At 46.4% G+C, this 72,089-nt stretch overlaps 1 protein-coding gene across 2 annotated transcripts; it reads left to right on the forward strand.

Moving 5' to 3' along the window:
* Positions 1–234: 234 nt before the first annotated feature.
* On the forward strand, positions 235–49,887 carry SERPING1 (serpin family G member 1). Of its 2 annotated transcripts, none has more exons than XM_088458810.1 (7): positions 235–279; positions 17,841–18,432; positions 23,048–23,188; positions 32,347–32,550; positions 34,347–34,486; positions 38,900–39,122; positions 49,525–49,887. In XM_088458810.1, the coding sequence occupies exons 2-7, from the start codon at positions 17,985–17,987 to the stop codon at positions 49,779–49,781; spliced, it is 1,413 nt and encodes a 470-aa protein (XP_088314936.1). In that variant the 5' UTR covers positions 235–279; positions 17,841–17,984; the 3' UTR covers positions 49,782–49,887. The 2 variants fall into 2 exon arrangements, with proteins under 2 accessions (XP_088314936.1, XP_088314935.1); XM_088458809.1 differs by lacking the exon at positions 235–279 and adding an exon at positions 761–925.
* The last annotated feature ends 22,202 nt before the right edge of the window (positions 49,888–72,089 follow it).

The following is a 72,089-nucleotide window of genomic DNA, read 5'->3' on the forward strand; positions in this document are numbered from 1 at the left end:
AGACAACAGATGACAATGGAGGGTAAAAAGAGAAGGCACAAATGAAATGAGATATGGATAGAATAAAACGTAGTCAGCGTCGCTGTTGACCCATTCACCCTAGAAAGTGGCTAGGCCTGCATCAACATGCAGAAGAGGCCATTGCGGGGTGGTATAGGCAGTCTCCAGTGGGCCCTCCACACTCCAGCCGACGGCCGAAGGAGAAGGGTGGAGGAGGCAGTGATACAAAACAAAGAAAGATTCCACAAATTATGAGGCTGTAACCGGAGATAATTGCAGGTAAGAAGAGTCTAAAGGCACTTGTAGCTCTGAAAAGCACCACTGGGTGTTATCAGCATACAGGAATTGGCGTGCAGTAAACAAAAAAAAAATCTAGTATCAATAAAATAATGAAGCCAATGACATTGAGTTAAGTAGTACAATTACTAGAAATGGTCAGCATGGGGAGCTCCAGGGACATCCAATGTGAAAGAACAGTCTCCTCAACCAAATCTTCACAGAAATAGAAAATATAGATGAATACTAATTCGAAATAGGTCCGTTGTAGCTGTAGGTGACACCATGAGGCAATTCTGAGAGTTGATAAGGGTATATAGGAGTCAGGCATGCAGAGGGGGTATGTGATAGCAACAGTCAGCTTCTCACAGGACTCACCATGGGCTGGGTGCACCTCACAGGGCCAATGGTGCAGACAGGTTGCATGTACAGGAGTCAATATGTTGAGGCGGCAGGTTTAGAAGACCAACCAAGCGCCCGCAGGGTCGAGGGAGTCAGCCACTGTGTGGAGGGAGAGCCAGAAACAGGAGGGAGCCCCTTGTGAGAAGAGCAGCCACCAACGAGTCCCCCACTTCCGGTTGCGGACAGCGAAGTTAAAGCCGCAGGGAGATTATGGAAAGGACCAACCACCAACATGGAGCCTGTAGAGGTCAGCGGGAGCTGGAGGGGCAGCGAGAGAGCCCAACGCGGCCCGCGCAGTAACGTCACATGTCCCGCCGGAGCTCTAAACTTGAGGCCGCAGCATTTGGGGGGGAGGCAGGCCACTATGCGCCAGGAACTACTGGGTACTTCCCGAGCACAGCAAACAGGATGAAGGGCAGGCAGGTGCACACCAAGGAGGGACAGTCCAGGCGGGTAATAGAAAAAAAACCTTTCTTTTAGAAGGACCGAGAACCGTCGCTGCGAGGAGTCACGTCTGATGTTTGCCAGCCAGGCCACGCCCCCCCTGGCCTTAATATTAATCCTAACGGCAACCTTGACGTTAATACCAATTCTCATGGAAATGTTGACAATCTGTCAGTGTTGACATTTTGAATGTTGACATTTTAAACGATGACATAGTAACTGCATAACAGCTGTAGAAGATACATTAGAGGGCATTGGTAGTCTTCTTGTATGCCGTTTATTGTGGATTAGTTGGAGTTACTCCAGAGGATTCTTTTGGGGTTTTCTGTGAGGTATATAAATATTTCCTATAACCACTGTATGCCATTTTGAATGGATAGGTCATTGTCCTTTGCTTTTCTTGTCAGTATGGCTCCAGATCTTCTAGTAAGAGATGCTTCATCAGTCTCAGTTTGTGGGTGATGTTGTTTTGTTTTATTTTTTTCTGAGAATCCATGTATGAGGACTTGTGGATAGTGTCATGGGTACTGCATACATTTTTAGAGTATATTTAGTGACTTACATTCTCTGGCCAACCATTAATTTGAAACTTTAGTTGTTTGTGTTATAAGGATTGCCTATGTCAGCTTTGACATTTTGCTATGGTGTAATGTTTTTGTACTAAAATCTAGAACTAATGGCTTAGACCATAGGTTCCCGAACGCCGGTCCTCAAGGCTCCCCAACACCCCAATGTTTTAGAGATATCCATGGTACTAATTAAGTTACTGGTGCTCAACCATGGATACCTCTTAAACCTGAACTGTTAGGGAGCATTGAGGACCACATTTGGGAACCACTGGCTTAGACATTTGTAGAGTAGTTATTTTCCACATTGTTCATAAGTACGGTCATAACTATTTCTGTATATACTGAATTGTCACAGTAAGTATCAGTTCCAAAAATATTTGTTTCCATCAGTAGTTAAATTGCCCTTCTCTAACAGTGAGGTCACCTTATGTCAGCCCAGTATTTGTAAATAGGCAAATTCTCTTTCTAGAATTTAATAGTTGTCACTGTTAATGTCAGAATCAAAGTTGAAAATTGTTGAAATATGGTGTGGGCTACTATGCTGCCTCCATGATACTCCTTATATGAAGCATTCTCCTTTACCAAGATGACTCCCATTTGGTTTTCTTCAGATGCACAGCGCCATCTTGTCACTGTGTATGAGTGCCACAGTGGAACAAAGACATGTTCCACTTAGCTTCAGAGACCCTGCTGAGTAATCCTGCATATGACTTGCATTACCCTGCATGTATCTAATATACCCCTTTTACACCAACCTAATAACCCGGGTTATTGCCGGGTCGACCCGGGTCGATGCTCTGTGTGAACGGCTCCCAGAAAAATTTCCCGGGTTGATTTACCCGGGAATCTTACTCTGGTTGAGAGCAGGGTTGAACACGGGTTGTTCCCGTGTCATGCGGCAGTGTGAACGGGTGCTACCCTGCTTATTTGACCCGGCTAGCTCTGAAAGATGCTGATTGGAGCTTCTGGGGCACTGGCAGATGATGTAATTTGTCAGTGCCCTGCAGAGAGATGCACATGAAGCCATCGCTTGCCTGCCTAACCTCCTGCACCACAGCAGCTTGACCAGCAGCCACAAAAGCAGGCAGGCACACAGCCTGCCATAGCCAGAACTGCAGCCTGACCAGCAGCCACAAACGCAGGCTGATACACAGCCTGCCACAGCCAGAACAGCAGCCTGTAGCAATGCTGTAATCAGTCCCCACCCCTCTCTTTTGTTGCCTTTTGTGACCATCTTTGTCAGACCTTAAAACAGACCATTTTTAATTACTTCTATAGAGAAAAGCAGGGATTACCAGGGTTCAGTGTGAACAGGGCAAACCCGGGAATAACCCGGGTCAAGTTGCAGTGTAAACGGGGTCTGAAACAGAGTTCGACCCGGGATTGACCAGTGTTCAAATTCCAGGGTCGGACCCGGGATTTTGGTGTAAAAGGGGTATTAGATACCTGCACCACTACTGTCATACATCACCAGCTGGTGTTCTGTACTGTATGTTCTGCCCTATCCAGATTATCAAGTGTATAACTGTGAGTACAGCTGTACATGCAACTTCTACTACACTACATCACACCTGGTTAAGTACTTGGGCTGTTTTGTGTATCTGGATTCTGCTGGTATTGCTATTATACTCTGCATTATTCCACCAATACCAACACATATCAGCAGGTTATGGGCCCAGGCACACAACACAAGTGCCCTAAACGCCAGAAGCAGAGTGCTAGTACAGAGTGATATTAAAGTTAACCAGAGAAACCAAATCAGTGAGTCTGCATAACTGTTTTTAGTGAACAGCATGTACACAGAAGCTGCATCCATGATAGGGTTCATTAAGCTGAAAAGTTCAAAGAATTACACCACAAGGGAGTTTGCAATGGAAATTAAATTAAAGCGGGAAAGATTGTGCAAAGTTACAGTTGATCCAGGTGATAGTCCAAGCCCAGATGATATAGAGAGAGCCATGGAAACAATAGGTTTAGGTGTTGAATAGCAAGTTTATTCTATTATACATGGGAAAATGTCAGCTAAATACATGTGGATAGCCCTCTAAGCAGCATATGGTAGAGGCTAAGACAGTAGAGCAATTAAACATGCTTGGGATAGGCATAATAATATACTTACAAAGAACTGAGGATCACATAGAATTGAGGTTACCAAAAGGTAAAAAAGGGCAGATTAGATCAGCCAAGTGGTTCTTATTTGCTGTCAAATTCTATGTTTCTGTATGAGGATGAGAGTCTGATGAGAATAATTAATCTGAGACATTTACTGTATAATGCCAAGTTGAGTGAATGCAGAAGTATGAGTGACTACATTGACAAAATGATGTCCATATCCCAGCAGTTAACATCTGTAGGAGTTGATTATGAAGAGATTTCAATGTCAATGCTACAGAACTTAACTCCTGAATTAGATTTTCTGGTAGTAGTATTAGTAGCCAATACAGTCAAACTGACTATTGAAATTGCAAATATAACACTACAGTTCCAAGAATGTGTACCAGTTGTGTTAAATGCTGAAAACACTGCATTACTCACTAAGGGGTATATTTACTAAAATGCGGTTTGACTGGACGCCTTTCACCTAGGCCGGCCCTGGTCACAGGTTAGCGCTTTCGGACTCCCAATCACCGTCAGTGACTGCCTGTCACTGACTCCGCCCACTGCGCCGTGGGCATTTACTGATGCTGCCACCACCAAACTCTACCATCGGCGTTTGGAACCACTTTTTACATACATTCAGGCTCCTACCGCCGGTGCCTGGAACCGCTCTACTGCGTATGCATTGACTGGCTGCGGCCACACCTCCTGTTTGGTGTCAGCTTTTCCTGCCTGATCCCTCGCAATGGACCAGGCTCCTGCTGTGTAGCTGGCAGGGGGCTTGAGCTTCGGAGACACTTGGTTCAACCCAGAACAGTAGGAGAACGGAATAGCATTTGACGCAATTCTGTTGGTCGCAGGGTACAGATGTAGTAGAATTTAAAGGCAAGATGTTTATTGCTCAATGGTCTTTAAAAAGACCCATCCTTCCGGATGAAGGGGTACATTACATTGCATACAGGAATCTTATCAGCAGTTCTTCTCCACAAAGGATTTTCAGAGATGTACAATTTTACCAGGCACGAAGCCTCCTTTTATGCCACTCCAATACACATTTCCACAGGGGGTAAGTCCGCCCTGTGGTTTCCAACCAATCATCCTAAGTGCATGACCTGTGCATGTGCTGGCCACATGCACGTTTAACATTGTTCCCTATGGACAGTGGGGAGCGGTCACTCCTTGGTGTCCGAGCCTGCCCACAGAGCTCGGCACACCCATGGCTCCAACTCGTCTGGAAGGCACAAAGCTAGGCTCACAGCCCCCCAGCGCCTGCACCACCTGGGGAGTCCCCTAGCCCTGCAGTCCGGGACGAGCTTGTCGCGGCTGCAGCTGCGTTCTGTCCCCATCCGCCACTCTACACTGGGAGCCGGCTGTCCTGGCCTCCCAGCAGGTGGCCACTGAGCCCTGCAGTCCGGGACACGATTCCCGGCTGCAGCAGCTCCCTGCTGCCACTGGGGCGCTGGGAGCTCTGCTCCCGGTCCCCAGTAGTCGGCACATAGCCCGGTCCCCAGTAGTCGGCACATAGCAGGAAGCTCCCTGGGGCTTACAAGTGCCCAGACCCAACCTTAGGGTCTGGTTGTAAGCCCCGATGGTCGTGATGGTCTTGACCATCGCGACCATCACCCATGTCGGTCACTAGAGTTGTGGGTGTTAACCCACAGCTTAGCGATCGACAAGGAGTGTGACCGCTTGCAACTAACGACCACCTCTGAATGAGGTCCATAGTGCTGAAGGTGGTCCAATACCAAAACAAGTGCCAACCACTGTGTTCCAATTGGGGCATACCCCACCTCCCACCATAGCAGTATCCTGCTCAAACAAGCCAAAGGGTGCTCCTGCCCATATGGCTCCTTCTGGCTCTGTACTGCTCCCAGTCCGTGCAATGACGCATTAGTTCGTACCACAATGTCCTGGTTCTGAAATTGTGCCATCTGCACAGGAGCTGGTATCAGAGCCTCCTTCAATGACTGAAATGCCAACTCACAAGCAGGTATCCAGTCCACTGACTTGGGAAGTCCCTCCCTGGTCAACTCTGTAAGGGGTGTCACTACAGTACTAAAGTCAGGGACAACTCATCCGTAATGCTTTACAGTTTCTGAGGACAGTATCTGTCTTGGGGCTGTGGGACGGGGACAGTCTCTGGTTGCCTCTACCTCCACTGGTTTGGGCCTACCCCTGTCTCCCCCCACTCTATACCCTGGGCACTGCACCTCTTTCATCTCCACCTGGCATCTGTCTGCACTACCTGTCTCACCTGCCCTAACTGGCCTATCCCCTTCTACCTTCCTGGCTACCCTGTATCTTAACCCTTCCCGCCAGGTCACACTCACTGCCGCTATCCCTGAAAGGCCGGTGCCAGCTTAGCATGATATGCCTTCCAGATATGGGTCAGCAAGCTGAGCTTCCCTTAACTTCTGTCGGTGGCCCTCACTTCCTTCTAAGTAGGGACAGTCTACAGGGGGATATGGGTTGGGATCGCTAGGGTCAGTTTGGTTAAGGTCAGTCAAAGGGAAGTCAGTGTGGTCACTCATACTCACTGCCAGAGTTGGCAAACCACTAGGGACAGGAGCATCACTGGGCACCCCCACAGGATCCAACGAGCCGGAACCCATATCCTCTGCGTTGCTAGGGGACGTAGGCATACCAGAGGCAAAAGGCATGCTGGGTAGTCGTGCTGATCTAGCCGCTGTAATTTTTTCCTCTGGGCTGGTTGATGCTGTGATAAGCTGCGCTGGCAGTTGTCTAGCTGCTGTGGTCTTTTCCTCTGGGCTGGGCTGCTCTGGTGAAGTTGATGTAGACTGTGATCCGGAAACTTGACTCCAGTCGATGGCGTCAGCAAACGTGGTAACGATTCCACCACCAAGGTCATTCACCAGGACCACATCAGTAGGAAGGCCATCCATGATGGCAACATCCCTCAACTCTGGGCCAGTTCCCCAGGTAGACTCTCGCCACAGGTACCTCTCGCTCCATTCCACCTGCCACGGTCACTTTGGCAGTGCAACCTGGCAGTACTGCAGCAGGATCAATAAGTTGGGGGCTCACGACAGTGATTGAGGCCCCAGAGTCTCTTAATCCTTGTCCCTGCAGGGGCCCCACTTGGACCGTCTGCAGGTGCTGCCACATATTTTAGGGTGGCCCCTTGGCCATGCAGGTGACTCTCTCCGTAGAGTTCAACTGATTCTTCCCACACTCCATTGGACTGGCTGGAGTAGGAACAGTCTCTTTGGGCTCACCTCCCCGGGTCAGGCAAGCAAGCCGGGCTCCAGCACTTGGATTTGGGGCACGAGTCTGGGGTGCTTGGGGTGTGGGACAGTTCATCCTCAGATGTCCGATTTCCCACAGTCATAACACTTATTGTCCAGTTGGGGGCCCGGTGGTCTCTGATGATTTACAGGGACAGGGCGGGTCGGTTGCTGGCCAAGAGCACCGGGTTGGAGGATGCCCGCTTTGGTGGGTGATGAGCAGAAGAGGGGTGTTCCCCTGGTTGTACAGTCCATTGGGGTCGGCTGCTAGTCGAGCACTTCTGCCCTTGTGGCGGAATTGCCACATACTTGTCTGCTAACTGGGCCGCCATCTTCAAGCTGGGTGGCTCCCGGTCTAGCACCCACTCCTTCACCTCTAGGGCGCATCTGCGGTAGAACTGCTCTTGATACAGCAGATCAATCAGTGCGTCCCAGGTAGTGGCACCAGATCCCTTCACCATGTACTGCCTCAGCTGGGTGGCGAACTGCTCATGGGTGCTGGTAGGGTTCTTGGGCAAGTCCCGGAACTTCTTCCTGTAGGACTCAGGAGTGACAAAGTGTCACTGTAGGAGGGCCCTTACGACTTCATCATAGTCACCGCAGTCCTCGGTGGCCACTCCTCGATAGGCCTCCAGGGCTTCTCCGTGCAGGTGTCTGACCCACTCCTGCTTGGGTAAATCATGCAGTTTATAAGTCCTTTCAAATACTTGCAAATGTCCATCAATGTCCCCATTGCTGTTTGCAAACTTGGCAAACTGTATACGATCTGATCCCAGTACAGCAGTCTGCAACGGTGCTCGGGGTACCACAGCCAGTGGTGCCCGCTTGTCATGCCACATCCGAATGATTAGCATACGATCTTGTTCCGTTGCCTTTTCTCGCAATTCCGCTAGCCGCTCCGCTAGGGAATCCATTCGTTGGTATCCCTGCCATGCTGGGGGATGCTGGGACACATAACTGCTGCGAGAGGGGGCGGGACTTGTTGATCTGACCACGTTCTGAGGGGCGTCCATTGTTACGCTGGCCACACTTTCCACCTCCGTCTGATGCAACTCCATTCCGCTGTTATCAGTCAACCTGCGCGTTCTCCTGAACTGCATTTACTCCTCTCCTGAGTAACTCGGCTTCTCTCGTCGGGTGGCCGAAAAGCCGCCTGGGATTATCCCAACACTATGCCACCAAATGTGACCAGACGCCTTTCGCCTAGGCCGGCCCTGGTTAGCGCTTTCGGACTCCCAATCACCGTCAGTGACCGCCTGACACTGACTCCGCCCACTGCGCCGTGGGCGTTTACTGATGCTGCCACCACCAAACTCTACCATCTGCATTTGGAACCGCTTTTACAATCAGACTCCTATCGCCGGTGCCTGGAACCGCTCTGCTGCGTATGCGTCGACTGGCTGTGGCCACACCTCCTGTTTGGTGTCGGCTGTCCCTGCCTGATCCCTCGCAATGGACCAGGCTCCTGCTGGATAGCTGGCAGGGGGCTTGAGCTTCAGAGACGCTCGGTTCAACCCAGAACAGTAGGAGAACAGAATAGCGTTTGGCGCAATTCTGTTGGTCGCAGGGTACAGATGTAGTAGAATTTAAAGGCAAGATGTTTATTGCTCAATGGTCTTTAAAAAGACCCATCCTTACCAGGCACGAAGCCTCCTTTTATGCCACTCCAATACACATTTCCACAGGGGGTAAGTCCGCACTGTGGTTTCCAACCAATCATCCTAAGTGCATGACCTGTGCATGTGCTGGCTTTATGCACGTTTAACATTGTCCCCTATGGACAGTGGGGAGTGGTCACTCCTTGGTGTCCGTGCCTGCCCACAGAGCTCGGCACACCCACGGCTCCGACTCGTCTGGAAGGCACAAAGCTTTCCCGACAAAACCGACTTCCAGGAGTCTGCTAAGGGACCAACATTAGCCACCTCTGCCTGAATCTGAGCTCCAGAAGTGGTCAAGCAGGGTTCCTGGGCAGCGTTTCCTGGCCACGGAAGGGAAGCTATTTTGGAGCTCCCTTAACCAGTTAGCTGGCTGCCTTAGCCAGCTCCCTATGCACCCCCTCATACCACTTCCAGGCATGAGGCTGCATAGGGGGACACTTTATCTCCTCTGGAAGGGGCTGGGGGTTCCAGCAGCCCACAGAGGACTCTGGATCCCTGGCCACCCAGAGCATCACAGGTAAGTGAATTTTTCCTTAAATTCTACATTTAAAATACATTGTGTTTTTTTCATACAATATGCACCAAGCCTGTGCCCTGCATCAGGCCGTTACACACTGCAGCACTGTAGCCCAGGACCTGCTATCCTGGCTCAGTGCTGCACAAACCATTTGGAATATGTTTCTCTGGTATTTATTATTTTACTGTGCCCAGCACTCAGCGCTGGGCTTCCCTATACCAGTGCTGGCGGCATTGGGAGCTACTCTCCCGGTCCCCTGCACTCTGCAGCACAAGCAGTGCTTGGCAATCATTGCCGGGCTCCCCCTGCTGCCATCCACGGGGCTCAGTCCGGGCTGCAGACGCTGCTCCTTGCACTGGGGGTACGGAGAGCGGGCTCTCCCGATCCCTCAGTGTGCGGTCCTTGCAGTCCTCCCCTCGGTGCAGCACACCGAGGGTTAACTGCCCACATGCTGCGCTGTGGAGCGGGGTCACTGGGAGCTAGGCTCCCAGCCCCCCAGCACCACCTGGGGGAGTCCCCTAGCCCTGCAGTCCAGGATGAGCTTGTCCCGGCTGCAGTGGAGTTCTGTCTCCATCCGCCACTCTACACTGGGAGCCGGCTGTCCTGGTCTTCCAGCGGGTGGCCACTGAGCCCTGCAGTCCAGGACACGAGTCTCGGCTGCAGTAGCTCCCTGCTGTCTGGTGCACTGGGGCGCCGGGAGCTCTGCTCCCAGTTCCCAGTAGTCGGCACATAGCCCGGCATCCTCCGGAGGTGGCCCGGGGGCTGTAGCACAACACCTACCCAGCGCCTACCACCCTGCCAGGTAGCTGGGTCTGCGCTCCCAGCCCTGCCCTCCGCTGCCTGGCCGCAGTAAGCAGCCGGCACGGCAGCACCAACGGCGTCCCTGTGGAGTCACACTCCCATGTCCCAGCGTGGAGCGCAGAGCGGCTCCCTGCACTCCGTTCTCATGCGGTGTGGTACACCGGGGGTTACTTCACCCCTGCCGAGGCCGCCAGGGCGTGGCCGGACCGCGGCAGAGAAATCTATTTTTAAAACATTTAATTTTCACTCACGGTGCCTGGCGCCGGTAATACAGTTAAATATGACACCAGGCACCCATTTTTCATTCACAAAAATGGCGCTGTAGCACAGGGGGTTAACCCCTTCAGTGCCGAGGCAGCCATTTACCACGTGTGGCCAGCCTCCGGCCACATGCGGGTTTTTAGAAGGGGAGATATTGCCCATAGCAACCAAACAGATTACAGCTATTATCTTCTAGAAGGTGCTAGTTAAATTGTAAGTAGAATCTGATTGGTTGTTATGTTCAAATACAGTGTCATAAAATAGGTCACAAAGCATATGAATATAAACTGAAAAAAATGTGAATGCTACACAAAGTAAGAAGTGCAGCGGCAAAAATGAGTCAGATTTGACTGTCACAGACGTCATAGAAAAGATTGTTGGTATATTGCTACAAGACATTTCATTTGAAAAAAGGAGTGTTTAATTACATTGAATATGTGTCATCCTATAACAATCAAAGGAATTGGAAATCAAGTGCTTATAGCTACAGAATTTGGGTCAGTCACTACCTGCTTGAAAATAGGGACACAAAACCAAATTCACAGAAATGATGTGCTTTATGTACCAGATATGAGGAGAAACCTCATAGCCATAAGTATCTTAGAGTAAAGAGGCTACAGAGTCCACCAGTACGCAAAAGGAAAGTGCATTGTATGAAACAAAAGAGGGACTGTAATAGCAACAGGTACTCAGTAACGTCAATTATATGTCCTTGACATACACCAGTGTTATGCAATGGTGACCTCTAGCTCACAATCCTTGGACCTCTGTCACAGAAGGTTAGGTCACCTTGGATATGTCTAGAAACTACTTGATGAGATGGTTACAGGACTATCTGTGACTGATACAGAAAAGCCGATGTTGGAAGGCCGTATTACAAGCAAGCAAAGCTGTTGTCTGTTTCCAAAATCAGGAAGCAGAGCTGAGGCACCCCTGGAATTAGTGCATACAGATGTGTGTAGTCCGATGGAGGTTAAATCAATAAGTGTATACAAATACTTCATAACATTCATCGATGATTTCATAAAAGAAAAGAGTGAAGTGATGAACAAAATTGCAGATTATAAAATAGTAGAAACTCAAACTAGTCACAGACTAAGGGCTCTATTTATTAACATTATTTTTACTAAAATAAAGTGACAAAGGGTGTTTTCACACCCTTTTCACATTATTTTAGTATCACCTATAGTTATTACAGGGCAATTGGAGTAGAATTCGTAAAATTCTACTCCAACCCCTAATTATCACTTATTTTTAGTAAGCAGATCGCATTTCCCATAGCTGTAATGGGAAATGTGAACCGACCAAAGCCACTAAAAATAAATTGTAAAAAAATACCGGGGAAAGCCCTGTGATAATAACGCCACCTGGAGGTGGCGTTATCCAGGGTCTCCCCCGGTTACCGGACTCCTGCGCTGCTCTAACAGGGAGAGCAGAGCCTGTCCCAGTGATCAGCTATGTGGCCTTAACAGACCGCAAGCTGATCTCTGCAAAAAAAAAAGTAACCTGAGTCCATGGACCAGTGGTCGGGGCTCCAGTGATGACTCCCCTCCGGTCAGCTGGTCTCCTATGGTCATCAGGTGATCGGGTCCTGGTGCAGTTTGGGAGATCACCTGAGCGAAGCCATGGAAGACATCACCGGAGCACCGATGACTGCAGGTAAGTGCTATTAAGGGAGGAGGGGTCACGGGGGGGTCTACGATTGCGGGGGGTGGGGCTTAATGATGGAGGCGGGGCTTAGCGCAAAATACCGTGATTAGTGTGCGGAGGGGATTTGCAGGAACAGAGCTTTATTGCAAGCTCTGTCCCTGCAAGGGATTTGTAGTAAATCCCTGTGATATTGCCTGTGATAATATCACACTACAATCTGCATTCAGTATGCGGATTGTAGTAAATAGAGCCCAAAGAGTGTTTTCACACCCTTTTCACATTATTTTAGTATCACCTATATTTACTAAAGGGCAATTGGAGTAGAATTTTTTAAATTCTACTCCATAACCTAATTATCACATATTTTTAGTAAGCAGATCACATGTCCCACAATTGTAATGGGAAATGTGATCTAGCCAAAGATACTTAAAATAAAATGTGAAAAAATACAGGGGGAAGACCTGTGATAATAACACCACCTGGAGATGACGTTATCCAGGGTTTCCCCCGGTTCCCCGACTGGCCCCAGTGATCAACTGTGTGGTCTAAACAGACCACAAGCTGATCACTGCAAAAAAAACAAACACTTACCTGCATTCAAGGTGATCGGTGCGCGGTGATGTGTTCTAGGGCGCCGGTCAGCTGGTCTCCTGGCTCCTGCAATTTGACGTTGGTCAGATGTTGCAAGAACAGCTGACCAGGGTCACTGTGCAGGATGGGAGACCAGCTGACCAAAGCCCCGGAGGGAGGACATCACCGAGCACCGGAGGAAAGTGATGTTAAAACAAGTGTTTTGGGGGCGGAAGCAGTGTCTATGGTAATCTTTCTGAAAAATCCCAATAGTAGAATGCACTAATGGGATTTGAGGCCATGCCAGGGGATTTAGTTACAATGTCGACAGTTATGCAGTCGACAGTCAAAATGTCAGCAGCATAATGTCGATCACAGAATGCCAACACTATAGTAGTGTTATTTAAATCATCTTTACTGTGCCAGCATTATAAGTGTACCGTCATGTTTACAGTTATAATGCAGACATGGTAAATTGTTTTAAATAACATTACTATTGTGTCAGAATTTTGTGTTTGGCATTATGCTGTCAACATTTTGACTGTTGACAACATAACTACAATACTTTGCAGGAGTGGGGACAGGCCCCTGTCTTAATTGCCCCAGACCTGCCCACAACATGCCTTCACCTTAGCCACCCCCGCAGTTACTGGCCAGAGGAGCTCATCAAAATTGTATGGACTTCCATGCAATTTCAATCCATGTCCCCATGTACAACCACCGCCACTCCCATAACTATTTTTCATTTTGTTGTTGTTGAGGGGACGTGACCAGGCCTCCCTGGATTTGGTCATGCCTCTCCCCTCAGTACCCGGGCCCATGGCCGCTCTCGAAGGCCCTGTTTATTGTCATGCACTTGTTTGTTATGTTGTGAGACATCCATCCAGTAAATGTGATTTTCATTTTGAAAACTGCATTAATGGGAGACAAAATCTAACAAGGGTTAAAAAAAATCCTCTGTTATTAAAGATTACATGTAGATACCCCTTTATCTTTGTGTGGGAGGGGCAAAGCATATTGTTGCACCTGGGCCCACCACTCACTGGTTCTGCCACTGGCATTGTCCTCAACACTCTATTATTCCAGTCTTAAGAGACCCCAACACAACATGGGACACAATGGTGAGTTAATAGTAACTGGGAAATAAACAGATTACATGGACATTCAATAGGGATCCTAAGTGAGAACCTTGGGACTAGATCCCACCAGGAAAGGCATGGGGAAAGGTCTAATATAAAAACACTGAGCCACGAGAAATATGGGTGACTTCTGTGTTTCTCCAGCTGGGGATTTCAGTTTCCATCAGACCATTGTTCATTGTGGGCTAGTAATAGCACAAAGAGGTACATCAGTATCCAGTGCTGCCATAGTGAGCCTTTCATTCAACAACGTGCCATTTCATTTGAGAGGGGTCTCCTAATATGTGTTCTGGCTTTTCTCTGAAATGCTGTAACGTTCTTTTATTGAATGTAATGATATAGAACTGACAAGTGCTCTCCCTCAGTTATGTTAGTAGAAAGTCATTACTGGTACTTGACTTCAGAAATTGTGTAGTATAATGAGGTGCATTCTAGAGCTGTGGCCGGTTTATTGCTGTATACATTGACTCACCCTCTGTAAAGGTGCGAACCAACACTAGACAATTTTTTTGAACAATTTACCAGATTCCGACGCATCAGAAAAACAAATCGTTAAGTGTGTGCGCACTTTGCGTGCTCCAGCGGCATCGTCCCTCGCATCTTCAGGTCACCCCTACATGCAGCTTTAATAAGCCAATCTCGTTAATAAATTACAGCAAATCATGCAGCGTGTACGCTCTACCGACGACGAACGATATGTCGTTCCGACCTGGACGATGCGGACGTCATCTGAGAGGCACACCATGGACACTCCCCTCCTCCATTTTGTGCCATGATCGTGACCGAGATCTGCAGCAGCATCAGGATCTATTCTGTGCATCGGTATGTATTCATGCCTGCGCCATTAGAAACAGTAGCATTATAAACAAATGATAGAAATTTCAATAAAAAAATATATTTCAAAACCTTAAAAACTGATATTTTTGGTCCCATTAATGGTAAATCACTCACCCACCTATCCCCGAGCCACTTCAATCATCAATTGATTTCCAGTGCTTTTGCAATAAGTTCCTGTATGCACAGTCTTTGTTTTACATTTTTATTAGCAGATATGGCTATGGAGAAAATTCTGGACTGGCTAACATTACATTACATAACATTACAGAGAAAAGGAGTGCCTTTGGAGAGTCAAAACTAAAGAATACTACAACAAGACCAAAAAAAAACAGCGCCCTCCAGGAATTGGCAGATTATAGCCAATCTCAACACGGTGATGCCAACATCAAATGGGGCCGGAAAAAAAATTCAAGATTTGAGAACCGTGTTCCTTAGAAAACACAAAGAGGTAAAAGCTTCAAAGTCATCTGGATCGGGGGCAGATGACATCCACCAATCCACACTCTGGTTCTATAACCTTTTAAAATTCACCCTGGACCAGGATCCTCAGCGCCCATCTCGGAGCACATTGGATCCTTATCTGGGAGAAGAGGTGGAGGATTTTGGGGAAACGTTCAGCATTGATTTGGTATGTGGAGACACAGTGCAAACACACCATGCAAAATGTTCTATAATCCATAATAAAGATCAAATGTGTCCTCTATAGTTTATTTTATGCAGTCTTACTGTTATGGCACTGCCCCCACTCCATTAAAATAGGTCAGGTATTCCTCCCTGACCTGTTTAGCATGTGTAGGGGACATTTGTACAACCCCTGATGCTGCCACAGAAGACCACCGATCCATGTCCTTTGGTTGGTCTGGGTCATCTGGCATAGCTGTGGTTGTTGTCCTTTGTCGGATAATCTTCCACCTAAGAATACTTTGCAGGACACAGCATACCAAGACGACCCAGTCTATCTTGGCAACATGCAGGTTAATGGCTGTGTGGAAGATCCTGAAGAGATTGCTTAAGATCCCAAACGCGTTCTCCACAATACGGCCTGCTCTTGAAAGCCCGTAGTTGTAGATATGCTTCTCCTTGGTCAGTCCCCTTTGCGCATACGGCTTCATAATGTGCTTGTCTAGTGCAAAGGACTCGTCTGCCACGAACACAGAATTCAGCCCGTGCTTCATTTCCTGAACCGACGGTAAATTGAGGCTTTTGGAGATGAGCTTCTCGTAGAAAGCCGTCTGTTTGAAAAATAAACACATGCCATAAGGGCTGATTGTAGCACTATACCATACCGTATATCATAGCCATCAAAGTTATTGGGTTTGATAAAACTTGTTGATAAAGGATGCAATAAGTTAAGTACATTTACATTGTAATAGCCTGTTATTTGCACTTACAATTTCTGTGTAATGTGCATTTAAAAAAAAAAGCAACAACAAAAAGACATTTTATGGTTTTTAGTCCATTTTGTATTTGGACTACACAAGTTAATTTTGGTTCATATAATATAATAGAATTTTATTAATATGAATTTTGTTATATATATATTTAAAACAAATGTTTTAAGATTAAAAAAGTTTATTTTATTATAAAAAAATTCCATATTTAGACATGGTGCACGGGGCCTGATTCTGACCCGCTCGCGAGCGCTGTACGCTCGCAAGCGGGTCGATGGTGCCTAAGTGCGCATGCGCACGACGGAGGGAGCTCCGTCATGCGCATGCGCGAGACCTGGCGAGCGACGGGGAATCCATCACTCGGGGTCTCGCACCAAAGGGGGTGTGCTGTCGATGGTGAATGACAGCACGCCCCCTTTGGTGGGCGTGCCAGGGGCGTGGCTGCCAGACGGAGGCGTTCCCATGGGAACGCCTACCGTCCTGGTCCGGCCCCACTGACATCACTAGTGATGTCAGTGGGAGTGATTTTGGCTCTGATAGAGCCAAAATCACTCCAGGGCTCGCAGCAGCGAGACCCTACCGCAGGGTCTCGTCGCAAGCCCGATGGTCGCGATGGTCTTGACCATTGCGACCATCATCATGGACGCTCGCATAAGCTGTGGGTGGTAACCCACAGCTATGCGAGCGTCCAAGAGGCCGCTCCAAGAATAGGTAGGAGGGCCCTGATTCAGAGCGATTTTGCGGTAGTCATCTCCCGAATCTCCATATGCAGTGGCATGTGAGAGGGGGATGTGGTCAGGATGCCGGCCGCCGATATCCTGACAGTGGAGTCCCGAGCAAGACGAAGATCCTGACGCCGGCATCACGAAGGTAAATATCCAGCTTACCTTTAGTATTAGCCCGGGTATGGGGTAGTTAGGTTTACGCACCATCGGGGGGATATTAGGCACCCCCCTGGGAGGGTTAGGGGAGGGGGGGTTAGGGTTAGGCACCCACGGAGGGAGGTTAGGGTTAGGCACCACCAAGGGAGGGGGAGAGTTAGTGTACATACCAGCCGTAGTCAGTATTTTCAACAGTCGGGCTTCCGGTGTCGGTATTTGAACCGGGATATCATATCCAACCCATGAGAGGCAGACTCCCTCTGCAGCAGCCACTCCTTTGTCCACCATGATCTCAGGCTTCTCCTATTCTGGGCCCTCATCCTATCAGCTAACACCACAGCTGCAGCATATGATACCTTCACTCGATAAGTAAAAGGATCCATCACAAGAGAATATAGTAAAGCCAGGCAAAACAAAACAGGCAGTAAAGCAATGTTCAGCGTTCAGCGGGTACACACCAAGCCTTACTAGTCACAGAGCAGAACTGCACAGAACTAAAATGGCACCTGCTTTACATACCCTATAGAAAGTACAGCCCCCTATTTAAATGGAATCAGTATGTAAAGCCGGCTGTCTGGATGCCTCCTGTCAAAATACAGACAGCGGCATCCTGATGGTTGTTATCCCAACAGGGGTCGGGTAAGTATACTTACCCTCGCCCCTTCTCCCCCTAATCCTCCCTTCTTGTAGCCTAACCCTATCCCTCCCCACCCCGCACTTTAACCCTCCCCATTAGTGCCTAAACCTAAGTCTCCCCCTTTTGTGCCTAACCCTCCCCCCCCTAGTGGTGCCTAAGTCTAACCACCCCGCCCCAAAATCTAACGCTAACCCCACTATTCTATCTAAACCTAACCCTCCCCTGCCAATCTTAACGATATGGAAGTCCCGAATGACACACGATATATCGTTTGGTAGATTGCCACAGTGTGTATGCACTAGATCGGTTGCCCGGGAGTTCAAAGGAAAACTAGATGACCATTGCATCGTTTGCAAGTCATCTAGTGTGTGCACACCTTAACTCTTATTATTCTCATATCATACTACTTCAATAGAATATGATGGTTATTACTGTCATTCCTCTAATGTGTCTTCTGTTTTCCAGGACCCTTTGTCTTCTCATGATCCTACGCCCCATTCACCAATAAATGATGAAATAACTTCACCTGAAAGGAAAGATCAAGAGGATGAAGGGAAAGGGGAGCAAATAGATGATGTCACCAGGAAACATTCTGAGGAAAAGAATGAAATGTCTCCCAGGACAAATGACAATAGAACCACAGAAGAAAGCTTAGGTGTGACACCAGCTGATCTCTTAGACAAAAATGAGGTTCCGAGGCTAAATAAGAATGACTTGCCTACGAAAAACCAAAACACCAGTGATATAACAGGCGTTATCAAGGAGAATGACAGCCTGCATCTTGTTGAGGAAGAACAGACAGAAGAAAGAGAACAAACTACAGAGCAGAGTGTCATAGAAAAGAATCTGCCCCAGCTGGAGACAACACCAACTGCGCCTCCTTGTCCTCGTATGTGGCCAGAATGCACAAAGCAGAACTTAGATAATGCCACTGGCAATGTTGCAAGAGAACTATCAGAATTCTCACTGGAGCTGTTCAAAGCCATAAAAAGTACCAAGCCGAATATAGTGGTCTCTCCCATTAGCATCGCTCTGGCGCTGTCACAGCTGATGTTAGGTGAGATATGTCCTATTGTATATGTGCATTCATATTCATTCTCTTTAATATACCATTTTGCTTGTTTCTAGCTTTCAGAAAGAACTGATATATGCACCCGATTGCCTATCTCACTATGGGGTAGATGTACTATGTCTTGGAGAGAGATAAGTGTAGAGATTGGATCTGGTTTTGAAAGGACCTAAAGTGGCAGCCCTTCATGGTACATGCCAGCACAAGGGAAGCAAACAATAAGTCCCTCAATGAGAGTCCAATTGATATGGAGGTAATATAGGTTAGATACCCAGGTAACAAATAGATTAAATCCACATATCATTGTACTAAGCTCTGGAGAGTGATAAAATGGAAAGATATAAACTACCAACCAATCAGCTCCTAACCGTCAATTTGTAAACACAGTAACATGGCAGTTAGGAGCTGATTGGCTAGGACTTTATATCTCCCTACTTTATCACTCTCCAGAGCTTAGTACATCTCCCACTGACTATTGTACAAGGATAAATCGTCAAATGCCTGAATGTAGCAATACAGTAGCTAAATCAATATAAATCGATAAATAATAAATACTGTGGGTGTGAAACTGTGGTCCGGTCTGTGCACAGACCACCACTACTTACTGCTGGATGCGCGTTTCGCCGAGTAGTGGCTTGCTCACCTTGCCCATGGTGAGTGTGAATTACATACAGTAGTGTGCCCAATAAAAGAATCTTCTTTTTCTTCTTATTTTATATATGTTTAGAACCCCTCGACTCCAGGGAGCACCACCAACCATAAATATTAGCAAGATGTCCAGGCAGTGTGATAAACTGCCTGGGGAGCATATAATTATATATCCTGAATTTACCACAGGGTTCTAGTGCAAAATCACCTCACTTTTTTTTATTTTGCTTAAGTGATAGTGATGCCAAGATAACTTTGATACACAGCTCCGAAAAAAAAAACATTCCCTATTTCCTGCGATATGCAGCAATACGGAATGTTCATTTTTAGGACTGGATCACATTTTTTGGTAAATGGACCCAAATGTGATTGAATAGTGATTGAATATTGAATATGGGCAGAATTTTGATGTACAGCAGCTCAGTGGACATACAAATATGAAGTCTGACTTCAGGGGAAGGGACTATTATAACCCATTATAACCCTTGGTAAGGCTACAAAAGGCCAAATAAGTGCAACAGAATTCCTTATTGGTACTTCCATGACAGGAATAGCTTACTCACTATTTGATGGACAACCCTTGACCATAGGCGAAACCAGAGATCTGGTAACAGGTGGTCCCAGTTTAGCATATTATGTATATATAATCTAGAGTTGCAGGGGGCCTGCTAGAGAAAAGGGAACTCCCCAAAAAGAGGTGTGGTCACTCAAATAGGGGGCGTGGTTTTGAGACACACCCTTTTCATATTCCACAGTGCTTTACAGAGAATGTTTGGCCTTTCACCTCAGTCCTTGCTCCAGTGGAGTATACCATCTAGACTAAGGGGTAGTGCAGGGCAGGGAGGGCTGGACCTGCACTACCGCAGCAGATCAAGATTTTGTGCAAAAATGTGCAAAAAAATATTTTTATAATATCATATAGCAGCTTATATCCATAATAGTGGAAAAAAACAGGTACTTATCATATCACCAATGTGCCAATGTAAGCTTCTAGGCCGTTTTGGTGGAGCCAACTACCTTTTTCAAGAACCCAAAGCATAAAGGCATAACAACTGCTATAAAAAGGAACAGAGTGGCACCTAACCGAACAATCAAGCCACACTAACCTGTCAAAATATCATACACCTGTATGTAAACCCTGAACTGGGTCACTGTATTCCAAAATTTGCCTGTAAATAGATATCCTACTATGTGCTGGCTGCTCCAATCCAGAGATGACTATAAGCCAAATGTGCCCTGGCCAGAGGCAATCACTAACCACTATGCGGCATAATTTTCAGTCTGGCACTTCTAATGTATCCCCTAACAGCCGGAGCGCACTGTATCAGTGGAAATGGCCGCGGGGCACCTTCCGGTCCATCTATATGGTGTTCAATAAGGATCCAAAACAGGTTTCAGTTAAATAAATGGAATAGTGTTTTACTTTTCAACATAATTCAGATGCAACACTGAAAACATTAAATGCCTAGCCCCTTTTTCAGGGCAACTAACTCACTTCTTCGCCCCTAACTATAACTGTGCAGCTAATCTATAAACAAAGGCTCTTAGAGTCAAAGTCCCAGTCCTATTATTATTATTGTTTATGTATATGGCGCCACAAGTGTTCCGCAGCGCCTTACAAAGGACATAAATAGATTTACAGTACAGTACAATACAATACAATACATTACAGGACATGGATAATATACATTGCTACATTCGCGACCATAACACCCAGATAAGCAACAATGCAAAGCAACCAAGTGTTAGGTGCCCTGGTAGAGAGTAAGAAGTAGATGAAGGTAGAGTAAGGAGAAGCACAAGAGGGTAGAGGGCCCTGCTAATCGGAGCTTACATTCTAGGGGGGACAGGTATTCTCACAGGGTCCGGCCTGCTCACATTCAAGCTCCTGGCCTGCTTGCAGTCTCAAAATCTGCTTCCAGCAGAGTAACACATAGTTGCCGACTTTCTGGCTGCTCCTTCCGGGAGGGAGCAGCCAGATCGGCAGGGCAGCGGGGAAGTGGCCGAAAAAGGGGGCGTGTCCGGACGGGTGCCTGACGTTTGTAGGCGTCACGGGGGCAGGGTCACGTGATCGCATCATTTTGGCCCCGCCCCCGCTACACAATGCCGATAATACAGGCATTGTGAGGCAGGGGGTGGGGCCAAAATGACGCGAATCGCGTCACTGGCTGAGGCTCCTGCCCAAATCGGGAGGGTAGGCAACCCTGGAGTAACATACACAGTCTTTCTTGGTGGCCTTCCTAGTCTCCTGCAGGTATAGGCTCTGACTTACCCAGCCTGTATCTTAGCTGCTGTTATATCACAGTCTTTTGGAGTTTTAGAGTTCTACCTACCTCCTGAACCCGGCTTCCTAGCCACCAGTGGCTTCCCAGGCCACACTGGTCTCCAACTGTAGCCCCACCTGGACAGGACACACAGGCCCCAGCCTGTCCTGACTGCAGAGTCTTGCAGACTGACTCTCTCTCACTACAGCACATAGGTGTGGAAAAACTTAGTATTTCTACCCTGTGCGGGCAGATCTCTCCTGCCCCACATAAAATATGCTGCTCACCAGTGCCACCTCTGGTGATACTGATACAATATAATTATATATAAATATATATATATATATATATATATACAGTACATATATATGTTAGAAAATGACAATAACATAGTTACTTACCTTCATGCTTAGGCTATGTGAATGGATAGTTATGATGCTTGGCTTAGCTTGGAAGAGACCCTCTCTACACTTTCAAGTTGGACCACTATGGAGGAGGACTTGGGGGGTGCCACGAGGGGGGGTCAGAGTGCCATGAGAGGGGGCGGGTGCTGTAAGGGGGAAGGGGGTGCAGTAGAGGGTGCTGCAGGGGGGTAGGAGGTGATGCAGGGGGGGTTGGGGGCCGGAGAGGTGGGGGGTGCTGTGAGGGGGGAGTGGCAGACTGTCAGACGTACTAAGGGTAGTTGAACAACAGGGGAGGAAGCCGATAGGAGAGGAGAGGAACAGGAAGCAGGAGGGGTGGGAACTGATTACTGTCGGTGCTGCTACTGGGTACAAGTGGGGATGCAGTCCCAGGAGGAGGAGCACCGGTCCCTGCATGTCACAGTGTGACCGCAGTGTTTGACTTTGGGGAAGAAAGAGTGACGTTGGGCGGGACTTCTGCTGGATGGCTGCTAACAGGGAAAAAAGATTCCTGTCTACAGCAGCTGCAGCACAGCAGTTTAAAAAGTACTAATAGGTTCTGTGGTCCCGTTTATTAATGTCCCTGATCTTTGGGGCCTACTGACCCTCGGGGCCCAGTACAGGTGACCCCTTTGTCCCCCCCGGCTCAACTTTTTGCATTTTTCAGGGTGCCCTCAAAGTACCCCAAAAATCACTGTTTTCCTACTTTTTTTGCATTTTTCATTTAATTCATTTGAGATTAAATGAAAAAAGCTTGTTTTATATCATCTTCTTGCAAGTTTTTGTTTTTAAAAAGCACAAATCAGCCACTTAACAACATTTAAAAACCTACAGTACCTTCATAATGCCCACAAACAGCCTTCTATGCAGTCCTGGTAGCGAAATTATCCATTTTGGGGTGTCCAGGATGGTCTCCCCACTTTTTCGTGCACTTCTCTCAAATGTCATTTTGCATTCAATTCACAAATCTCCGCTGCGAGTAGTGCGAATAGGCATTTTATTTGGATTGGAAAATTCTCGGGAGCGCGCATCGATGCGAAGTCTGCGAGTTTCAAGAAACAAACTCGTTACTCGCAATTCACACCTTATTGGATTGACCCCTAAGAGCCTCCATTTCCACAGCGTTATAAATAACCCTTTCTTATATTATGGACATAAACCATATGAACAATATTGTGTATTGTTTGTCTAAACTGCACCAGCCTGTCATGTTAACAGCGGCTGTATTGTTTAGGAAATAAAAAATGTATTTGAATTTTATTTATTTAGTTTTATTTTTCCTGCATACAGGAACTGGCGGGAAAACAAAGGAAGAACTACTGAAAACTTTGTACAACAGTGTAAGCGAACCCCAGTGTGTACATGATGCTATACAGAAGTTGACCAAACATGATTCATTACTAACTGCAAATGAAATTTTCTACAATAAAGGTGAGAGAAGCAGGGGCAAAACTAGGCTTTCTTTCACTCAGCTCCCCCCCTCCCCACACCTTGTCATCAATTAAGTTGGAAGGCCAAGGGCAAAGCATTTTGTACCTGGTGGGATCATATTGAAGGGTCTGTCCAGTGACCTCACTAGGGGAATGTGGTCTGCACCGGTGACACCATTCGAGGGGGTGACAGCAAAATAGCAGAGCTGCTCTGCTGCTTTGGCGTCACCCCCCTCGGATGGTGTCACCGAGCAGCGATGATGGTTGACTTGAGCATGCACGCGTCATCCACACTGTGGTGGGAGTCTGTAGAGGCTGGGGGCTACACAGCAGCTCCCAGAGTGCAGGGCAAGCCCCCCAGTGTGACGAGAATAGGGACTTGAAACATGGTCACGGCCCCAAAATGTCATACACCAGAGGGCGTGGCATTGCATGCACAAGGCCACGCCCCCTTTCACGAGCGCATGCCTCCGGTGTCATTGGGTGACACCAACCCAAGTGACACCACTGTATTTGGGTTAACGAATTAAATGCCACCAAGTGGATCATGGTCACATAGTACAGGTGCAGGATCTGATACCTACATATGGTCACAGTCACTCCCAGTAATCTCCTAGAACGTCAGGGACAGAAAGTTACCTCCTTGGGATGTAATATCCTTAGGAAAATCATGGAGGTGGTTAAATTGGGAAAGCTCTCTTTTCATTACCGAGATGCCACCTCTTCATTATCATTCCCAGCTACCCAAGGATCACATAAAGCACATGTCCTGCCAGCCTCCACCCAATAGCTTTGCACCCTGCGCCTAATCCACAAGAGGAAGAATTTAAACAAGCAGAATACCCAGCCACGACAGAACCAGTTCCTCTTTAGATATACAAAATCCCACCCAACATGCTAATTTACCACCTGTACAGGAAAGGGGCATGATGACATGGCCAGTGTTAATATGGAGGTATTGGATATAGGGGTTCTCTATGAGAATAATGAGGTCTGGAGTGTTGTCTCCTAACAGGTGAGACAGAGATAAGAACACAAAGTTGAGGGTTGGTGATCTGTCTGGTGATTAATAACTGAATTGTGTGACATAGTAGCATACTGTATTCCTTTGTTCAATAAAGATACCTTTGTATCATCCCTATTGTCTTGCCTGTCGGATATGTGAACCTTGAGATATCGGAACTCCCTCATCGAACTACAGCTCTACCTTCCCAGTATCTAAAAGTAATAATGGCAGTTAATAGTTGAAATGCTCACTAGTACGCTCATCAAAGAAGCAATGCCGGGTAACACTACACAAATATCCTTCTCATACGAACGATAAATGTTGTAGCATATCATCGGCTTATTTTGACCAACGAATGTCATGCAAAACATTTGATGTTGGGAGACAATCAGACTGGTTTGTGAACAACGGTTCGCTCGGGGTGCAGTGTACACACTGTGCAATAATCTGACCAACAAGCCAAGAATTGGCTGATCGTCCCAATTATTGTACAGTGTGTACCTAGTTTTACTGCTGCTAGCATACAGTGCTTACAGTTTCAAATATTGGCTGGACAGTGCTAATTTCAGGTGGCTAGAGATATATAGCCTACATCGAAGGAAGATGATTTTGCCACAGGTTAACGTGGGTTGTGCAGGTCAGGGAATGCTCCAAAAAGCATTTGGACTGTTGACAGGAACTACGTAATGTCAGCCAAACTTGTACTAACTTTAATATTTTAGGTACTTTGGTTACAATAGAGGCTTGGTGTGGGGTTCAAATTTCCTTCTTGCAACTAGCGCTAGAATGTTTAGCTACAGCTCTGTAGAGCATAATAATATATAATATACAGTGGTGCTTGAAAGTTTGTGAACCCCTCAGAATTTTCTATATTTCTGCTGAAATTTGGCCTAAAACTATCTCCGATAGTCCTAAAAAGTATATAAATATTTAAATAAAAAATCAAACAAATGAGACAAAAATATTAGACATGCTAAATTTTTTTTTAGGAAAATGATTCAATATCACATATCTGCGAGTGTCAAAAGTATGTGAACCTTTAGGCTTAGCAGATTTTTTTTTTAGACTTTTTTTTTTTTTTTTTCAAGGGCACTGCATACCATCAAGGAGAATAACAAAAAAATAAATAAAAGTCACAAAGAAGGACGATTCATAAGAATCGATCAAATCCACAATGCGGACTTAGTAACAAAGCACAGTGATTTAAACAGTATCCTACAATACTACAAACAGCCAAAAATCTCTGTAACAAAAGTGAAAGTAACGCATCCATAAATATACATAAATATTAGGGGTGTGCACCGGCCACTTTTCGTGTTTTGGTTTTGGATCTGGATCTTTCGTCGTGTTTTGGATCTGGATTGGTTTTGCCAAAACCACCCTTCCGTGTTTTGGGTTCTGGGTTTTGTGTTTTGGATCTGTATTTTTTTAAAAAAAAGCATAAAAACAGCTAAAATCACAGAATTTGTGTGTTTTTCTGCTCCTATGCTATTATTAACCTCAATAACCTTAATTTCCACTCATTTCCAGTCTATTCTGAACACCTCACACCTCACAATAGTGTTTTTATATCCAAAAGGTTGCACCGAGGTAGCTGGATGACTATGCTAAGAGATAAGAGTGGGCGGCACAAACACGTGGTCCATCTAGGAGTGACACTGCAGTGGCAGACAGGATGGCAGTTTGAAAAACTAGGCCCTAAACTGTACATAATGCAAAGAAAAAAAAGAGGTGCAAGATGGAATTGTCCTTGGGCCCTCCCACCCACCCTTATGTTGTATAAACAGGACATGCACACTTTAACAAACCAAACATTTCAGCGCCAGGGTCTGCCACACGACTGTGGCTGAAATGATTGGTTCGTTTGGGCCCCCACAAAACAAGCTGGCAATTAATCTGTCCCTGCACAAACTGGCTCTACGGAGGCAAGATGTCGTCCTCATCCTCCTCATCCAACGATTCCTCACCCTCTTCAGTGTTGTGTACATGCTCATCCTCACAGAGTATTAAGTCGTCCCCACTGGAATCCACAACCACAGGTCCCTCTGTACGTTCTGGAGGCTGGTCTCCCTGGAAGAGTTGATAATTAATTTTATGAACATCATCTTCTCCACATTTTGTGGAAGCAACCTCCTACGCCTTTCGCTAACAAGGTTCCCGGCTGCACTAAACACTCTTTCGGAGTACACACTGGAGGGGGGCAACTCAGGTAAAATAGAGCCAGTTTGTACAGGGACCTCCAAATTGCTTCTTTTTCCTGCCAGTACAGGTACGGACTGTCTGACATGCCTACTTGGATGCTGTCACCGATGTAATCCTTTAACAGACAGACGCACGCTTGTTGCTGCTGCTTTAAGGATGCAGGTGCGGCTACAGCCCACACATTTCACAAAGACAGAAAAAAAAAGAATCATTTTTTTATTGTTTGTGGAGCGCACTTTGAGGGTTACACCACCCTTTAACAGACAGACGCATGCTTGTCGCTGCTGCTTTGAGGACAGTATCATATGCAGTGACAGTAGACTTGTCAGAAATTGTTGGCACGTCCTTCAGTCCGGACCAGATGTCCAAACCGGCCCTTGACTTATGACACAGGCGCACGCTTGGCGCTGCTACTGTGTTGATGCACGTGCGGCTACATCGCACACAAGTCACAAACACATAAAAAAAATAGTTTTTTATTTTTTGGAGCACTTTGAGGGTTACACCACACTTTAACAGACAGGCGCACGCTTGTCGCTGCTGCTTTGAGGATGCAAGTGCGGCTACAGCCCACACAATTCACAAAGACAGAAAAAGAAAAAAAAGAATTTTTTTATTGTTTGTGGAGCGCACTTTGAGGGTTACACCACCCTTTAACAGACAGACGCATGCTTGTCGCTGCTGCTTTAAGGATGCAGGTGCAGCTACAGCCCACACATTTCACAAAGAGAAAAAAAAAGAATTTTTTTATTGTTTGTGGAGCGCACTTTGTGGGTTACACCACCCTTTAACAGACAGACGCACGCTTGTCGCTGCTGCTTTGATGATGCAGGTGGAATCTAGACGGGATTTGGAACCGTGGACACACTACCTCCATCAATTGTCTAAATCCCACTGCACTAATGGCGGATACCGGACGCACGTCTAACACCAACATAGCAGTCAAGGCCTCAGTTATGTTATATTGATATATATACGTGCGGCTAAAGCGCACACAAACACAGAAAATATTATTTTATTTTTGCTGGAGAGTAGTGCACTTTGTGGGTTACACCACCCTTTAAGAAATGAGCCAGCCGGCTCTTTACTTATGGGACACAGGCGCACGCTTGGCGCTGCTCCTTTGTTGATGCACGTGCAGCCACAGTGCACACAATTCACAAACACAGAAAATATTTTTTTATTTGGTTTGGAGTGTACTTTGGGGGTTACAGCACCCTTTAACGGTCAAGCCAGCCGGCCCTTTACTTATGACACAGGCCCACGCTTGGCACTACTTTGTTGATGCACGTGCGGCTACTGCGCACACAGTTCACAAACACAGAAATATTTTTTTATTTGGTTTGGAGAGTACTTTGGGGGTTACAGCACCCTTTAACGGTCAAGCCAGCCGGCCCTTTACTTATGACACAGGCCCACGCTTGGCACTACTTTGTTGATGCACGTGCGGCTACTGCGCACACAATTCACAAACACAGAAAATATTTTTTTATTTGGTTTGGAGAGTACTTTGGGGGTTACAGCACCCTTTAACGGTCAAGCCAGCCAGCCCTTTACTTATGACACAGGCGCACGCTTGGCACTACTTTGTTGATGCACGTGCGGCTACTGCGCACACAATTCACAAACACAGAAATATTTTTTTATTTGGTTTGGAGAGTACTTTGGGGGTTACAGCACCCTTTAACGGTCAAGCCAGCCGGCCCTTTACTTATGACACAGGCCCACGCTTGGCACTACTTTGTTGATGCACGTGCGGCTACTGCGCACACAATTCACAAACACAGAAAATATTTTTTTATTTGGTTTGGAGAGTACTTTGGGGGTTACAGCACCCTTTAACGGTCAAGCCAGCCAGCCCTTTACTTATGACACAGGCGCACGCTTGGCACTACTTTGTTGATGCACGTGCGGCTACTGCGCACACAATTCACAAACACAGAAAATATTTTTTTATTTGGTTTGGAGTGTACTTTGGGGGTTACAGCACCCTTTAACGGTCAAGCCAGCCGGCCCTTTACTTATGACACAGCCGCACGCTTGGCACTACTTTGTTGATGCACGTGCGGCTACTGCGCACACAATTCACAAACACAGAAAATATTTTTTTATTTGGTTTGGAGTGTACTTTGGGGGTTACAGCACCCTTTAACGGTCAAGCCAGCCGGCCCTTTACTTATGACACAGGCGCACGCTTGGCACTACTTTATTGATGCACGTGCGGCTACTGCGCACACAATTCACAAACACAGAAAAAAAAAAAAAATTTTAGCACTTGGGGGGAGCACCCCTGACGGACAGAGCACCCCCTGGACAACACTACAGCACCCCTTTAGGATTGGGACACTGCACAGGACTTTGGAGTGGACACAGCCTCTATGGACAACTGACTGCACAACACAGTCCAGCCAGCCCCTATGGACTTTGAAGTAGTGGACACAGCCCCTATGGACAACAGCAGCACAGCACAACACAGCCAGCCCCTATGGACTTTGAAGTAGTGGACACAGCCCCTATGGACAACAGCAGCACAGCGCAGCACAACACTACTCTGCACTACACTACACTACACTACACAGCCCAGCCAGCCCTAACTCCCACCCTCCCTCTCCCTCTTCACTGTCCACAGCCGAGTGAGAAAATGGCGCCGACGCGGGTACCTTATATAGGATCCAAAACCCGCTAGATCCGGAAGGCGGGATGATGACGTTTTGCCTCGATTTCAGATCCGAGTCAGGCGGGAAAAGTCGAGCATGACTCGGATCGGCCTCGGATCGGGGGGGCTCGGGGGGGGTTCGGTTTTCAGAAATCCGAACCCGCTCACCCCTAATAAATATACCACAGAATAATTGTATTCGAATCAGAAAAGAACAATAGTAAGACAGAACAAAGGTATCAAGAATGGACTCCCGGCATAGCTGATATATTGAAAGTAAACCAAGGGCACCATATCTGATGATATGTAGACAGAGTATTGTTTAAAAGGGAGGTATTTGGGGTGAAATTAGAGTCAGGTATTTTCAATCTATGGGATGACAATGAGGTGTGAGTAGACAACCTGTCTTTTTAAAAGAACAGGGATCTATCAAAGTTTGTTCACAACACATGTTTGTGGAAGCGTATCATGCCACAAGCAAAAGAGATTTCTGAGGACCTCAGGAGAAGACTTGTTGATGCTCATCAGGTTGGAAAAGGTTACAAACCATCTCTAAAGAGTTTGGACTCCACCAATCAACAGTCAGACAGATTGTGTACAAATGGAGGAAATTTCAGACCATTATTACCAGCGGCGGCTCCTGCCCTCTTAGATGAGGGGGGCTGCAGCAGTCGAGAATTACTAACCCTGGCCTGGTCCCGGTGCCTGCTGTGTAATTGATCTGACAGGCACCAGGACCTGCGCATGCGCAGTAGTGGCAGGGCACCACTCCGCGAATGCTCATATCACCGCCTTCCAAAGGGCTGCATCATCTGCAGCCCCAAGTGGGGCTGGTGGAAAAGCAGAGAAGAGGCTTCCTACTGTAAGCCGCTCTCTGCTACTAGCAACCCGGACTGGCAGTCCCAGACGGAGGAGGTACCTCCCCCTGAGACTGCCTGTTGTATATTTGACTGGCAGATGGTGCTTCCAATAGGAAGCCACTGTCAGTCACAGTGTAGCCAGTGGAGTCATAGACTGCATTGACTACACTGAGGTGGCAGATTTTACTGGGGGGGCTGAAGACTTCCGGCCCTTAAGCAAAATCTGCCACTGATTATTACCCTCCCCAGGAGTGGTCAATCAACAAAGATCACGCCAATAGTTTGCAAGTTCATAAAGGAACCCAAGGTAACCTCTAAGCAACTGAAGGCCTTACTCACATTAGCTAATGTTAATGTTCATGAGTCCACCATCAGGAGGACACTGAACAACAATGGTATGTATGGCAGGATTGCAAGGAGAAAGCCGCTGGTCTCCAAAAAGAACATTGCTGCCCGTCTGCAGTTTGCTAAAGATCACCTGGACAAGCCACAAGACTATTGGAACATTGTTTTGTGGACAGATGAGTCCAAAATAGAGCTTTTTTGTTTAATTGATAAGTGTTATGTTTGGAGAAAGGAGAACACTGCAATCCGGCATAAAACCTCATACCATCTGTGAAACACAGTGATGGTGGTGGTATCATAGTTTGGGCCTGTTTTGCTGCATCTGGCCCAGGACAACTTGCCATCATTGATGGGACAATACATTTTGAATTATACCAAAATATTCTAAAGGAAAATGTCAGGACATCTGTCCATGAGGTGCATTTCAATAGAACGTGGGTCATGCAGCAAGACAACGACACAAAGAACACACGATAATTGACCAAAGAATGGTTAAAGAAGAATAAATGTAAAGTTTTGGAATGACCAAGTCATAGTCCTGACCTTAATCCAATCGAAATGTTGTAGAAGGACCTGAAGTGAGCAGTTCATGGGAGGAAACCCACCAACATAATTTTGAACAGCTGTTTTGTTTATTCAGGACTAATCAACAATTACCGGAAACAATTAGAAGCAGTTATTGCTGCACAAGGGGGGTCATACCAGATACTGAAAGCAAAGGTTCACATACTTTTGCCACTCACAGATATGTGATATTGGATTATTTTCCTCAATAAAAAATGGATATGATTCTGTTCTATTTATCTACATTTAGGACTTGTGTGAAAATCTGAGGTACAATGGTTTTAGGACAAATTTCAGCAGAAGTATAGGAAATTCTGAAGGGTTCTCAAACCTTGAAGCACCACTGTAACAGCCATGCCACTCGCTGTACTGTAAAACTATTGTCTTATGAAATTGCTCATTGGTGCTCCAACCAGCAGGCTACATTCACATATCAATTGCAATGAATAAATGATCTGTTGTTGCCAGCGTCGGAGCATGGCTCTGTGCCACCCTGGGACAGCCCCTGCCCCCAAACAAGTGACATCATAATGTCACGCCAAGGGAGCGGGCCCTTCATCACTAGGAAGTAGAGCTAATGCTTGCAAGCAGGGTTGTCTTAGCAGTGTGGGCCCTGGGCAAAGCAATGCATTGGGGCCCCAACCCACCCATTCACGGGAAAAAAATTTAAATGGTCAATAAAATTAAACCCTCCTGCATGCCCATCAGACCTCCCTCACATGCCGAGAGACTCTGTCTGACTGGTCTGAAGCCGGCAGATGAAGTGGGACTGAGGTGAGTATTCGTCACCGAGGGGGATGGGGTGGGAGAGGTTAGATCAGAATACAATGCACCGGCGGCCGACTTATAAACATATCACAATTTACCAACTGGCCGCAGCTGCAAGGGGGCATGTTGGCGGGCCCATACAAGCTTCGGGCCCTTGGGCAACTGCCCAACAAGCCCAATGGAAGAGATGGCCCTGGTTGCAAGGTGCCATTTCAGACACACTGTAAGCCACATGCAGGTGCCAAGGGGAAGCAATGGCCCTGCTCAAGCACCCTTTAGTTATGGTTCTGCATGTTGCTTCTCATCAAATAAATCAATTTAGGGGGTGATTCAGGAGAGGAGGCAATTGCATAGCCACACACAAGCAGCTTTTCAATTCCCTCCTTGCTAAAATAGAGGAATAATAACTAGTAAAACATCAAAGCATTAGAGGAGGCTGTCTGATGGGTATATAAGTAAGACTGAGGGGGTTATGCAATAGGTTCCGAGATTACGGACCGGTCAGGATTTCAGCGTGTTCGGTACCAAATTTAAAGTGGCACTCAGTTATAATGCTGGTTTTGCCTTATAATAACTGATTGTCGCTTTAAATTTAACGGAAAACTCGCTGATATCCCACCTGTTCCGTAATCTCAAGACCTATTACATAACCAGCTGAATGCACCAAAACAGGATTTCATACTGTTGTTCTGTCTTCCAGTGTTCGATTAAAATATTGCTTGTAAATAACAGCTTAACTTGATTATGTTTCTCCTCAGACCTTTCCCTATATAATGAATTCATGGAACAATCTTCAATATTTTACGGAAGTAAAGGGATACCATTACCCAAGGATAAAGAGGAAAGCCTTAAGATAATTAATTCTTGGGTTTCCAGAAAAACAAATAATCTTATCCCAGATTTGATGCAGGATCTTTCCCCTGACCTACAGTTGATGCTGATCAATGTGATTTATTACCAAGGTAATCTGAAGTAATGACTGCATTTGGTAGGCAGCCAACCTCAAATGCTTGACTGCCAGAATATGATTGCATTCATGGCGATGAGAAAACAATGTTTCTGAAAGCCAAGTATTCATAATGCTTGCTCTACAAAGGTTAATTTAAAAAATACAATTAATTGTAGTATTAAAACACAGCTGTAACCAAAATTTAAGATTGGCACCAAATATTGCTGCTTGCTTAGGGCTGCCATGTTTTCCGGTTTTCCCAGGATTGATCTCTATTTTCTGCATTACACTCACAATGCTAATTTTACACGTCGTTCAGCTGTGTACCAGTTAATTTCGGCACATAACACACAGACACGATGAAAGTGGATGCCACAGTATACAACACCACTGTCAGAAGTAGGAAAACCTACTGACTGGTAGTGGCGGCTCCAGGGGTGGGGCTGCAGCGCAATCCAAAATTTAAATAGGGGACCACACCAACTGCCATCCTTACTGGCAGTTGGTGTGGTTCCCCTATTTGAATTTTGACTAGGGTGGGGAACAGCTGGCCTTCACTTCACGGATGCGTGAACAGCTGGCCTGACTGCTAATGGCGAACACTTTGAACACTTGCTATGACTTCCTCATGTTTCTCAGAGACCGAGGTATGTCCGTGTCATATTTCCCTAAATTATGTCAATTACTTTGAAAGTTATAATAATCCCTTTAGGGCCAATAGCGAGTGAAACACCCTGTACTTATTGAAATCATTTTATAAACAAAAAGGAGCATACAGAAAAAAAAAAAAGTGAAGGTTAAGGGGAACGACAAGGATGGGGGGCTTGGGCTGGTACATTGAACCAAAACAATGGATGAAGTCAGACAGTCAAATAGATGTCACAATATAGAAAAACAGCATCAAATATTTCAATCCCTCAGAGCTTCATTGAGATTTATGGTTCATACACACGTCAGATCAGACAACGATAACGATATTATAAGGGGTCTATTCTTTATGTTAATTATCGGGGTCCTGGGGACCAATAATTAACATTTTAATCTGCGGCAATTGCCAGAGCAATTCATCATAGCTCCGGCACGGAGACAGCTGATCAAAAAATGAAAATCAAAATCAGCTGCCTCCCAGAATGTTTTCAATGTTCCTTTCGAGTCTGACTCAGCAGTGCTAGTGCGCCTGCTTGAACTAGAAGGGGGCGGACAGGGACGGAGGATTCTTCTTCACAACTGGGACTCCTTCCCATAGGGAAGGACGGGTGTGCGGGAGCAAACGCAATCTGAAGATGGCGAATGCTCCAGCAGTCAAGCTCCAAAAGTATTTTATTTTCGGAGCTTGATGAATTTAGGTCCCCATACTAGTGTATGGGGACAGCGGGCCACATCGGGAGAGAAAGGTAAGCATTATCTTTATGATGGATGGCCCAGTACTTAATTTCTCCAAAGGTAGGTGAAAATGTGTTAAATTTCACCTGCTTTTGTAGAATCTAAGTGTTAATGAATAGACCCCTAAGGGAGATGTATCAAGCCCCGGAGAGAGATACGGTGGAGACGTTGTCCAAAGCAACCAATTAGCTTGTAGTTGTCAATTTAAAAACTGTGCTAGATAAACAGTTAGAAGCGGATTGGTTGATTTGGGCAAATGCTCCACTTATCTCTCTCCAAGATTTGCTAAATCTGCCCTTATATGTTACTTGTCCTGTAGTACTGATGACCTGTACTGTAACTATAAATTGTTCTGGATACAGGTGATATTGTTTGTTTATTATTAAATTAGCCAGTTTTTCTATTAACACAATATTTTTTGCACAGGAAAATGGATGTCTCGTTTCAATCCAGAACTTACAAAACAAGAGAAGTTCCACTCAAACTCACATAAAGTTCTTGTTAAGATGATGAATGCTCACAAGTATCCCCTGCAAAACATGAAAGATTCATATTTGGACGCCCAAGTATGTCACCATGTACTTTACATCCACCTGTAGATCCAACTATGTTTGGCAGTCACCAACCTGTCAAAGATGGTTGGATCTAAAATGAAAACTTTTGGCAATGGTTGTGGGTTTGATTCAGGGGTGGACGATAATCCTGTCGGGGCTGCATCTGCTGTAGTTTGTACAGAGCCACCCACCAGCTGCGTCTCTCACATCAGTCGCTAAACCCTAAGGTTGCTCAGAATGTAGACATCAGACAAAATACATTGGCCAACTGCAAAACCATCGGCATTGCGTCCACCTCTGAAGCAGGCCCGTGTCTCTTCTACTTACAACTGCTCTGGCCTACCATCTCACTGAACACTTTAAGGCAGTTTCTGCTATGTATATAACTATATACCTATATACAACAAACCAAGGTGAGAATTAGGACATTCTCACCTTTCTGTACAAGCTGAGATGTGTCTGGTCACTCTGCTGCCTGATACAGGGCCTGATTTAGACCCACTCGCGAGCGCTGAGCACTCGCAAGCGGGTCGATGGTGCCCAAGTGCGCATGCGCACGACGGAGGCGGCTCCGTCGTGCGCATGCGCAAGACTCGAATAATGACGACCAAGCCGTCGTTATGGGTCCCGCACCAAAGGGGGCGTGCTGTCGATGTTGATTGACAGCATGCCCCCTTTGGTGGGCATGGCTGCCCAGACGGAGGCGTTCCCATGGGAGTGCTTTTGGCTCTGATAGAGCCAAAAGCACTTCTGGGCTTGCGGCAGCGAGACCCTACCGCAGGGTCTTGTCGCAAGCCCGATAGTCGCGATGGTCTTGACCATCGCGACCATCATTTTGGCTGCTCGCTATAGCTGTGGGTGGTCACCCACAGCTATGCGAGCGGCCAGGAGGCCGCTCCAAAATGAAGGAGGGACGGCCCTGATTCAGAGCGAGCGCTCTGTCAGAGCGTCCGGCTCTGAATCAGGGCCACAGTCTTGTTCATGCCTTAAACAACTATACTCTCATATTATTACCTCTAAACTCTGACTCTCAGGAGTTAATTTACTAAGATTCGTGTTAGTCCCAATTTGTCCCGTTTTTCAATTCAGATAGTTCCACAAGTGCCAAAGGACAGGCATGCTGGCACCTCTAGCTCCACTGTAATATACAATAGTTTTAAACTATTTCACACTTTACTACCCCCGTACCCACCGCTCGAGGGGTGCGGGGAAGAGCCTCGGGCTTCAGACAAAGCCTGGGGTTTCAGGAGAGGGTAGACCTTTTTTGGGGGGGGGGTCCCCACCTCCCCTGAGATCCCTGGCTTGGCCTGACCGACTTGGGGTGAAAATGCTTTGGCCCTGGAGACCCGGTAATAGGGTCTCCGGGCTGTGGCATTACACCCCGGTCGGTTTGGGTCCGGTGCTGGTTTTAAATATAGGGGGACCCCATAGCCATTTTTCCCCCCTATATTTAGAACCAGCACTGGCCCTGCAGCCAGGCGCTGGTTCTTAAATTATGGGGGAGCCCTACTCGTTTTGTTCCCCGTAATTTTAGGAACCAGGGACTGGCTGACCAGTTCAGGGCTGGTTATGTGTGGGGGGGGGGGACCACTGTAAAATTTTTTCATAAACATTAACCATAAAAACAAACATACACAAATCACACTGATATGTGTATGTTTGATGGCAACTCGCAGATCAGGAGGTGGTGCATTTAAAACGTCTATTGACTCCCCGATTTGGCTGTAAAACGGCCGAATATAGCAAAACGAATAATGGTAAATTCACGATTTAGGCAGAAATTAATGAAAAGTACTTCCTATTTGAGCCGATGGTGAATTCATTTCTATTGAAAAAAACTTCCAAATTTGTGGCATTAAATCACCCGATTTCAACCCCAAAAGATGAACAAATCACCCGAATTGCAAAAAAGTTATTTTTTCACTTGAGAGAGCAATCTTGGATCAACACAAATCTTAGTAAATTTACCCCTCAGATGTATGTTCAGTGATGTTTAAAAATTCTTGAGTTACACTCATCTGCTTTTTGTTACCAATGACATGATTCCCCCTGTAGAGGAAACTTTCTTAGAAAACTTTCCACAGGTATGTCATGATAATGTAATATCTAAATATTTGCACAGAACCCTTTGAATGCCTTTCATGGTTGAGCATTCACCTCAACAATGAATGGCATTCAAAGGGTTTGTGGGACATAGGGGGGAGATTTATCAAGTCTAGGGAGAGAGAGAGAAACTGAAAAAGCTGTGCAAAGCAACCAATCAGCTTCTGTCATTTATCTAGCACAGTCTTTGGAATGACAGTTAGATACTGATTGGTTGCGTTGGGCAATTTCTCTAATAGCAGGTGACATGCTCCAACTTGGTGCTTTTTTGTAAATATCTGAATACATTTCATTCTACTAAAAAGCAGCCGTAACTAATATGCGGCGAGCAGTTAATGTCTGAGCACCTAATGGACACTTCCAAGACCATCTAGATCAGTAGAAAACTTTTCATTCTTTCAGTTTCATAATGCCACAACTGACTCCTACCCATGGCAACCAATCAGATTGTAGATGATAGGACATGCAGAATTTAGACAAGGACCAGTATCATAACTAAGGGGGGTCGGGCGGGACTCATGCCCTGGGTGCTACCATCCAGGTCTGCACTACACAGTAAAACAAACACGCCGGCGCTAGGTAGTACACTTGCTGGCAGTGACTGTACTACCCGGCAGCGGTTTGTTTTAGCAGCCAATTAGAGTCATATAGACTCTCATTGGCTGCTGCACCCAGGGCCGGAGCCAGGCTGGAGCTCACTCATGAGCTCTGCCTTTCCAGCTCCCGCAGTAGGTGAGGAGAGAGACATCATGACGTCTCTCCCATAGTACTGAGCGGGACCAGAGGAGCGGATGCAGGAGCGGTGATTCGGGTAAGTATAATGTGTGTCTATGTTTTAAGTGTAAGGGGCACTAGTGGGGGCTTTCTATAAGGGGCACTGTATAAGTGTCACTACTGGGGGTACTGTATAAGGGGCACTACTGGGACCACTGTATAAGGGGCTCTACTGAGGGCACTGTATAAGGGGCGCTACTGAGGGCACTGGATAAGGGGCACTGCATAAGGGCACTACTGGGGTACTGCATAAGAGGCACTGCATAAGGGGCACTGCATAAGAGCCACTACTGGGGGCACTGCATAATGTGCACTACAAAAGGGAAATTGTATAAAAGGCACTACTGGGGCCACTGCATAAGGGGCACTGCTACAGTGGGCATTCCATGAGGGGCACTACTACTAGGGGCATTTCATAAGAGGCACTACTACTGGGGGCATTGCTAAAGGGGTACTACTACTGGGGGCATTAAGGTGCATATGGAATAGAAAGGAATGACTAGCAACGGTGGTTTGTCATTTTTCAGTGGCCACGCCCCTTGTGGTATGCGGCCATGCCCACTTTTATGGCGCACATAGTGGGGGAGGGGGGCTCCGTTTTTCATCTTTCCCTGGGCTCTAAATACCCTAGTTACGCCACTGGCAAGGACAAACCAGAATTAGTAGATAATGATGGAACTGGTAATGGCCAAAGCACAGAGCCCAAATACTGAAACACATGTATACATCAGTCATCCTCAAAATCCATACAGCGGATGCACGTAGTTAGGGTGACACTAATCAGGACAGGAAACCATATTTCCATCAAATGTGGTGGCATAAGCAATTGTGTACCGGCCTTTTTCAATTAGATTTCTCAACGATATACTGTGCAGTTATGGTTTGTTAGATTGAGGATAGAATCAGAAGTTACCTCCAGAAAAATCAAGGATATTATCAAAGGAAGCCAGCAACATCTAAGAACATTCTCTCTTTCGGCACTTCACTATTCATGATCACTTAGTTTATACAAAAGCAGGTGAAAATTAATATTTCACCTACTTTTGTATAAATTAAGTGTCAGGGCCATTCATTAGAAAGGTAACGCAGGAGATATCACTATCTCCTGCTTACCTTTCAGCCCCAATCTGGCCCACTGTCCCCATACACTAGTATAGGAACCTAAATTCATCAAGCTCCAAAAACACTAACATTTCAGAGCTTGACTGAAGAAACATTCGCCATAGTTGCGTATGCGTGAACCCATGTTCATGATTGCGCAGTAGCACTGATGAGTCAGACTCTGCAGTGCTAGGTCTCACTGCTACTAAAGTAGTGGTGAAAGGATTAGTGGAGACAGCGGATCTTCGGATCAGCTGTCTCCGTGCCAGGATAATGTTGAATTGCTCTAACTCAAGGTAAGATAGATCACCAGCAACAGTGCCACCCAGGATTGAAATTATCCAGAATATGCATCACAGTGTAATAGTAAAGAGACACCACAATGCACCATATTGTAAGATGACATGTTTGCGTTCCTTGACACACTCCTGTATGCTATCCAATTAGGTGGCCCGATTCCCCTTGTCAGACAACTGCAGCTTTGTCATCTTCATGCCTAAATCAAATAAAGCACAGGCTCTGAAAACAATGGAGGGCAAGCTCACTGGGGAGATTATGACTCATTTGATGACACAACTGGAACAGAAGCATCCACAACCAACAAGTGTGTCCATCCCACAACTAAAACTCGACTCAGACCTTGACCTAAATGAAGTGATAAGTTTACTTGGTGAGTAAAGTCTAAAGTTACAATGGAAAATGGTATTGAAACATAAATACAAATGAGTACTAGAGCCACAGATGGGTAAACCACAGATGGGTGTGGTATAGGTTCCATACGAACGGTTGATCATGAAAAGGTTGACAATTATTTGGTCGACATGGAAGGTCAACATGACAAAAGGTAGACAGTACAGAAGGTTGACAGGTACAAAATGTCGACATGGAAATAGTCAACACAGGAATGGTTGACACTTTCTTTTTTTTTAGGGGTAGGCACTTACCTGGAGGGTTAGGTTTCGGCACCTACCTAGAGAGTTAGGTACTTACCTGGTGGATTAGGGTTAGGCTATAAAATGGACGATTAGGTTTAGACAACAAGGGGGGCGGTTAAGTTTAGGCACCAAGGGGAGGGTTGACCATTATTGTGTTGATCATTTCCACATCGACCTTTTGAACCTGTCAACCTTTTGTACCCGACAACCTTCTGTACTGTCTGACTTATGTCATATTGACCTTTTTCCATGTCGACCTTCTGACGTCAATAAAATGATTGTCGGCTTTTTTATTGTCGACCTTTTATATCACACCCGTGGTATATTATGCCAACATTCGGAATGTTGACAGCAAAAGGTCTTCATGGTCTGAATAACACGTTCATTAGGTCTTCTTCTAAAAGTTTTGTATCCTGCATAGGATTGAATAATAGGCCTGATTTAGATTCTATGCAAATGCCATCACATCTGCAATCTCTCACGTATCTCAATAGCGAAAATATGCTAATGTTTACAAAGCTTACCCGAGCATAGGAAAGCCCACTGCTACCTTCTCATATCCATCCAACAACGTGCAACAGTGTAAACATCGGTAACATTGATGCAGATCGAACAGCCATGCAGATTCTAAATAAGTCTGACCTGTCTCAAACACTGCGGCTCTCCTGACACACTGAGAGCTCTCATACTATGAAGGAGATGTCAATGGCTAATGCCCACGAAACAGAGATTAAACGGTCCCACCATGCCTGTTTGCTTTGCTACCCCCGTTACCTCTCCAAACGCTGACCAACTGTCACTCACTTTGCGAGTGAATCCTCTGTGTTGGCATAATCCCAAATAAATGGCTGTGCTTGCGCTGCGCAGCTTTTGCGCATGCACAATGGCTAACAATCGTTCAATCTGCGTAAACATCGGCATTTCCGGGCGGTTTTGAATCAGGCCCAATGTCTCAAAGATACCCAATATAACTCAAGAATTTGTTACCGAATGATGTGGTAATATGGTAATTGTTGGCGGTGCTCCCCTGGCTTCAATAAGTATATACAAAGACTGAAGTTATTTTATTGCATAGGCCGCAAAAACAAACAATTTTTTCTAAACATTTTTTGTTAATGTACATTAGTCAAAATAAATGATCAAAAAATATATACACATATAAGAGTTGTCAAAAATATGACAATTATATATGAAATTATATTCATTATGAAATATATATGAAATTATAATTTAACTATAAAGATAAAAAATATAGAGTGTGTTATATTTAATTTCCTCTCCAATACAGACGAAAGTATGTTCCACATTCTCAATTCCCCTCAGGGTTTTTATGGGGCATATTTACTACCATCTACATTTAAAATGCTGTTGCAGCGAGTTTAGTAAATATCACTTGAATGTATCAAAAATCCCTTGCAGGGTTCCTGCGAATTCCCTCGGAAAAATTCTCACTATACTATTTGGAAAAAATACAGTGAGAATTGTGTTTGCGTATATGCCCCTCCTGCTCCTGCCCTCTCCGCCCCCACTCTCTCTCTTTCTGTCCTAGCCCCCTGCCCCTGCTGTAGAAAAGAAAACTAACCTGTCATCAATCAGCCATCCAGTGCAGGTAAGTTTTATTTAATTTATTTTCTCTTCCTACATCTCTGTCATTAGCCTGTGGTTCAAATTGATTGCCGCTTTAAAAATATGGGAAAACTCGCTACAGTTACAGCAGCAGCTGCAGATCGCATGCTATTATATACAGTGAATCTGGAAAGTATTCACAGCGCTTCACTTTTTCCACATTTTGTTATGTTACAGCCTTATTCCAAAATGGAATAAATACATTTTTGTCCTCAAAATTCTACACACAATACCCCATAATGACAACATGTAAAAAGTTTTTTTGAAATTTTTGCAAATTTAATGAAAAAAACCCCTAAGAAATCACATGTATATTAGTATTCACAGCCTTTGCTCAATACTTTGTTGATGCACATTTGGCAGCAATTACAGCCTCAAGCCTTTTTGAATATGATGCCACAAGCTTGGCACACCTATCTTTGGGTAGTTTCGCCCATTCCTCTTTGCAGCACCTCTCAAGCTCCATCAGGTTGGATGGGAAGCGTCGGTGCGCAGCCATTTTCAGATCTCTCCAGAGATGTTCAATCGGATTCAAGTCTGGGCTCTGGCTGGGCCACTCAAGGGCATTCACAGAGTTGTCCTGAAGCCACTCCTTTGATATCTTGGCTGTGTGCTTAGGGTCGTTGTCCTGCTGAAAGATGAACCGTCGCTCCAGTCTGATGTCAAGACCGCTCTGGAGCAGGTTTTCATCCAGGATGTCTCTGTACATTGCTGCATTCATCTTTCCCTCTATCCTGACTAGTCTCCCAGTTCCTGCCACTGAAAAACATCCCCACAGCATGATGCTGCCACCACCATGCTTCACTGTAGGGATGGTATTGGTGTGGTGATGAGCGATGCCTGGTTTCCTCCAAACATAACGCCTGCCATTCACTCCAAAGAGTTCAATCTTTGTCTCACCTTACCAGATAATTTTGTTTCTCATGGTCTGAGAATCCTTCAGGTGCATTTTGGCAAGCTCCAGACGGGCTGCCATGTGCTTTTTACTAAGGAGTGGCTTCAGTCTGGCCACTCTACCATACAGGCCTGATTGGTGGATTGCTGCAGAGATGGTTGTCCTTCTGGAAGGTTCTCCTCTCTCCACAGAGGAATGCTGTAGCTCTGACAGAGTGACCATCGGGTTCTTGGTCACCTCCCTGACTAGGGCCCTTCTCACCCGATCGCTCAGTTTAGACAGCTGGCCAACTCTAGGAAGAGTCCCGATGGTTCCGAACTTCTTCCATTTATGGATGATGGGGGCCACTGTGCTCATTGGGACCTTCAAAGCAGCAGATATTTTTCTGTACCCTTCCCCAGATTTGTGCCTCGAGACAATCCTGTCTCAGAGGTCTACAGACAGTTCCTTGGACTTCATGCTTGGTTTGTGCTCTGACATGCACTGTCAAGTGTAGGTCCTTATATAGACAGATGTATGCCTTTCAAAATCATGTCCAATCAACTGAATTCACCACAGGTGGACTCCAATTAAGCTGTAGGAACATCTCAAGGATGATCAGTGGAAACAGGATGCACCTGAGCTCAATTTTGAGCTTCATGGCAAAGGCTGTGAATTAAAACCTACAAAAATCTCAAAAAAACCTTTTTACACGTTGCCATTATGGGGTATTGTGTGTAGAAGTTTGATGACAAAAATGAATTTATTTAATTTTGGAATAAGGCTGTAACATAACAAAATGTGGAAAAAGTGAAGCGCTGTGAATACTTTCCAGATGCACTGTAAGCCCCACAGACTGATGACAGGCATCGGCTCTGGGCCTGATTCAGACCCGCTCGCGAGCGCTATGCGCTCACAAGCAGGTCGATGGTGGCCCAGTGCGCATGCGCACGATGGAGCCAGCTCCGTCGTGCGCATGCGCGAGACCCGGAGAGCGATGGGCAAACCGTCGCTCCGGGTCTCGTACCAAAGGGGGCGTGCTGTCGATGTTGAGTGACAGCACGCCCCCTTTGGTGGGCGGACCGGGGGCGTGGCTTCCCAGACGGAGGTGTTCCCATGGGAACGCCTACCGTCTGGGGCCGGCCCCACTGACATCACAAGTGATGTCAGTGGAAGAGCTTTCGGCTCTGTCTTGTTGCGACCCCTGGAGTGACTGAACTGCAGTCGTTCTGCGGGGCTCGCGCTCGCGCATCACTCGCTTCGGGGCTCGCTACAAACGGGGCGGCTGTCGATGTTGATCGACAGCTCGCCCCGTTTTGTAGGCGGGCAGGGGGTGTGGCTGGACAAAAGGAGGCTTTCCTGAAGGAACGCCTGCCGTTTGTAGGTGGCCCTACTGACATCACCAGTGATGTCAGTAGTGAGCTTCCGGCTCTATTAGAGCCGGAAGCTCACTGGGGCTTGCAGCAGACGAGACCCTTCCACAAGGGTCTCGTCGCAAGCCCGATGGTCGCAACCATCAACTGGCCGCTCGCAAAAGCTGTGGGTGGTCACCCACAGCTTAGCGAGCGGCCAGGAGGCCGGCTTTTAAAAAACAAAACGGCCGCCCTCATTCAGTGCGAGCGCTCACTTTTTGCGAGCGGCTCTGAATGAGGTCCATACTGCGCAGATACAAAGCCATTGCAGTCAGAGGGATGGAACGTCAGAGTTTGGGGGTGGTGATGGGGGCGTGGTCAGAGAAACACAGGCGTGCCTGTCCTTTTGAACGCTGTTGCATAGGTGTATATAAATTAGCCAGTGCGACGGCAAATGCAGCTTGAGTGCTCACTGCGTGCGACAAGGTTAGCAATCTATGAGTAAGGTCAGACCTGTTGTAATTGTGCGCGAGGGGCCAATGTTACCGATGTATGCACCGGATTGCAAGGTATTACGGATGTGCAGTAGTGGGCGTCTCTATGCTGGCTTTGGGCGTCTCTGTACTGGCTTTGCGATTGCAGTCATTAGCATATTGTCGCAGCAGACCTGGGTGCGTAATTGCATGAGTGATCGCAATAGCGATCCGTAGTGAATCAGGCCCACTGTTCAGTGCATGTCCGGGAGCACTCGCTTGTTTTTTTTATTTTAAGAAGACGTTTGAAGTGGACTACTATTTGGACCCATGAGGACCGAGCACATCTATGGATTTGTGGATTTGGTAAGTATGTAGTATCAGTGTGTGTGGTTTTTTTTTTATTTCTAATAAAGGTTTAACACATTCGGTGTCTGTGTTCTGTCTTTATTTTAATATTTTCTTCACAGGCACGGTACACCTGTCAAACCGTAACGCATGTGTCCTAAGGCGAACTCAGGGAGGACAGAAACCTCCCGTTGACCAGGTGCTAGCGGATCCTTATTGGTCCTGGCATGCTGGCACTTGTTGTTCCACAAGTGCTGGCATACCTGGGCAGGTTGGCTGGGATCTATCTGGAGTCTATCTGTATAGAACAATATTATAATATATTTTTAAGGGGCTGGATGATCCACGGAGGGGGGGCCCCATTTTATGTTTTGGATCCCGACTACTTAAAAATGTTTAATAAATTTAATGGAGATTAATCTTTTGGCTTTGAATTCTCTATTGTTTGTATCCACCATGGAGATTCTTCTTTTCACTCTTTAGCCAAATCACCACATGATCAGATAATCCTATTATTTTTCTTATATTGATTGTTTTGACAGCAAAAGTGTTTAGGAAATAATATATTTGTTTCTATAGGCTGGTAAAATACAAGTATATTCCAGATTCATACGTCTATTAGCTGTAACTGTTTAGCTACAGTATATATTCAATCCCTACTTTATGCAGACATTTCTAATCCTCATGGAGTGCTACATATCTAGATTAAAGTGTCTGCCTACAATCCGTTTATAATCCATTTACACATATAGCATGCCGATATTATTTAGAATAAAGGTTTTATAATAATTATTTTGGGGCACATATATTGGAGAGAGTATCAGGGTTGGACTTGCCCACAGGGGATCAGGGGAAATTCCCAGTGGGCCCACCCCCTCTTCTAGGTGTCATGTTCCATACTGGGCATTGAATTGTACATTGTTACTCTGTTAGAGTGTTAGTTACCGTGTGGAGCAGGACCACTGATAAACATCGGGGCTTGGTTTGCTTCTATAGAAACTACACCGTTTTGCCTAATGGTTAGCCAAGCAACTGTGGTGGCTGGCCACACCCCCTCTGGTGGATGACCGCACACTTTAAGCCTGCGCTCCTATTACTGCATTCCCCCGGTGGAACCTTTATGGCCCAGTCTGATACTGGAGAGTATGGGCCTGATACCAGGGTCATATCTATAATGGGTGCAGGCTGTACGGTGCACACGGGCCCCTGGGTCCAGGATGGGCCCACACTGCACATGCTGCACACATACTTTTTTATACTTACCTCTCTGAAGTCCAACGTCGGCCAGAGTAACGCAAAACGTCTGGAAAATAGCTGCTGCACAATTTTCCGGGTGAAATGTGCATGCGCAGTAGACTCCGGGCATAGACTAGTGCCCAGAGTTTACTGCTGCTGTAATTTCCCCGGCAGCCGCTGGGGAGAGAAGAGGGGGCCTCGGACGGGGAATGCACATGGGTCCCCTCCTCTCTTAATACACCCCTGCGTGATATAGAACTTGATTCAGCCTCGATTCACTCGCAATTGACCAGTGTCACAGTGTAGAGTTAACTGCAGGCATTTGGGGATGGGGACGGGGAGCAGCATTGAAAACAGAGGCATGCCGGCTCCATTTTTGGGGAATGCTGAAGCCAACGACTACGCCGATTCTCTGGTCCTCTCTAGATGTGTAACTCCTTCAATAAAATCCCATCAGCTTTAAGTGCATTTAAGTGTATGAATATTTTCCCATTTTATTTGGGAATTCATTCCATTTATATTCCAGGAACAAGATATAAAGATTCTAATTTTACTTTATTTTTAACTTTTTTTAATTTTTAAGATTGATATTAAACTTCCATAACGTGGCATGCTTTTAGTGTACTGTACTGCCATCTAGCTTGTTTTACCTGCTCCTGTCCCAAACTCCTGCAGTGGTAAAATTACAATGGTCTTAAGGGTATTGAACAATCACAATAGAAGATAAATATATAACTGAAGCACATGACATTAAAATGCAGGGTTATAAACTTAGATGCTATTTAAAGTTGCTGGATCTTTGGCATCTGACCTCTCTTTTTACTTTAATAATTAGAAGTGATTCAGCATGCCCAAAATCTAGAGATGAAGATGGATCTTTTTGGTATTTCATATGGGAATAATAATAATATTTTCATAGGATTTTCTCCAGAAGGACTCTAGGCGCTTTACTGAAATTATGAAAACTGGGCCTGCTTCAGAGTTGTACACAAGCCTGATAGTTTGCGAACAACTTGAATAATTGGAGATCTGCCCACGCAGGACCTGCACTGCGCATGTGCAGGTGTCTTTCTGCGACTGCAGTCGCAGTGTTCATAAGATGTAGCATGATAGACGTGTGGTGGTTTGAAGGCAGGGAATGGGTGGTGACAGCCAGTCTTTTTGAAATCGTGGCGTGGCTGATGTCTTCCAACGCAGATTTACTGGCCTCGGATACTGAGCTGTGATGGCGATTCTGAATAGCCTAAGGCTCACACAGATGGCTGATGCCGGGTCTTATGGTCGCAATGGTGTTCTGGTACTGCATCTTTGGATGCAGCACACGGATCTGCAATACTGCCAGGGGAAGTCTTTTGTCCTTAGACGCCTCCTGCGGCATTAGCATATGTTCGCATCGCTGCTGCGTCCAATGATGATGCTAACAGCGTACAACTCAGAATCAGGCCCATAATGAACAAATTCAGATTATTTAGAAAATACAAAAATTCAGATTATTTAGAAAATACAAAAACCATAAACATTATACAGAGGTTTAGATTTGCAGGAAACATAGAAAATATAATAATTTATATAATGCAGCCATTTTGGCTCATAAATTCAAACGTAGGTTACAGAGGGCAGAATAGCCAATACCTGGTAGAGATCACACATAGAAGATGATTCAGAGGTGGACGCAGTTGCAGCATACATGCCTACTCTCCCGATTTGGCAGGGAGCCTCCCGAAAATCGGGTGCTGCTCCCGGCCCCCCGGAAAAGTAGACCCCGCTCCCTGCTCCACAATGCCGAAAATCTTGGCATTGTGTAGCGGGGGCGGAGCCAAAATGACGCGAGTGTGAGGCTACACCCCAGCCCTGCCCCTAAATGGCATGCATCATCCCAGCCACGCCCCTTTTGCCGGCCCCACACCCTGCTAAGCCGACCTGGCTACTCCCTCCCGGAAGGGGCAGCCAGGACATCGGCAAGTATGAGTTGCAGTAGCATCTTTATGCTAATGTTGCGTTCGATGGAATTCGCCGATGTCCATACAATGCACTATCAGCGCAACATCAGCCGCACCATCGGAGATTGCAGCTGCCTATGGCAGGTGCAGAAAGTCCAAGTGTCCATTACCACCAGGTGCCAGTGCAACACTGACACAGACACAACTGCAACACCCCCTGACTGCCCACCACGCCCTAGTTACCGCCCAGAAATGTCTATCATGGTAAACACCGGGCCATATGCGCAGAGCCAATGCTTTACCTGAATCAACCAAAATAATGCGGAAGCTACAAAATACTAAAGCATGATGCAGGATCCTTACAAAGTCCATCAGAACCATGCATTGTTCACCCCATCTACTAGAGAACCAGGTGAAGCTGGGAACGCTCCAGAAATTAATGGAAGACATACTTATACATAGAACTGGAGTCTGCATTGTAAACGGAACCCCAATAATGGGTCTACAGGGTTTCTGCTTAGTAGTAACTCTGAGTTCCAATAGGTCTTTAACTTTCTGATGTTGCCAGAAGCTGAATGGCCAGTCACTGGTATTACACAGCTATGCATTTTATTCACACTTTATTAGATGGCCCTTAAAAAACACTTTCTTACGTCTCTGGTGTCTGTCCAGGCTAGCATTGAGGTCTGCTCGTGCTGTGCATCACTCCCGGACAGCACAGAGCTCCACTCATGCTGTACAACGCTCCCTGCTGATGCCAAGGTCTCTCTGTGCTGCTCTGGCCCATGTTCTGTAACTGAGCATGGAGATAGCTCATCGCAGCCCCTTGCTCACAGTGTGTCTTCCCAGCTTGATGGCATACAAGCTGCATGCTAGAGTTCCCTCCTAAACCACAGTATGGGCGCAGCCATGATGGACTCTGTCGCCTGATGCTCTTCCTCCACTCTTAGCGCTGCTCCCAGACCAGCTGATTGCAGCATCCAATCTCTGGGGATCCCCTATAAATTCCATTTCCTGACTGGCCTTTGTTGCCAGTACAGCGTCGCTTCTGCTGAAGTTACAGCTCTGTTCTGAGCTCCCAGGTACTCTGTATCTGAACGGTTCCAGTCCGTGTGACTCAAGTTCCAAGTCTGGTTACAAGTCTCCATTCCATCTAAACACTCCAGTCTGGTTTTACTTGTTTGTATCTGCTTCCATCGGTCCTAGCCAATATCTCCAAACATTGGTCTCATCCAATATCTCCAAACATCTGTCCCATCCGCATTCTCTAAATACCTGCTCCATTCGATATCCTCAAACATCGGTCTCAAACCAATCAAGTTCTTCAAATCATCAATATCGGTCTCAAACCGGTCCAGCATCATCTGCCCTAATCCGATTCTGCCCATCTCTTCAGTATCATATCCAGTTCCCATTCCAACCTGCTGTTCAATAAACACATTTACTTTACTGTCCTCGCCATTGAGCCCATCATCCTCTACAGTTCATATAACTCCTCACATCATACATGAGGAAGTCCTGGCTCAAGCCACCTAATTTCATCCAAGTCTCCTCTTCAGCCTCCCACTCCTGTTCCGACCAAATCAAAACCTCAGGCATGACATTCACATCATATATGAGGAAGTCCTGGCTCAAGCCACCCAGTTTCATCCATGCCTCCCAAGTCTCCTCTTCACCCTCCCACACCTGTTCCGACCAAATCCAAACCTCAGGCGTGACAGATGTTCATCTACTACAGTATGTGTTACTTTAATATTGTACCTGGATGTCTTTGTTTGTCTCAGATGGTCATCCATCTCCCACTAGAAATGTTTAAACTGAACTCTCCCTTTTCCTGTAATTCATACCCCAGATGCATTAATATCAACTAGATGAGCGGGATTAGATTTTGATAACTGATTTACCATATTTGGCATTAAAAGTAGATTTGGGTAAACTTCATGTCACATGAATGTCTCTTTTTTATTCCCAGTATTTGATTGTGAAATGACCAGAAATATTTAGAGGGCACAAATATTGAGGTACATCATGCTAATTCCAGGCTCTGGACGGCCATGACAAAGTTTACTGTTGGCATTTTACTTTTGCTTTCTGTAGATCTTATTGGGAGAACATGTTCCCCTACTCCTTCAAATGTCCAGAACTCAATGGTTCCTAATTCTAGATAATTTTGCTTACCACCAAGGTACTGACGGTCAAACAAGTGGTGGATTTTCTTAACTAATGTGATATATATCAAGGACTTAATCAGAATCTACCCTCATATTTCATATTTTTATGCACTGTAGGTCTTTTTGGTCTGTTTGAGAACCCGGATTTATGCGCTCTAGCAAACGGCACTGAACTTGCTATAACCGATGTCCATCACCGAGCTGTTCTGGAGATCAAAGAGGAAGGTGTGAAGGCAGCAGCGGCTACTTCTATAACCGCTGCCCGAACTGTCTCAGTCTTTGATGTGCGGAGGCCATTCCTCTTCATTCTGGCCAATGATGTAAGCAAAGTTCCCATCTTCATTGGACGCATTACCGACCCCAGTAAGCAATAGGAAAGAGATGTGCTGCCGATGACAACTTGTGTGCTTAACCTGTCATTGCTTAGCTAAAAATACAGTAATTAGACATAACAGATAAATAAATATATGTGCCACACACTTCAGGAATATTTTTTAACATTTTAAAATAAATAAAATAAAAAATATATATCATGCTTAATAAAGTTATATGTAACTAAATGCAGTGCTTACTTTATCTCTAACCTGTATCTACTTTGCGAGATGTATCAATTATTGCAAATGCAGGATGATTTATCCGTCGGCACAGGACTTACCCCTAAAGACTAAAAGATCTTAATATGTATAGTTTGGAACAGAGAAGGGAAAGGGGGGACATGATAGAAACTTTCAAATACATGAAGGGTTTTAACAAGAACACGAGGACATGCACTGACACTGGAGGCTCAGAGGAAATTTGAGCAAAAATGACTTCACAGAAAGGGTAGTGGATAAGTGGAATAGCCTCCCATCAGATGTGGTTGAAGCTAAAACAGTGGAACAATTTAAACACGCTTGGGATAGGCATAAGGATATCCTTTAGAAAGACATAAGGAGCAAATAGGGTTGAAGTTGCCAAAAGGATAAATGAAAAGGGGCAGACTAGATGGGCCAAGTGGTTCTTATCTGCTGTTAAATTCTATGTTTCTATGACAGCTCTTCCGAAAAAGAGCTGCCCTAGCAATGTAAGGACTTGCGAATTTATGACCCCAAGTCTGCATGCGCTGCCATCACTCCTATGAAACTAGAGGCTAATTTAGAAACTGTTGCTCATTCTGGCCTTAGAGGCATGGCCAGAGTCAGTAAAAATGGCAATGGGTGTATTGTGCCTATTTGGGACACATGCCTTCGTACCCATCAAACCAGCCACAGCAGAGCCAGATGGAAAATAGTGGCAGGTGGAACATAGAGGCGGGTGACTGGGCAGACCAATGACAGTTGGTCGACAGGGGTGCACGGCTCAGCATATTGGGCTTGGTTCATGTATGTACGCAAATGCAATAGCAGTTGAGATCGCTCCCGGATCGCAATTGAAAATATATGCGCACTGAAAGCATCACATCCGCCATTCACACACATAATCGGAAACTTCGAATGCAGATCAGTCGGCCACCAGCCTACCACAGACACAACGGGTCTCCAGACACGCAGAGGGCTTTCCTGCTGTGAGCAAGACGCAGTGGCTGACTTATGCACGCCCAGAAAACAGTGTTTAAACGGTCCTGACACACCTGCGTTTCTCTAGCCACCCCCCATTACCTCCCTCAAACGCTGGCTACCTGTCACTCATTTTACGAATAAATCCTCTGTGCCAATGTAATCGCAATACAATCGCTGCTCGTGCACAGTGCAACTTATACGTATGCGCAATGGCTAACAATCACTCAATCTGCATAAACATCAGCATTTGAGTACAAACATATATCAGGCCCATAGTGCCAATCAGGAGATGTATTTTATCTTCTTAACTATAGAACAGTGGTTCTCAAACTCTGTCCTCAGGACCCCAAACAGGTCAGATTTTCCAGGTCTCCCAGCATTAAGGAGTCTATCCATTAGGTGACCTGAAAGTCTGAACGTCTAGCGTTCAGACCAACAGATCGCCGAGGTGCAGTGCCCGCACTGAACGGCGTTCACTGAACGTCATTCAGTGAGGAGCCCGACCTCCTATCTCTGATCATGGGGAACCTGACGAGCGTCATCAGGTTGACGGGCATGTTCAGTAGACAGTCGGGGTCAGCAAGGACCCAGCATGCACGCGCATCGCTGGTCCTTGCCAGCTATCCATTACCCGACTTTGTGAACAATGCAACCGGTCGGATTGTTCACAAAGTCAGGTAATGGATAGGTCCCATTACTCACTGACACATTTTAAAAGATCCACAGGTGGAGCTAATGATTTCACTTGTGGCTTTGTGAGGAGACCTGGAAAACATGCACTGTTTAACACAAAATTCAATTACACATCTCTGACATAATCTCACAGGTACGTCTTCCTCATCTGCCATGACGAAACATACGAGATCTTCCACTCGCTGTGACGCAAGAAAAGAAGACTACGAGAGTCCAACCGCAGGTTCATACACATCGATGTATGAGTTTCACAATAACCAGCATAGCGTTGCCACGTCTACCGACAGGACAGAAAAAAAGAGGCAGCCTCATTACTTTTCAATCGTATATCTAATTGCAATAATTTGTCAAGCTGACCAACCATCCTTCTGGTCAGTCCCTACAATAACACTCAAAAATATGAGCATTGCTCTGTCTCATTTGTCTCCAGTTGTCACACAGTTATTAAATACAAATTATGCTTCTTCCATGGCACCATAGGCACAACAAATGGTTTTGTGTGGCGTGGATCAAAGTCAATTATTTTATATATATATATACATACATACATATACACACACACACACATATATATACACACATATAAAAAATACAGCACGTGGCTGGCACTCCTCTACAAACAGTAGATGCCTGGGTGCCCTTGGTGATAGTCAGGACGAAAGTTAATTAAAACTGAAATGTTGACAAGAGGGATTATTGGTGTAGTGTCACCTGCACTTTTTTGATCGAGTAAGTCCTGTGAGGGCCGCGGCTTCCCACCATGTGTGTATATAATATATATATTATATATACAGTCAGGTGCATAAATATTGGGACATTGACAGAATTTTCATATTTTGGCCTCTATTCACCACCACAATGGCTTTGAAATGAAACAAACAAGATGTGCTTTAACTGCAGACTTTCAGATTTAATTTGAGGGTAATTACATCCAAATCAGGTGAACGGTGTAGGAATTACAACGGTTTCTATATGTGCCTCCCACTTTTTATGGGGCCAAAAGTAATGGGACAAACGAAACAATCCTGGATCCTGGTATTGATGTCACAGTATAAATAAATTGGACTATTAGTTTTAAAAGTGGAGAGTGCTTTCTTTCCTCAGCGGATATTTCGGATTATATATATATATATTACTGATGCTTAATTTAAAACCTCTATACGATCCTGCCTATACCTTCTAAACCTCTATACGATCCTGCCTATACCTTCTAAATCCTGCTTATACCTTCTAAAATTGTCGCATATTTAGCGTAATGAGTCATACAGTAAATAAATGCCTTCAGACTTTGAATGTGTTTCCAAAGCACAAAAAGTTATTATTCAACATAAAAACATATGGTTACACGTTGTGATCTAAAGACAATTAGCGCAAATAAATCATGCAGACCCAAGGTACAGTTACGCACGCGCTCTGGGACCAGATACCGGCATCAGCAAGAAACCTCCGTCAACAGCATTAGCAAGAAGACTTTCGATTGGGGTCAGAGAGCGCACATATATACTCTTACAGGGATAGGCATAACAATAGGCAAGTTTGGCATGATTCCATTGGTTCTCCGTCACGATGCTTCCGTTACAGGACAGTTAACAGGTCAATTCAAATGGACACAGGTCAGCCTCCGACAGCCTTTTGTCTCTTTTCCCACTGCATGCAAATCTAAGCTGCTAACATTACAGAGTACATTTTAATGTTTAACTCTCTATAGTCCATAGTTCGCAGATGCATGTTCTGATCTTCTCACCGATGGTACTGGAGATCTGTTGAGACAGAGTAGATCAGTACAACACCAAACACGGTCTGTTTATCATGTACTAAATCTTAGTTGCAGAAAACAGTCATTTCTTTACATGCTGACATTGTGAGTGAATCGAATAATAATAATCCTTTTGCGCTACAGAACCATTGCTTTAAGTGTATGTAAGCAAGGGAAAATAACGCTAAATAGCGTTGTGTGTCTGGGAGTCTGTGGTACTGGCTGTGTGGGGATTGTATAAAGTGTTCTCATGAGTTTCAGACCATATTGCACTCTCTGCGCTATGAGATTTGTGTTAACCTTGCAGCTAGGTGTTTTACTGAGAGTGCAGGGAGAACTAGCTCTGTGTAAGTGTTGCAGTGTGTTGGAATGTTATCCTTAGGTGTTTTGACTACTGGCAGTATGATTTTTGGAAGGATTAATAAAATATGAGATATGGTAAGAACTTACCCTTGTTATCTCTATTTCTACGAAGTCCATAGGGTTCCACAGGATACCTTGGGGTATAGGTGTGACGTCAGTCGCAGGGCACCAAAGAGTTAAGCTTTCAGCCTCCCAGGATGCACTAGGTCCCCCTCCTATACCCCGCCCCCGGGCCAAGGCACCTCAGTTAGTTACCAAGCCATAGGCCGGAGGAGGAGAAGGAAGAGAGAGAACAAAGATCTGGACACATACAAGAATCACATTCTCACCAGAGGGAGACGGAAAACCGGTGACCAGAGCAAAGCCCATCTGCAGCACAGGTGCGACAGGGCGGGAGTCCTGTGGAACCCTATGGACTTCGTAGAAATAGAGATAACAAGGGTAAGTTCTTACCATATCTCATATTTTCTACTTCAGGGTCCATAGGGTATCCACAGGATACCTTGGGGATGTCCCAAAGCAGTATCCTTTAAGGGTGGGGACGCTCCTGTGCAGAAAGGAGAATCCGCCGCCCGAAGGAAGCATCCTGAGAGGCGAAGGTGTCAAACCTGTAATACCTCACGAAGGTATGGACAGAAGACCACGTAGCAGCCTTGCAGATCTGAACTGCCGAGGCACCACGTCGAGCTGCCCACGAAGGACCCACAGACCTAGTGGAATGAGCCTTCAGAGAAGGAGGGACCGGTAGGCCTTCATGAAGATAAGCTTCAGAAATAGCCATACGGATCCAGGCTGCCAAAGTTTGCTTTGAAGCAGGCCAACCCTTTTTACGGAAGCCAAAGAGGACAAACAAAGCGTCCGACTTCCTAAACGAAGAAGTGCGGTCAACATAAGTCCTTAAGGCCCGCACAACATCCAAAGAGGCCTCACCCACGGAAAGACCCGGTGAGTTAAAGGCCGGAACAACTATTTCCTCGTTAATATGAAACTGGGAAATAACTTTGGGAAGAAACTCGGGCCGAGTGCGGAGCACTGCCCTGTTCCCATAAAAAACCAAGAAAGGGGGTCTACAAGAAAGAGCCCCTAACTCAGAAACACGTCTGGCCGAAGCAATGGCCAGAAGGAAAACAGTCTTAGCTGTTAGCCATTTAAGATCCACTGAGCCCAGTGGTTCAAACGGCGGTCCTTGGAGAGCCCTCAGGACCACAGCCAAATCCCAAGGCGCCACAGGTGGAACAAAGGGCGGCTGAATGCGGAGAACACCCTGCATAAAGGTGCGCACATCCGGGATTGTAGCAATCCTACGGTGAAACCAGACAGATAGGGCCGAAACCTGTACCTTCAAAGAAGCAAGGCGAAGCCCATGATCTAGTCCCGCTTGCAGGAAGGCGAGAATCCGAGACAGACGAAACTCCCGCGGTGCATAACCTCTCGGTCGACACCACTGGAAGAACGTATGCCACACGCGATGGTATATCCTCGCGGAAGACGGTTTCCGAGCTCGTAACATGGTACGCACCACAGAGCTGGAAAACCCCCGGGACCTCAGCATGGCCGTCTCAACAGCCACGCCGTCAAAGACAGCCGAGTCAGGTCCGGGTGAAGGCAAGGACCCTGAGACAGAAGGTCCGGTCGTAGCGGCAACCGCAGAGGAATGTCCACGGACAGACCCTGAAGGTCTGAGAACCAGTGCCGTCTGGGCCACGCGGGAGCTATCAACAGGAGCGTCCCTCCTTCCTGTTTGAATTTCCGGATTACCCGTGGAAGAAGGGAGACCGGAGGAAACAGGTATGCGAACCGGAACGTCCACCGGACGGACAGAGCATCCACCAGAGACGCCCCTTCGTCTCTTGTGCGAGACCCGTACACCGGCAACTTGTTGTTGTGCCGGGACGCCATGAGGTCGATTTCTGGAAGACCCCACCTGTCCACCAGTAGTTGAAAAACGTCCGGGTGCAGGGACCATTCCCCCGGATGAACGTCCTGGCGACTTAGAAAGTCCGCCTCCCAATTGAGCACTCCCGGGATGAAGACCGCTGATATGGCCGGAAGATTGCGCTCCGCCCAAACCAGGATCCGAGAGACCTCTACGAGAGCCGCCCGACTGCGAGTTCCTCCTTGCCTGTTTATGTAGGCCACGGTGGTAGCGTTGTCCGACTGGACCTGCACCGGGCGACCCTGGAGAAACCGCTGTGCCTGCTGGAGAGCATTGAAGACCGCACGGAGTTCCAAGATATTTATTGGAAGCTCCGCTTCTGTCGGCGTCCACCTGCCCTGGAACAAGTGTGGACCCGAAACTGCTCCCCAGCCCCGAAGACTGGCGTCCGTTGTCAACAGGACCCAATTTGGAACCCAGAACGGACGTCCCTTGTTGAGGTGGGTTGTCTGTAACCACCACGTAAGGGACAGGCGAACCTCCTGGGTGAGCACAATCGTCTGGGACTTCAGAGACTGAGTCAGCCCGTTCCACTTGGACAGGATCAGGTGCTGCAGAGGTCTGGAGTGAAACTGGGCGTATTCCACCATGTCGAACACCGACACCATGGAGCCCAGTAACCTCATCGCCGAGTGTAAGGACACCCGGCGGCTGTGCAGACAACTGCGCACCCTTGACTGTAAAGCAGAGATCTTGTCCTCCGTCACGAAGATCCTTTGCTGTCCCGAGTCCAATAAGGCTCCAAGATGCAGAATCCTCCGAGACGGGATTAGAGTGGACTTCTGCCAGTTGATTAGCCAGCCGTGCCGTTGCAGCAGTGCAATGGTCAGGTCCAAGTGGCGTAACAGGAGCTCTGGAGATCCTGCCACCAATAACAGGTCGTCCAAATACGGCAACATGCGGACTCCCTGCAGCCGCAGAGAAGCCGCCATGACCGCCATCACCTTGGTGAAAACACGTGGTGCTGTTGCCAGGCCAAAAGGTAACGCCCGAAACTGGAAGTGGTCGCTGCTGATTGCAAACCTGAGGAACTGTTGATGGCGCCAAAGAATAGGGACATGCAGGTAAGCGTCCTGTATGTCCAATGACACCAAGTAGTCCCCAGGTTCCAGCGCCAGAATGATGGACCGTAGGGTCTCCATCCAAAACTTCGGGACCCGCAAAGACTTGTTGAGTGCTTTGAGGTTGAGAATCGGACGATATGACCCATTGGGTTTCTGTACCAAAAATAGATTTGAATAGAAACCCTGGCCCCTCTGGGAGAATGGAACCGCCACTATAACTCCAGCCTGGAGCATAGTGTGCAATACCTTCCGCAGCTCCGTAGCCTTGTTCCGGTCTGATGGGAGACCCGTGGTGAAGAAGCGAGCCGGGGGTCTGTGCCGGAAGGAGAGGGCGTATCCGTGGGAAACCACCTCCAGAACCCAAGTGTCTGTCGTAGTGGTCGACCAACACTGGGCGAACTGTAGCAGGCGGCCTCCCACCCTGGGATCCCCCAAAGGGAGGCCCGGACCGTCAGGCCGCAGGCTTGCCATCTGGCTTGGGGGCCGGACGTCTGGTACTCCATGCCTGCTTCCGGGGCTTGACCGATTTCTTAGGGCCAGCCTGTCGAGGAAACGACTGTGGTTTGGGCCTGCCCTGGGCCCTAGATGACCGAAAGGACGATGGTCCAGAACCAGAAGGAGCAGCGGCCGACGGGAGACAGGCAGATTTGGCTGCCGCCAGCGTGGCCACAATCTTATCCAGATCCGGACCGAAGAGAACTTCTCCGGTAAACGGCAACGCTTCCAGACCTTTCTTGGAATCTGCGTCCGCCTTCCAGGATCGCAGCCACAAGGTGCGACGAGCAGCTACCGCTGCTGAAGAAATTCTAGACACCAGAGTACTAATGTCTAGAGCCGCCTCGTTGATGTAGGTGGCCGAATCACGGAGATTGCCAATCAACTCCGCCTGATCGGCCGGACAGTCGGATTCAAAAGAAGCCTCTAATGAATCCGCCCAGCGCTCCATCGCTCTGGCAACCCAGCAAATGGCCATAGCCGGCCGTGCTGCCCCCCCAGCAAGGGAATAAGCGGACTTCAGGCAGATTTCTACCTTGCGGTCCGTAGCATCCTTAAGGGAGGACATGGATGGCATCGGCAATGTGGCACTACGGACAAGACGGGTCACGTGAGAATCCACCTGTGGAGGGGATTCCCACTTCGCAAAATAATTATCCGCGAACGGATAAGCCACCGCCAGGCGTCTCTGCGGCTGGTATCTTTTGCCAGGTTGTTTCCACGCCTCCTCTAAATGGTCCACCAACTGACCCGAAAGAGGAAAGACTGTGGCATCGCCCTTCACATCTTTGAAAAAGGCATACTTAGATTTAGCCGCTGGGGGAACTTCGTCCTCAATCACCAAGGCTGTGCGGACCGCCCGAATAAGTCCAGGAATATATACTTTGGACTTAGCATCAGCGTCCTTAGTATGGAGAGGTTCCTGATCGTAAGGATCTAGAATCTCCCCATCATCAGACGTCCCTTCGTCATCCTCATAAGGAGCGGACAGAGACGCCACCGGCCTTTTATGAGACCGCATCACAGACTCCCCTTGCAACACATCCGACAAGTGCTGTACAGAACTCGTCAGGGAGTTAACCCACGCTGGCTCCTGAGAACCCGGGAGCGGGGAAATAGGGAGACTGTGGGGTACCACCAATTGTCGTGGGAACCCCTGCATGGGTGACGACACCACAGACTGCTGGGACAAACCCATCGGAGTAAACGCGGGCTGCGGAGCTAACTGGCCCACTAAAGCTGTTAACGCCTGAGCGAAACAAGCCCAGGGCGGCTCCTGTACCGGTGCTGTAACCGTAATAGGCCGCGCCATGGACAAACACTGCCGGCAAAGGCCCTCCGCGCTACCCTCCCCCTCCGCTAACGGTACTTTGCACGTGGTACACTGTAGCCGGAGGGGAAAATCACTTTCAGACATGATGGCACCACGTATGTGACCTCTCTCACCAATTAAGTATTAAATAGGCGAGAGACCACCCTGCAGCACCGCACCGCAAGGGCTTTAGCAGAAAGAACAGGGACAGTAATAAAGCTGACAGTTTAGAGAAGAAAAGATTACAGGCAGCAGCGCTAGCACAGTCACATACAATGCAGAAAAATAACAATTCCTGCACTAACAGCGCTGATCACTCAACTACACAGACACAGGGCCTGGTAGGACACAGCGCTGCATACACAGACCTGACCACAGCGGAGGAGAGGTATGCGGGGGGACCCAGACCACGATGCTTCCGTCCAGCGCTTCCAGCAGCGTTCACCATGCGTTCTGGAGAAGATGGCCGCCGAGGAGCAGAGAGGAGGCTGGCCTGGGGGAGGAGCGCTGCCACAGGACCAGTCGGCAGCATGCAGAGAGGGCTGTGTGCAGCGGGGGAGGCGCCGGCTGTGAGACAGGGAAGGCGCGCTCCCCTGGCATGCATTTAACCCCTGGGACGCCGCAGCGCTACCGCTCTGCTGCGGTCCGCTGTCCCAGGGGGTAGTGGAAGCGCAGGTTGGTCGCCTGGCTCCACGCTGCAGCCAGTCCCCAGGGAGCCCCCTGCCTGGGGACTTAGGACCATGTGATCAGCGGGGACCCACCGCGGGACCCCGCTGCTTACCTCTGTCCCCCTTGAATCCGGCCATGGTCCGGAGCATCTGGGGTCACCGCTAGCTGTGACCCCAGACGCCCACCAGCATCCCCGGATCAGTACCGGCGTTCTGGTACCGGCGGGGTGTAGGGAAGACAGCATGGACGTCAGGACTGACTGTCCATGCTGTACATCCAGATGTGCAGCCACAGCTGCATGAAGAATAAGCTTCAGGGGCTCTTCTAGCCCCCACTCCAACAGGTGCACCCGACTCCGGCCGGGCACCAAACTAAACTGAGGTGCCTTGGCCCGGGGGCGGGGTATAGGAGGGGGACCTAGTGCATCCTGGGAGGCTGAAAGCTTAACTCTTTGGTGCCCTGCGACTGACGTCACACCTATACCCCAAGGTATCCTGTGGATACCCTATGGACCCTGAAGTAGAAAAGTGTTCTCATGCTAATCATTAGCTATTTTGCGTTGCGCACTGTTTAACATTGCGTGTATGTGTTAATGTGAATGCAGGGAAAACACCACTAATTTGCTACTATTTTGCGCTGTTCATATTTACGTCTGTGGTGATTTTAATGTGTTGTAAAGTATGTTAAACACTGTATGTGTTTGGGGAAGATTGTTAAAAAGCTGGACGTGCTATTTATTAGCAATTTAGCATTGTGTTTTGTGTACTATGTGGTTTTGGCAAAATGGCGCTGTGTGATTTATTTCTAAGATGGGGTCTTGTCGCCATTTGCAAGATGGCGTCGCTCCATTCTAATTTTAAACTGATACTGTCTCAGCCAATTATCCGGCTTCGAATATATATATATATATATATATACATACATACACACACACACACATACTGTGTGTATATATATATATATATATATATATATATACCAAACAGAAAAGAAATATGCCCGCGCTCGGTTTTACCCATATCATACATGGTACCAGCAGCATGGCAATATTAATGCCATATATGTATACAAAACAGAAAAACTTTTGCTATCGGCGCTAACAATAATATACTGCAAATTTATATGATGCCCCAGTAGTAATGCTGCTGTAGTGCCCCCATATGATGCCCCAAGTAGTAAGGCCCCTGTAATGCCCCCTGTAGTAAGGCCCCTGTAATGCCCCCTGTAGTGCCCCAGTAGTAAGCCCCCTCTAATAAGCCCCCTGCAGTGCCCCCAGTAGTAAGCCCCCTGTAATAAGTCCCAAGTAGTAATGATCCCAGTATTAAGCGCCCTGTAGTGCCCCCCCCGCGCACACGCACACATAAATTTGCAGTATATTATTGTTAGCGCCGATAGCAAAAGTTTTTCTGTTATATATATATATATATATATATATATATAATGGTGTGCGCTCCATTTAAAGATATTTAAAGATATGTACTGTATATAGTATAAAAGCCATCAAGTCAAAGGCACATGGATCATTTCACTTGGGTTTATGACAATGTTCTTTTCACATACTAATAGTACAAGTCATGCAGATATTAAAAATTAGATAAAATATACAAAAGCAGAAATAAAAAAAAAACTAGTGTCTCGCCACGACTCTCCCCCACTCGCCCAAGGAGCCCAGCAAGAATATTTAGTCAATGACAACCAAAAACATAATCGGAAAGGGAATTAAATTATTTATGATTACAAAATTTTTATTGAAAAAATTACAAATAGATTTGCAAAAGAGTCTACATAAGTAATATCAATAGCATTGTAGACAATATTAACACTGTAAAGTATAAATACTATAGAAAATGTGTCTAAATTAAATATAAACAACAAATAAGAGATAACACAAACGAAACAACTGTACTGTGAAAAAGAGATAGGTGTGGGCTTATGGGAGACGAAGGGTGGTAGGAGAAAAAAGAATGAGATTAAAAAGGGGGGAAAAAAAAAAGTGAGGGAGAAGGCGGGCACGAGATCATGTAGTGATAAGGAAGAACGGGTGTAGGGGTTAATCAGATATGTCTGACCAGGGAGAGATGCATGATGGAGGGCATGCCAAGACCTCCAGACCGCGTGGAACTTCTCCATCATGTTGTTTTGGAGGCTAGTCAAATATTCCATCTTAGACACATACCATATTCTACTGAGTAGTTCCTGGCGGGATGGTGGAGAGGATTGTTTCCAGGCTCTAGCGATCTGGAATTTAGCCGCCCAAGAGATATGCATAATCAATTTATTGGTTTGCTTGGGTAACTGGCAGACTGGGGCACAAAGGAGAAGTGTGACTGGAGAGAGAGGGCGTGGGAAGGCACTAATGAAGTTATAAGTGAACTGACCATAGTCCAGAAGGGCACTATCTTTGGACAGGTCCACTAAATATGAAAAAAGGTGCCCACTTGACCACACTGACATCAGCATAATTGTGAGACATTGGGGAAAAGTCGATGCAGACGGTCTGAAACAAGATACCAACGTGTGTACACTTTGAATGAGTTCTCTTTAATAGCGAAACCAATACTAGATCGAACCTCCTCCCAGGTGTCCTCGCCCAAATAAAAGCCATGGTCCGCTTCCCAAGACAGTTCGTGGGCTGCCAAGGATGTACGAGCTAGGCTCAAGATGGAGTGATACAGTTGAGATATGGTGCCTCTATCCAAAGGGTGATAAATACATAAACGCTCCATTGGGGAGGGAATACTGGAGGAAGCAGAAGAAGGGAAGCTTGAATCAACAAAGCTCCGTATTTGCAAATATTGAAAGAAACAAGAGGGGAGTATGGAATATCTTTCTTGAAATTCAGCAGAAGAATGAGGAGCGAATCCACCTGAAATATGCCAAAAACGGGTAACTTCAGCTGAAGCCCAGATTGAGGCCATGCGTGAAGACAGGGCCCTGGAGAAATGAGGGGTGATGCCATATAGGGGTGTGGGGGAGGAATAAGTAAAAAGATTAAACTTTGAAGCCAGAAAATCCCATACAGATAAAGTAAGGGCAACCGGGGGGAATCGATAATGCTGAGGATTATCTGTGTTTACGGAGAAGCCAGGGTTGGTATGATATTGCGTCCACCTCACTCATCTCACCCTCCAGGCCCACCCAGCATCTGGTACCCTTGGGGGAGTGTCAAGCTACCAACTAAGACGAGTGGCCTGGTAGTATTTCGTTATGGACAGTAGGCCCAGTCCACCTTCGAAGGATCGTTGGAAAAGGATTTCCCTACGTAAGTGCGGCTTCCGAGAGTCCCAAATAAATTTGCCAAAGGAGGTTTGTAAGTTAGCAAGCACACGGGCGGGGAATGCAACCGGAAGGGTTTGGAAGAAATAAAGCAATTTAGGGAGGACATTCATTTTGATTGTATTTATACATCCTATCCAGGATATATAGTATTTGTGCCATCTAGATAAATCTTCTGCAATGGCCATAAAAAGATGGGGGAAAAGGCATTATATAAATGATCATAGGACTTGGTGATGTAGATACCAAGGTACTTCAAGGAATCTTTCCGCCAAGTGAATTGTAAGTTTAATTGTAGAAGAGCTACAGTGGACTTCGGGATATGCAAAGGTAGATTTTTCGTGGTTGACTTTATACCCGGAGAAGAGCCCATAGGTAGACAATTCTTGAAAAAGGTTCGGAAGGGAAATTAAAGGGTTGGACAGGGTGAGTAGGACATAGTCAGCAAAAAGGGAAATTTTGTAATGAGAACCCCTAACTAACTCCAGAGATGTATGGGGGTTAATTAAATTTGAATCATCAGAGCATTGTCTACTAAGTGCAATAAATGCCATGTGCTGTTTTTCATTCGAAAGTTGTTATGTAGACTTCCTTTTCCATTGTTACATCTACCCAATTTATCCTAAAAATATAGAAAAGTTAAGCCTTAAATTAAGACAAAGATGGAGGGTTAAGGAATCAGGGGTGCCAAGAGGGGAGGGCAGCGGGTACTAATTACCCGGGCCCAGGCTTGCTGGGGATGCCCATGTCTGATGCAGCCCCCCTCCTCCCTGTCAGCTGAGCAGCCCAGCACACACTGCTCTGTGCTGGGCTGCGAAGGGAGACTTGTTGCGCCCCCCCCCCCCCTGGATATGCACTGGGCTGAGGGGCTCACTGTGCCCTTCTCCCCAGCACAGTGCAACAATGTATTTCTTTTTTATTTCTTAAGAGGGCGTGGCCAAGCATCCCGCGATTAGGTCACACCCCGACTATTGGTAGCCCTGTATGGAATATCTACATTTTTAAAATGTATTTGCAGGTTGCCACACTGATTGACAATAAAAGCTGTTTGCTAGCCTTTGTGACTCGTATATGTATGGAAATAACACCAAAGATTGTCCACTGTGGTGTAAACAATAAATAGTTAAGTAGATGATCTACTAAATCATTCTGAACCTGTTACCAAAAACCACAAACAATGGGGCATTGCCAAAGATAATACAGGTCAGCCATGAGTTTCGCACATTTATAGCAATTATGGGCAAATGCTTTACCAATCATAGAACACTTCTGTGGTGAAAAATACGCTCTGTGAAGAATATTTATAATAATTTCCGTGTATAAATATTTGAGGGCAATAATGTATGGTCAACATAAGTCATCTCTACTGCTAGGAGACCTTTGTAAGCCAGAAGGCTAGACCTGTATTACATTTACAGTGATCTAGTAAGTCACTATGTTGGATATTAACAACAGAAATTTCCCTGTTTTCCAAAGCACTCCTTGTACAAAGCGATCAGCTGGGTTCTACCAATCTAATTCTGAAATACTGATATTAGTTTTAGACTTGCAAGAATGCCATGTGGTAGGCCAAGGGTTCCCAACTCCAGTTCTCAGAGACCCCTAACAGTGCATGTTTTACAGATTTCCTCAGTATCACAAGTGAAATTGACTAGCATTACCTGTGGATCTTTTAAAAATATGTCAGTCAATAATGATTATATCTGTGCACCAACTTGTTGATCTAAAAAAAACATGCACTATTAGGGGTTCTTGAGGACTGGAGTTGGAAAACACTGGGGTAGGCCGACAATATTTCAAATTGATCCTTAGCATCAAGGAACATGAGAGGCCATCTGGTGGTTTTATTTACCAAAGATTAAATATTATGAATTCTGTGTGCACCCTACATGTTGTATGGGTAGGACACCAATCTATCTTGGAAGTCTGGAATAGAAATAAAAGGAAGTTATGATTAGTCGGCATGTGAGTGACACAATTTTTGAGTATTACAAAGTAATGCAAGGGTTGGGAGATCTCTTGATCATGAATATGTAAGAACCTCCCTCCAAGAACTTCATCTCCGGAGCAGTGATGGCATACAGATCTCAAATATGTAGCCAATCTTTAAGAAAGCATTAATTAGCTGAGTCATTGGCAAAATTTATTCCCCCATTTTTTTTGTACCAAATTATTAATAAGGTTTGAATCAAAATTTGTAAAAGTTATAAAAATTCAAACCAATGGGGCCAAAGGACAGTGTCAAAGGCTTTAACGGTATCCAAACTCAAAAACATATAATGTTTCATTCTTGCCAGAGTAGGCTATCACGCCGCAATAGCTGTCCAGAAAGATTAAGGAGATATCAATGACTACAATCTATCAGCCATAATTTTGGAGCAGGTTCTTAAGAGTTCTAAATAATAAAGTTGTTGTAAAAGTTTATAGCATTCATTAGATAATCCATCAAGACCATAGGGTATATTTACTAAAGTGCAGGTTTTTAGAAGTAGAGAGGTTGCCCATAGCAACCAATCAGTTTCTCGCTATTATCTTATAAGGTGCTAGATAAATGTAAGTAAAATCTGATTGGTTGCTCTCTTTAGTAAATAAATCCCCAGGAGTTTTATGTAATTTGAATTTTGAGATGTTTGTTTGTCTGTTCAATTCAGCAAGAGTGATGTCTTGACATAGGAATTCCTTCTGTAATCAAGTAATGTGGGGGGAGGTATGCCTCTCGCATGGTCATGTTCACTCTGGGTCGAAAGATAGGGTACTACAGAGGTCAGAGTCATAAGATTCAAAGTGGTTCATTATTTGGGATGTATACTAATAAACTGGCTGCGCAATCCTTTAAATTCAATCAGAAACAGTTTTACTGTATTAAAACATTTAATGCCACAATCCCGCTTACAAAAAAGAAAAAATACACATATACCAATAAAATGTCACAATTAATAAAAGCAATTAGCCATATATTACTATCAAGACTGATTATTTATCATAGTCCCGTACTGTATTAGTAAAGTCTCGTCAGTTAGTGAAAAGTAATTACCACATCCGTAGATAATGTCCTCACTGGGTATTGGTGCTGCTGTGTAAATCTCCGGCAGTTATAGCTGGTGTCCTGATATCAGGCTCCGAATGTCCAGAATGTCAGCAGACCTCAAATAAGACGGGTTTAAACCATTGTCCTGGACTCTAAGGGGTATATTTACTAAAGTGCAAGTTCATAGAAGTGGAAATCTACTTAACATTTATCTAGCACCTTCTAGAAGATAATAGCTGAAATCTGATTGGTTGCTATGGGCAATATCTCCACTTCTATAAACCTGCACTTTAGTAAATATAACTCAAAGCTTCACTGAATACAGAAGAGCAAATCCTTGGGCAAAAGTCACAAAAGAAACCCTGAAAGATAAACTGAGATCCTTCAATACTTAGCTGGGGAATCTTGCGGTAAGTTCAAAGGATCAGTTCCTTCATGCGAAAGGAATGTGTTACAATCAGGTCTAGCAGGGTCCAGGCGATGTGCCCACTGATTGTGGGTAGTGGGTGCTATCCAGGGCCAGCCCGAGCCCAATTTTTTGATATGCGAATATACATTGTCACCTGCTGACATAATTTTTTCAGGCACGCGCAAAAGTAAGGGGTCTCATGGGAATAGCCCAGTTAGTGCCCCTTACACATTATGCTCACAGTAGTAGTGCCCCTTACACATTATGCCCACAGTAGTAGTGCTCCTTACATATTATGCCCACAGTTGTAGTGATCCGTACATATTATGCCCACAGTTGTAGTGCTCCTTACACATTATGCCCACAGTAGTAGCAGTGGCGTAACTTCATCCCAGGTGCCCGGATAAATGTTGGTGCACCCCCCCAGCAGCTATGCCAGACCCAGATGCCGCCGCCCCCCTATGCAGTTCCTTTTATACAATGCCTCCAGTAGTGGTCCCCCTATACAGTGCCCTCAGTAGAGGTCCCCCTATGCAGTGCCTGCCTATGTAGTGCCCCCCAGTAATGGTCCCCCTATGCAGTGCCCCCAGTAGAAAGGCCCCTGTAGTGCCCCATATGATGCCCCAGTAGTAATGCTGCTGTATTGCCCCCATATGATGCCCCAAGTAGTAAGGCCCCTGTAATGCCCCCTGTAGTAAGGCCCCTGTAATGCCCCCTTTAGTGCCCCAGTAGTAAGCCCCCTCTAATAAGCCCCCTGCAGTGCCCCCAGTAGTAAGCCCCCTGTAATAAGTCCCAAGTAGTAATGATCCCAGTATTAAGCACCCTGTAGTGCCCCCCCCCCCCACGCACACATACAGAATAATAGAAAATACTTACCTTAAACCCCGCTTCAGTGCCTGCTGCCGTCCGTCCCCGGCGCCCGCTTCTCGGAACTATGGGAGTGACGTCATAGTGCACTGTGGGACCCGGAAGCCGGAGGCTCAGGAATGAGCTCCGTCCTCCGGCTACCGCCAGGGGGAGAGAGGGAGCCGGGCGCCCGCTGGTAACACATTCAGCGGGCACCCGGCAAATGGAGGGTGCAGGGGGTGCAAGAATTCTACCAACTGGTGGCCTTTTACAGTTTCGGGGATACAAAGTGAGATTATTTAGTCAACTATGATTTCACAAATCATCTGCATTTACAGGGAGGGATTGGATAGGGCTAGCTAGTAGTGGGTGAGTGCGGTCTTCAGAATCACTCGTTTTTTGTTCTAGCAGATATAACCTAGAAATGTTAATGTCTATTTTAGATAGTGTGGCGCCAGCTCCATATTTTAAACTGCAAGCTATTTACTGTATGTATTAATGGCATGAGATTTTTAGAACACTCTTGGGCTAACTCAGCTGCAGACGTATGTCTCACCAGTGCATCAACAGCAGGGGATTCATCAAAAGCATTTTCCGAAGGACAATATATGAAAGTATTTGTCCTTAGCCCATGTGGATTCCAAATAGAAGAGAAAATCTATGAATTCACCCAGGAAATGAAAGCAAAATTATACCTCGCAAAAACTATATGGTGCAACAGTAGTCATTATAAGAGAATTGTGTTGGTTTCACAGAGTAAACGATAGGAGTATACGTTGTATGACCACGTATAGAAAAAATAGAATAGTAAAGGTACAGTAACGTTACCAGAAGCCAGTCAGTGTTTTGTCATATTATTTTGTTTCATTCTATGGGCGGGATGTACTAAAGTGCAAAATGCGGTAAAACCAGGTTTTACCGCATTTTCCATATGTACAAAGCTCCAAAATGCGGTGCTTCATCCCGGTGGGTAACGCCATCTTCAGGTGGCGTTACCCAATAGAAGCCTATGGGCTTCTTTCCAGGACGCATCCCCTGAGAGGGATCCAATCTGATCCCTCCAATCTCCCCCCGCGGCCCTCTGCGCATGCACAGTAGGACGCCAGAGGGACTTCTGGGTATTAAACCCGGAAGTCCTTCTATCCGGTGGCATCGCAAAGGACAGCTCTTATCGGGAGAGCTGTCCTTTGCGATATTCTAAGTACATACCGTGGTAATCAACCCTGGTGTGTACCCGATGAAACAGGGGATGTACCTCATCACGCCTATGTGACCAGTAGATGGTGCTATCATCACACGAAGGGATGGGCATTACAAATATCAAAGCAGACATAAGTATTTCAGAGGGGATGTAGTTATGAGACCAACGGCCGCGATGCCGCCAGTCTCAATACCGACATCCAAATCCCAAGAAGGGACTTAAGAGAGGCGTCGATATACCGACGCCAGCCCGAACAAAGTAGGTCCGGGACGCCATTAGCATTAGCCACGCGGGGGAGAGAGGTTTAGGGAGCGAGGTAAGGTGAGGTTTGGGGGGATTAGGGTTAGGCATCCCTACGGGGGAGGGTTAGGCACCCACAGGGAGGGTTAGGCTTAAGGTGTGGTAAGGGGGGTTAGGTTAGGCACCCCCGGGGGGAGGATAGGGTTAGGAACTAGGGGGGAGGCTAGGGTTAAGCACCACTAAGGGAGGGTTAGTATTAGGGGGGAGATGGGTGCCCTGTCGGGATCTTCTCCCTTCGGGCTGCTGGCGTCGGGACTTCATACCTATTCCCTTCAGTTATACAAAAGACACCAAGGTAGTTTTACCTGAGGCTTATCAGAACAACACAAAAGATGATACAGAATGGTGTAACTTTATACTGTGTGGCCATTAGGTGGTGTTATTACACCGAAATTTGGTTTATGCAAAAATAAAGCAGATATATTAGTCAAAATATTTAGAACAAACCCAAGATGTAGCTAGCTTGAAAATAAAGCATAGAACAAAGCCGTGGGCGTGTAGCATTGCTGCCACCACCAAACTTGTGTAGACAAGCTGCGGCCACACCTCCTTATTGGTGTCAGCTGATACTAACTGATCCCTTGCAATGGACCAGGCTCTGCACGGTAGCTGGCAAAGGGCTTGAGCTTGGAGACACTGGGCTCAATCCAGAACAGCCGGAGAAAGGAATAGCGTTTGGCGCAATTCTGTTGTCGCAGGATTCAGATGCAGTCTTTGTAAAGGCAAGATATTTATTGCTCAATATCTTGAAAAAGACAATTCCCCTCGCTGAAGGTGCTCAGGGTAAAATCACAGCATACAAAGACGTTATAGCAGCACCTCTCAGTCAGAAGAGATCTTCATATATCTCAGGGCACACAGGCCCTGTATATATAGTCAGAACACAAAATACAGCATCGTGAAATCCTCCCACAGTTGGTCTTGTAAACCAATCAGACCATCTATCCCACATGTAATTACAACTCACATCCCACAGGAACTTGTAATTTACTTTCATCCTTTGATATATTTATCACACAGAGTCAAAATATCTATGAAGGTTAACCAGCAATAGTATTAGCATTCGTCTCCCTCCAATGTGCGTTGAAATCATGTAAAACAAACAATTTGTTATTTTTCTTCCCCAAAAGCACAGACACACCAGGGCCATTTCAAAGGGATTGGGTATATAATGCCGACTGTCGGGATGCCTGACAGCGACATCCCAATGGTTGGTATCCCAACAAGGGTCCCCCCTTCCCCTCCTAACCCTCCCTTTTTGTAGCCCCCCTTCCCACACCCCAACCCTCATTAGTGCCTAACCCTAAGTCTGCACCCTTCGTGCCTAAACCTAACCCCCAGCAGCTACCGCTAAGGGCGCCCTGGACCTACCTAGTTTGGGCTGGCATTTTGGCGTCAGGATAAAGATAGGCATCTTTAGTATGACTCCTATCTTAAGTCCCTTGTTGGGATTCCCCAGTCTGTATTGAGACCGGCCGCCGCTCTCATGCTTTAGCCATTTGACACTCTTCACACCTTCCCATAGAAAACTTCAAAATCCAGGCATCACCTGGAGTGCACTGACCAAAAGAAATCTAGTCATTCATCAAACCTCCTGCTAGGAAATGACAATTAGCATCTAATTTCCTAGTCACAGAAGTTGGTAATTCCTTATACAGTCATATACAAAAAGTGCATTTAAACACATCTTAAATACAAATACATTTAAACATGTCAAATACTATTAAATACTCTGCTGTATACACCAATGCATTGCAGATCAGCTGCAGTGCTTTACAGCAATATAGATATTTGAATACAGTCTATTATTTTATATTATATATATATATATATATATATATATATATATAAGTTATACAGCGGGTAAAATAAGTATTGACAACATCAACATTTTTCTCAGTAAATATATTTGTAATGGGGCAATTGTAATGAACGTTTCACCAAATGTCAGCAACAACCCATGCAATCCACACATGCAAAGAAATCAAACCATAGATGTCCATAATAATGTGAAATGACAGGGAAAAAGTATTGAACACGCTTACTGAAATTTATTTAATACTTCATACAAAAGCCTTTGTTGGCAACGACAGCTTAAGGACGCCTCCTGCATCTAGAAACTAGTCGCATGCGTTGCTCAGGTGTGATTTTGGCCCATTCTTCCACACAAACAGTCTTCAAATCTTGAAGGTTCCGTGGGCCTCTTCTATGAACTCTGGGCCTGATTCAGAGACGGACGCTCTGAAAGAGCGCTCGCTCTGAATCAGGGCATTTTTTTTTTTTTTTTTTGTACGGCCTCCTGGCCACTTGCATAGCTGTGGGTGACCACCCACAGCTATTGCGAGCGGCCAGGATGATGGTCGCGATGGTCAAGACCATCGTGACTATCGGGGCTTGCGACGAGACCCTTGTGGCAGGGTCTCGTGGCCGAAAGACCCAGAGAGCTTCTGGCTCTAATAGAGCCAGAAGCTCTCCCACTGACATCACTGGTGATGTTAGTGGGGCCGCCCACAAACGGCAGGCGTTCGCATGGGAACGCCTCCGTTTGTGAAGCCACCCCCCTGCCACACCAACAAAACGGGGCGAGCTGTCGATCAACATCAACAGCAGCCCCTTTTGTAGTGAGCCACGGAGCGAGAGAATTTCTCTCTCGCTCCGAGGCTTGCACACGCGCAGTGCGGCCGCTGCGCGTGCGCAGAGCACACCATCGACCCACTCGCGAGCGCTCAAGCACTTGCGAGCAGGTCTGAATCAGGCCCATAGATTTTCAATTTGATTCAAGTCAGGTGATTGGCTGGGCCATTTTAGCAGCTTTATTTTCTTTCTTTGAAAGCAGTTGAGAGTATCCTTGGCTGTGTGTTTGGGATCATTGGCCCTCATTCAGAGCCGGATGCTCTGAGCAGAGCGCTCGCTCAGAATGAGGGCCGTCCTCCATAAAAATGGAGCGTCCTCCTAGACGCTCGTATAGCTGTGGGTCACCACCCACAGCACATACGAGCGTGCAGGATGATGGTCGCGATGGTCTTGACCATCGCCAGTGCGACCAGAAGCCTGTGGTCGGGGTTTTCGACCACAAGCCCTGGAGTGATTTTGGCTCTATCAGAGCCAAAATCACTCCCACTGACATCACTAGTGATGTCAGTGGGGCCGGCTTCTGACGGTAGGCGTTCCCTTGGGATGCCCACCAGCATGCCCCCGGCATGCCCACCAAAGGGGGCGTGCTGTCAATCAACATCGACAGCACGCCCCCTTTGATCAGACACAACGAGCGAAAGAAAGTCCTTCGCTCGTCGCGTCTGGCGCATGCGCACGACGGAGCTCCCTCCGTCGTGCGCATGCGCAGTGCACACAATCGACCCACTTGCGAGCGGACAGCCGCTTGCGAGTGGGTCTGAATGAGGCCCATTGTCTTGCTGAAACATCCACTCACTTCATCTTCAGCATCCTGGTAGATGGCAGCAGATTTTTATCTAGAATGTCTCGGTACATTTTTCCATTAATCCTTCCTTCAAGTACATGAAGTATGCCAGTACGGTACTGTATGCTGAAAAACAGCCCCACTCCATGACGTTCCCACCTCCAAACTTCACTGTTGGTATGGTGTTTTTGGGGTGATGTGCAGTGCCATTTCTTCTCCAAACACGGAGTGTATTATGGCATCCAAAGAGTTCAATTTTGGTCTCATCTGACCAGACTATGGGCCTGATTCTGTAAGGATCATAATTGCAAAACTGCACTCAGGCAGCTTTGCAATTGCGATCCTTTGCATCACGCCCCCTGTGCATTACTTAACCGA

This window comes from Taudactylus pleione, unplaced genomic scaffold (genome assembly GCF_031769625.1).
Source record: "Taudactylus pleione unplaced genomic scaffold, aTauple2 ptg000854l, whole genome shotgun sequence".
Classification (NCBI taxonomy): Eukaryota; Metazoa; Chordata; class Amphibia; order Anura; family Myobatrachidae; genus Taudactylus; species Taudactylus pleione.

Excerpts from the sequence above, each read along its gene's own strand:
- SERPING1 (XM_088458809.1), top strand. Across the intron at positions 18,433-23,047 it reads GCTGTCACAGCTGATGTTAG|GAACTGGCGGGAAAACAAAG; the intron begins GTGAGATATGTC and ends TCCTGCATACAG. Across the intron at positions 39,123-49,524 it reads TGAAGTGATAAGTTTACTTG|GTCTTTTTGGTCTGTTTGAG; the intron begins GTGAGTAAAGTC and ends TATGCACTGTAG.